Below are 60,948 nucleotides of genomic sequence, written 5' to 3' on the forward strand. Positions count from 1 at the left end.
ACAACTAAATACTGCTCCTTCAGCAAGGCTGCCAGTAAAAAGAGGGGCTGAAATAATCACTCTAGAAATAAACAATAAAAGAGTATTAGAGGAATGAGTCTTAACTATATAACAAAACTTGCCTTTGCATATGTAATATAATGGGATTCCAAAAGCTGAAAAATTATTTTAAAAATTAAATCTGTGATAACACTTGGTAGAACTTCCTGGATCCTACATCTGCATATGGCATGATATATTTTGTGCCAGAAAATACATCCTATGTCAAACAGTGAACTAGTTTTATATTTAATAGTATTTGGGAAAAGTGTTACAATATTGAATCAAACCCTCAGCAAAACATGTATGTATGTATGTATGTATGCATGCATGCATGCATGCATGCATGCATGCATGCATGCATGCATGCATGTATGTATGTATGTATGTATGTATGTATGTATGTATGTATGTATGTATGTATGTATGTATGTATGTATGTATGTATGCATGTATGTATGTACTAATTTGCATTCACAGAAATTAATTCTAAACAACTGTTTTGTTGATATTAAAAGTGATATTATGTTTCAGCAATTTTTTTTTTTCTTCAAGTTAACTTAGTGTTCTGTACCATTTATCCACAATGATGAATCAGTATATATTGCTCTTATATGGAAACAAGTCAAATCTACAGACTTGACTGTAATGCTTAATACTGTTCAATAAAAGAAAAGTTGTAGAAATTAGATTTAAAACATTTAATTTATATACGGGGAGATTTCTGACAGACTTTGGATATTCCTCCACTAGAGTTATACTTATAGATTCTAGTGCAATTCTTTAAAGTAAAGTTTTTAAAAAAGACTTTGATTGAGCATGTCTTTAATACAATTTCAATGACTTTATATCAGAACAAACTTAGCAGAATGTCTATAAGAACGTCAGTAAAACAATAGAGATTCAGTGTCATTAGAGTAAAATGATAGCAGCTAAAAGTTCTTAGAGAAACTTAAAATTCTTTTTAAGACATGTCAAATATTCGTTTTATTAATGTATTTTACTTGCATGCAATATTCATCGAATAAGTTCACATTGAACAAAAAATTTGTGTGGGTTTAGAAAAAAGGAGACGCAGTTTTTACCAACTGATTTAAACCTATACGCACGCAACATTAAACTTTATGATAAGATGCTTAAAGCAAGCGCAAAATATTGTTTACTTGTTTACTAAATCAGATCTTATAAAAAATAAATAGTAAAAATAAATTATGACATACTTGGGATTGTTTCTATTAAGAAGTGAAACTTGGTATCCAAAATAAGATGTATTATCTTGAATTGAGAAGTTCCAAACATTGCGAGTTTCCAGGTTAAAGCATAAAACCGTATTTAGTAAAGTACAAAAGAAAAGTTGCAACATTGTTGATAATCCAGTCTCCCAAGCTGTTTTAAATTTTTATATATGTTACAAAAAACTCAACCTGCAAAAAAATATTTAATGCCGGTAAATAAAACAAAAAATATTCGTAATATTTAAAACCATAAGTTTAGTTTTTTTAAAATGTTTTTTTATATGATTTATTTCAGATCAGATATTTTTAAACTTAATTTTTCATTTAAAGTAAGAAGTGATGTTAGTTAATTAGACATAAGCACACTTCGCGCAATACATATGGGAATTACGTAACAATTAGATCAAGCAGGAAATTGAAAATAGATTGTACAGCAAAAATAATTTTAACGTAATTGATTTCGCCAAAATAACGCCGTTTCATAAATACAAATGACGCTTTTGATAATTTGTGTTGATATTTCCGACGTGTCAATTCATTTAATAAATGTTTGGTTTTTCAATATCTAAGCATTTCAAATGTGCTTCTTTCTCTCAGCTTTCTCTGTGTCTACTCTGTGTTTGTCTATATATATATATATATATATATATATATATATATATATACACCAAAAAAAAATTTAAAAAAATACCCAATAAAAAAAATTTATTCGTAAAAAGACTAATATGAGTCAATAAATGATACTCTTTTACTCTAGTAATTGGAAAATAATTTAAAGCAGCAGAGAAATAACTTAATCAACAGTCTAAAAAGGTTTTTTTTCATATTCAAATATCGTTAATTAAGCTTTTATTCATTAAGGTTATTTAATTGTTTCTGATATTTCATCACCATCGTAACACTTCTTGCTTGTTGTCATAATGTTAACAAAAATATTAACTTTGTTAATATATATTAAAAATTTTACTTGAAAATGATTTAACAAGTCTGAGTTACATATTAAATTCGCTGATAAAATATAGCACTAGTAAAATAAAAATACATAAGTAAAAAATTATTTTTGTTAGATTTTAGAAAAATTTACGTCTCTTTCAATGCCCCACCCCCTCATATAGTTAGAATCTAATTTACCTTTATAAATGTTAATCACCATTAAGAAATGCATAAAATGATAGTTGATAAATGTTCCTGGATAATGAGTATCACATGCTCTAAGTAAAGATGGTTACTGTAAAATGTTTTTTAGATTTTCAAGTTTTTAATAATAACCGTAAGATTTCCTTTTAATGTTCCCCCTCCCCGCCGCCCCATTTTGGTTTTTATTAAAAGATATGCCGCCCGAATAACTTTAAGATTTATTGTTAATGCAGAACTAGAAATAAAAAAATTGTCTTTTTTTTTTTAATATGAAGATAAATTTAACAGGAGTTTTCAAGAAAATTAGAAATGAAGAACATTCTAGATTTTTTTTTTTTTTAGTTTAGAAAATATTTTTTTAATTAAGAAAATTTCATCTACATGCCTAGTTTTGTTTATATGAAAAAAAGTTGGAAACAAATTAGAGAATATATATATATATATATATATATATATATATATATATATATATATATATATATATATATATATGAAGAACCATTATTTCAACTATTCGATGAAGAACGTACCAGTACCATCCAAAAAGCAATACTTAAAATATTTAACGGAGAAAGTCGAGTTACTTATTAAACGTATGAGATGGAAGGCTTTGATTTGCGAAAACGATCCTAACCAGAAGCCTGATTACCATTATGATATCAAATCAAGAAAATCCCCACCACAGCACCCCGATCTTGTAAGTTTTGAAAATGATTTGCTGAAGCTAATAAAGAATATCTCATTTACTAATATTCAAAATGATTTTCAAAGACAATTGCACCAACGACATTGCAAAAGTCAAGTCTTCAAATAACTTGTTCATCTTTGCAGATAAAACTAGAAACATATATGAACTGGATAAGCCTTCTTATCAGAAACTTTATGCGGAAAACATTACTAAAATTTACAAAAAATCTGATATAACACAGTATAACAGTATTAATATAGAGGCTAAAAAAATTGCGAAAAATTTGGACATAGACGATAGAATAGAATGTCTAGCAATGAACTCAGCATTTATTACCCTAAAAGACCACAAGGATAATTTTGCCAACAATCCTCAGTGCCGTTTAATAAACCCCGCTAAACCAGAACTCGGGAAAATTAGTAAAGTTTTATTAGATGATATTAATAGCAGAGTGAGAAAGGCCACCCTCGTACACCAATGGCATAATACAAAAGAAGTAATAGAATGGTTCAAGTCCATACCAGACAAAAAATTATGTGCTTTTATTCAATACGACATTAACGAGTTCTACCCTTCTATTTCAAAACAATTACTTCATGATTCTTTAATTTACGCTAAGAAGTTCACCATAATTCTTGATGAATCAATCAACATCATCTACCATACCAGGAAAACTTTACTTTTCGCAGGAAATAACGTGTGGAGCAAAAAATCAGGCGACCCTGGTTTTGACGTTACTATGGGAAGTTTTGACGGAGCCGAACTGTGCGAGTTAGTAGGCCTATACATATTACATACTATTGCCAGTGAATACGGGCTCAACACCACAGGAGTATATAGAGATGATGGTCTCTGCTGGTTCTATAATATCAGCGGCCCTCAGTCAGAAAAAATAAAGAAAAATTTTGTCAACATTTTTAAAGATAAATTCAACCTTACTATTACTATTAAATCTAATTTAAAAATTGTAAACTTCGACACCACACTTAATCTCCTTGACAGTACTTTTCAACCTTACAGAAAACAAGGAGATAACCCTATGTATATCAACGTCAACTCTAATCACCCACCTAATATCATCAAATCAATACCGAATATGATTTCTTACCGCATCAGTAATATATCTTCAAATAAAGAGGTTTTTGATAGAGCCGCACCGTTTTATAACAACGCTCTCAATTCTTGCGGATTTAAAGAAAAAATATTTTTCAATCAAAACACGCCAAAACGTGATGCAGGATCTCGAAAACGAAACGTTATTTGGTTTAACCCTCCGTTTTCACTGAACGTTAGAACAAACGTAGCAAAGATATTTTTGGGTTTAATTGATAAATGCTTTCCTAAAGACCATAAATTCCACAAACATTTTAACCGGAACAATGTAAAAGTTAGTTACAGCTGCCTCCTAAATATTAAGAAAATTATTACTGCTCATAACAAAAGAATTCTATCTGTTACTACTGACAATAATAGCCAGTCATGCAATTGCCGACAAACCGCCTCATGCCCACTAAATGGAAAATGCCTTAAGAAAAACCTTATTTATATTTGCAACGTAAAAACTCAGCAGCAAGAAAAGGGGCATTATTATATTGGGCTCACTGAAAAAACCTTTAAAGACAGATGGTATAAGCATAGGAATTCTTTTCGTTATGAAAGTAAGGCAAACTCCACCGAACTTTCTAAATTTGTATGGGAGTGCAAAAGTAAAGGTTTAGAACCCATCCTTACGTGGAACATTCTCGATCAGGCAGAACCATTTAAACCTGGTGGCAATTACTGTAATTTGTGCTTGACCGAAAAGTACCACATTATTACCTCGAAACTAGACTTGCTCAATAAACGAAGCGAACTAACATTAAAGTGCCGCCATGAAAATAAATTTTTAATAAAAAACTTTAATGCCATCATAGCAGACACTCCATAGCACTTTTTTCGTATTTTTCGTATTTTTTGTCGTTACGTTTTTTAACGGTTTTATAACATCTGATGATCGCTATTGCGTGAAACTTTAAGTAATGTAATATAAACCAAGCTAATTATTTAGTTTATATAATAACAATAATAGTATATATAAATATATATATATTCTCTTATCTATTTTTAAGTAAAATAATAAAGCGGAGTTTCCAAAGAAGATCACCTAAATGAACATAACATTTGAAGCTTATAATTTTTTTGTTTTTGTGGTATTTAAAATGTAAATGTGATTAGCTGAACGGTTTGAAAATATTCAAGTAAAGATCGCCTAAGGAGTATTTTAGTAAGAAAACTTATTCCATAAAACTATAATTTTTCCTCATTAACTTTTTTTTACAGAGAAAATTATATTGGTGCTATAAATATAAAGATAGACGCAATTATTGCAGAGTTTAGGAAGGGCACTGCATTTACCAATAATTAATTACAACAAGTTGTCATTTATATAACTATAGTTAGTAATGTTTATGTTAAAAAAATTCTTGAAACAATGTTAGGGAGGAGGGGGAGGAGGGGGAGGAGGGGGAGGAGGGGGAGGAGGGGGAGAAGGGGCGTCACTACGGTCAAACGGACGACACGAAGATACGGACAACATTTTACTAGGATGGTGTTGGACCAATTACAAAATTTGATTCAAGAGTGAATGAGCACATGTATTAAAATATTTTCAAAAAATACATGGAGTCATTTTCAGATGAAAACATGCCCTTGAAGCGAACATTTATATTTCGGGTTTAATGATAAAGCGGTTTTATGATCACTCTATCGCTGTTTTAAAGTGGCCCACCCTGAGTCTTGATCTCTATTCTTTTAAGAACATTTGGAATGATGCTGAGAAGAATGTAGATATTAAAAAATCTAAAAGTTTTAATGAATTAGGGGAAATAGTAATGAAAAGCTGGTATTTGATCCCTTCATCTCGTTGCTAAACTTCAGTTTACCACGTCGTTTTTATAAAGAAGAAAGGTTAGAAAAATATAAAAAAAGAGAAAGCTATGGCTGTTGTATAAAAGTTCAAACTCTTTATTGAACAAATGCATATCTTTTCCTGTAACTTATTTCAAATACATGATATATTACTTTATTTGTCTGATTTTTTTATTTTGAGATTTATGCATGATATTTATGTTTTTATGTGCGTGTTTGAAATTCAGGAAATTAGATTTTAAAAATGAAACCTGAAGAACTACATTAGATTAAAATGAATATGAGTGTTATATTTCGAATAGTTTTTAAGTGAAGACTCTATCATGCTTTCTTTATGAAATATTTGTGTCTTGTTTAATCAAAGTATTGAAAATACAGCCATTTTAGGAGTAAGCGCCAAAAAATGAAAAAAGATGCGGCTTTTGATTCATTTTTTAACAGTTTCTCTCTCGCGTCAACCTATTGGAAAGTGTTGTTAATATGAAGCTTGAAGTAAAAGTCAAATCAGCTAAAAACTTCTAAAAATGTACACTTATATATCAAAAAAGTTTTAATTTTTAAGACTATATCGTGGGTTTAGAGGTAAAAGTCACTAAGTATAGTTTTGATGACAATTGACTTAAACATCACTAAGTGAATGCTTTTTAATGGCGCAACTCTTACCGGAAAATATTCCAGTAACTTGGTAACGCATATTCAGAGAATACATAAAGACACACACAAATGTTACACGGGTTAAAAGAAAAAACGAAATGCATGGTTGGACAAAGAAGGGTCTCACAGCATCGTTCTTTGGAATATCTGTTTTTTTCTATGACACCACCATTTATAAAACACGAAATGCTTTCCTAAATTTGATGGAACTCCAAAATCCCCACACGGGTGAGATGCTTGCCGAATGTTTAAAGAAATGTGTTGACCAATGAGGTATTAAAGAAGATCAAGTTATGTTGATTGTTTCAGACAATAGGTCTAATATGCTTAAAACCATCAGCCTATTACAAGAATTTCATGCAGCCAAGAAATCTGACGAATCTGAATCTTACAAGTTTGAATCTAACGAGTCTTAACATGAAACTGATGAAGAATGGATCCAGTCTCAGTCATAACAAACTGATTTATTCCTGCGAGATCATATTCCATATCGTCGAAAATGTCAAGATATTTGGCAAACAAAAGGGGTGATGATGCGCTACCAAGTAATAGCATGCTCTTTTAGAAACAAAACAAAAGCAAGTATAGCAAGATTGAAATGTTGGCTGAAGATTTATTATCCGCCCCAGCATCACAGGCGTTTGTAGAAAGGATTTTTTCACTTTGTGGAATTTTAACAGTTGGTTGCCGCAATCGAATGAAAAAATTGTTAGAGATAAGAATTTTTATGAAACTGAACAAAAACTTGTAATTATAATTCAATCAATTTTTAAATTTCAAAAAAAATCTTATTACAACTCAATTGAATTATTGAATGACTATTTTATTACTTTTTGTACGCATTTTTAGATTTTTTATTATTAAGTTAAAAAATATTTTAAATATTTTTCTTGAAACTTATGTATTACATTATTTCTTGAAATAATGATAGGGGAGACCGGGGCTAGTTGGCAGTAGGGTTAATTTGACGAAATACGTTTGTCTGCAGAGTCCTTTATCAAAAAGCCTCATTAAACTCAGGGAACCTTCCTAATTGATCATTTTATCTAGGGTCCTATAAAAAAAAAATACATAACTATTCCAGTCACTATTGATTTACTATTATCAGTCAGGTTTTTTTTCAATAGTTGCCGTTTTTCAGGATCTATTGGCCTGAAAACCACGCCATGTCCAGCGATTTTATCGACCATGGCAGAACCGGCAGAAGAGCCTACACCAGCAAGAAGCCCAGTGGCGAGAGCAGGGGCAACTCTTGTGGCGAGAGTGCTTCCGAGCATACCGAGCAAAGGGAGTAACGCACCGATAAATCCTCCTTCAATTTTAGAGTTGTGCATGAGTTGTTTTTTGCTTAGTTTAAGTGTGACACCGGTGCCATTGGTGTAGGCTTTTCTAATTTTGTTCAATTGTGAGTTTGTGACTGCGAGAATGTGATTTCCGTCCAAATCTTGATGAGTGAGTTTTATACTGACGTTGGTTTTATCTTGAATGGCTTTTTTAATTTTGTCAGCTTGGCCTTGTGAAATGCTTAATCTAATTTTTTGATAATTGCTCATTTTTTTAGCAAAGGAAAATTTTTTTTTCGGATTACCGATCGAAAGAGCTGCTTGTGTAAAGATCGGACAGCACTGAGGATATTCTTTCTCTGATGTGATATCTGACGATGATGTCTTCTCCTCTAAAATAGATCAAGTTTCCATTTTGGTCAACAATTTGCGTTTCCATTCTTGAAATTTTGCTTACCACAATGGGAAGGTATATCAAGTGAAAAAGTTTTTCAACAATTTTATAGCCAGGTTCAACCTGTGGATAAAAAGAGTAAATGTTGTTTGTAGTTTTTCCATCTAAATAAGACGAGCCGATAATGTCGTTGGTAACTCGGATTACAGCTGTATCTTCAATTCTTACAATATTTTCAGACTCGTAAGTGTCGATCACACTTGCTACTTTATTGGGATTTGAAGGATTTTCTCTTTTTTCAACGTTGGTGCATTTATTTTTGTCGAATCCAAGGAGCGTAGCTAAACTGTTATTTGGTTGGTCCTGGCTTTCCTAATTTTAATACGAATTTCAATGTAGACTCGTTTGCTGTAAGAATGACTCCATTTTCTCTGTACAAATTTCCAACTTGCTTTTTCATTTCATCTTGAAGGTATTTGTCGAGCTGATTTATATCATAAGCTCCATCTTTAACGTAAATGGTGTAACTGTTTGAGCCAGCGTTCGGACTGTATCTGAAAACGTTATTTTTAGAGGTGATGTTTGGGTAACTGCGATAGGTTTCGAGTCCCACAAGCGCCATTTCGTATCTTTTGTTTAAATCCAGCTTGATGGGTCTTTCAAAGTATGTTTTGATGGAGTTGTTTCCTCTGGTGGATGTATCGTTTTTCAATTTTGCAAGCAAATAAAATCCTGACATGTTTTTTATACATTTGGAAAATAAAAATCGTCAAATCCGCTTCTGTATTTTCCATGGTCCTTTTTGGAGGATAAATCAATGACGGCAAATCCGTGAGGTTGAGACCAGCAATATCTGCAAAACTTTTTAAATTCTTCTTTTTTCATGTCGCTTGAAACGTGGTCTTGATAAATGTGGTCGACGTTTTTTTGATCTTGCGGAAAGAGGCAAATAAAGTTGGCATTTTCTCTGATGGTTTGTCTGGGTAGCATGAAATAATTTTGAGCGAGGTAAAAGCAGTTGACGTTAGAGTGTCTTCCTCGGATGTAATATTTTTCGCATTTGTTTTGTTTGGTCAGTTGCAAATTGTCAAAGATCATTAAATTGTTTTTGGTTGAGTCGATATGTTCAGGTTCGGGAACGTCGTCAGCAGTATCGAAAAATTGGCACTCAATGTCTGTTTCTCCGTTCCATTTTTTTGAAATTTCTTTAATGACGGCTTCGGGATTCGCGTTTTTTTTTTCGATTTTGTTTTGAATGTTGAACAATTCGAGAATAATTTCTTTTGGCAGTTTTTTTTCAAAGGTGCTTTTGAGTATTTTGTATTCAGGTTGGAAAAGAGATTTTCCAAACACTTGCAAGCGGTTATAATCCAGCCATCCCGGTCTTAGCAGCAAATTTAAAAGTAAAGTTGTTTTTCCGCATCCTGACTTTCCAACAATGATTCCTCTTATACTTCTTGGCAAAAGCGCGTTGTTGTTTCTTTTGCTTTTACCGATATTCCATGACAAATCAATGACTTCCATTTTTTTATATGAAAAGATTTTATTTTAGAAAATTTAATTTTCCAGAGATTCGCAATCGAATTTAAAAAAATTTTTTATATATGTAAAATGTACTGCGTTAAATGCAAAAGAGAAACGGAGACGATTCACTTGAAAAACGAAGTGTCTAAAAACAACAGAAACATGTTGAAAGGGAGTTGTGATTCTTGTGGAACGACAAAATGCAAGTTTGTTCCATTGACAACGAAAGGAGGAGACTTGGTGGAATCGATTAATAAACTGTCGAGTAAAATCAAGCTTCCGTGGGCAAAATTTCCAGGAGAAATGCACATTCCGGGAATGAACTTTGCAGGGCCGGGAACAAATTTGGACAAAAGACTGACTTCAATGGATATGTATCAAGAATGGAACAAGCCAGTGGACATAGTGGATAATGCAGCGTATCACCACGATTTGGCTTATAAGTATTTTAACGACAGGCAAAACAGAAGTGTAGCAGATCAGATGATGCTTAAAGAAATGAATTCAATACCCAATCCCACTCAAAAAGAAATCAATGAAAGAAAACTCATTACACCGGTGATTAAAGCCAAAGCTAAATTTGGATTGGGTGTTGGTAAAAAAAAAATCGTCTGAAATGGAAGGATCAGCTTGCAGAGGAGCTTCATAAACCGGTAATTCACTATTTTAAAAGAAGAAGGGTGATTGTGAATGACATCGATGAAATATGGGCTGCAGATTTGGTAGACATGCAATCGTTTTCAAAATTCAACAACGGCGTAAAATATTTGCTCATGGTGATTGACGTGTTTTCAAAGTATGGATAGATTGTTCCATTAAAAATCAAAACGGGTCTTGATATGGCTGAAGCGTTGAAAAAAAATATTTGAAAAAAGAAAGTGTTCCAAATTGTGGGTGGACAAAGGAAAAGAATTTTATAACAAGCATGTGAAAGCGCTTGGTGTGCAATTGTATTCTACTGAAAACGAGGAAAAAAGTTGTGTCATTGAGCGATGGAACAGAACGATGAAAGAGAAAATGTTTTTCAGCTAACAACACTAATAAATACATTGACGTTTTAGATGAAATGGTGAAAGATTACAACAATACAAAGCGCTCTTCCCTTAAAATGACACCAGTTCCATGGGTGACAAAGTGCGAATCACTAAAAAGAAGTCTAATTTTGAAAAAGGGTATACGCCGAGATGGACTGAAGAGGTTTTTACGGTGTCAAAAGTTCAGTACACAGATCCGCCCACGTATAAAATCACTGACGCTAACGGAGAAGAAATTCAAGGCACTTTTTACGAGCAGGAAATGCAAAAGACCAATCAAGACATATTTAGAATTGAAAAAATCATTCGCAAAACAAAGAGAAAGTTGTTAGTTAAATGGTTGGGATATCCAGATTCGTTTAACTCGTGGGTGGATAATAAAGAATTGATCAGTTTGCTTTCGAGTAATATAAATCATTTTCTTTCCCATTAAAAATGAGTAAGATGATGGTTTTGTTTGAGCCTTTTATAAATGAATACCTTAAGACGGAAGATTACGAAGAGGGGTATTCTTATACGCCTTATGAGGAGAGATATCATTATAGATTTACAGTTTTGAAAATGATTTGGATTTCACCATTATTCGTCGAAAGGATGAATTTGAATTGAGAATAACGTGCGGAAGGATTCATTTTGAAAAAAGAGGCATTATGAAAGAGGATATATTCGAGTATGCTCGCAGAAAAATAAATAAAGTCAAAAAGCAGAGTAAAATATATGAAGAATTTTCCATGGATAATAAAATGATATAAAAATTTTTCTTTTCTTTTAAAAAAGATGAATTTTGTGACGATTGAAAATTTTGATGAGAGTAAATTATCGGTTGGAGAGGTTTACGCAGCCACAAAGCCAATTCAGTATCAAAAGATTCCGCTGTATTATGAGTATGAGACTGGAAAAGGTCCTTTTGTGTTAAGAACTCCCGTTTTGTTTTCGCTGGGTGTGTTTGAAAGCCGCAGTTTAGAAACGAAAGAGCTGACGGGATATTCCATGTCTTTTATTGCTTTTGATGATAAAAAGGGTATGACAGCAGAAGAGGAAAAGTTTATGGAGGTGACTGAAAAAGTATCAAAATTTCTTCGCGAGCAAGTCATCAAAATGACGCCTTTGTTGAAAAAAGGAGAAAGAACAAGAAAAATAAGCACTGAAGACTTGTCTATTTTCAAGCACAAAGGATCAGGCTCTCCTATTTTTTTCGGAAAGTTGTTTACAAAAGAAAAGAACATCACTTCTTTGTTTTACAAAAAGGGATCAAAAGGGGATAAAAAGATATTAAAAACGAATCCTTTGGAATACGTTCGTCAAATGTGTTTTGCTTTTGTCTCTTTGCGGATTGAAGATGTTTTTATCGGCTCGCAGATCGAGTCCATTCAAGTTAAGCTTCCAGAAGTGGTCATCACTAAAAATGCGCCTTCATTTCAAAGTATTATGGACGATTTGGATTTAGGAGAAGTAGAATCTGATGAAGACTTGTGATCTTGTAAAATGATAGATCTTGTAAATTTTTCAAATTTTTTAAATTTTTAATCGAATTTAAAAATGATCAATGTCGAAGGAATTGAATTGCCAAACGAGGCTTTGACGAACTTTCAATTGATAAAAGCTGTAAAAAAGCAAAAATAAGAAACTTTCGGGGTGTTTTTGTCAGAGACGAATTGCCTAAAAAACCGAGAAGAAAAGAATGCGGGATTTTGAATACGGGGGATTCGAACACGGGTGGATTTAATTGGGTGTGCTGGTATAAAGACGGTGACAAAAAATACAGTTTTGATTCTTATGCTCAGCCTCCTCTTGTCGAGCTGGTTGACTATTTTAAAAGCCCCGTCCTTTACAACAGCGAAAGGGTGCAGTTTGGCGATACTTCTTATTGCGGTCACTTGTGTCTTTACGTTTTAAAAAAATTGGATGAAGGAAACGACTTTCAAGACGTTTTTAATACCTTGTGGTGAAAAATTCAACGAATTTTTCAGGAAGATGCAAGAGAAAAATAAAAATCTAGCTCTTATAAAAAATGATTGACAAATTTAGTAGAACAGAATTGGGACAGTATTTAAACAATCCCTATTTAACTACATCAAGCGATCTGTATGTCAGAACAGAATCAGAGAAATTATCGCTCAGCCGAATTTGACAGCGTTAAATTACAGACACATTTGCCCCCTTTTTGTTTTTGATGTGAGCAAAAGGATGAAGTATACGAAAAAAGATTTGAAAAATTTGCTGATCGAAAAGGGAATTTCCAAAACGTCGAAAAGTAAAATGGGGTTGATGATGATTGCGGTTGAAAACAATTTGATCGACAAAAATGTGTTGATGGAAAATGTGCCTGTCGTAAAAGACTCTAAATATGAAAGGCTTCGTTTGATCAGAAACAACCCCGTGGCTGTAAAAATGACCCATTCTGAAACGGGTGAGGTGATCGAATATGGGTCTCTTTACAAAGCGATGAGAGAGACGGGGCATGGCAGCAAATATTTGGAAAATCTAAACGACAAAGTGGACGAAAATGGATTTAAAAAAGAAATTCTTAAATAAAAATGTCTTTTTATCCGTTTTTTCTGGAGTGTAGCAAGAAAGAGTCTGATGGGATAAAGAAAAAGAAGCTCGAGGTTCTTGCGTTTGGAGATTGACGCGATTCTGTTTGCGTGACAGAAAACGGGATTTTTGCGTGACTAAAAACAGGAAAATTCCTGAAATTTACAGCGAGAAGGAAAGAAACAAGCTTTACAAACTTTTGTGGAGAGGCGAAGAGGAGGAATTTTCGCGAATGGAAAAAGAAATCAAAGAGCACAACAGAGAATGGAACAATTTGAAAAAGGGAGAAAAGCTAAGAGCGATCGACAGACACGTGCTTCGTTTGGACTAGGATTTCGAGGAGAAGAAAAGAATTTCTGGAAAACTGAACAACGCGCTCGACATTGTGTATAAAAATTTCGAAATTACAAAAATCTTTGACTTTTCGAAGGATTGAGAAAAGTTGTTGAAAATGAAAAAAATTGAATTTGAGTTGAATAAATTAATTCATATTTTAAAAAGATGGAGATTGATGAATCTGACGAGATTTTTATTGATAGATCTGGCCATCGGAAAAAGTTGCTAAAAGAAAATGGCATTATCAAAACGTCAGACACTTTGGTGGCTTTGACACTGATCGCGGTTGAAAACAATCTGATCGATAAAGGCGGATTAACGGAAAATGTGAAAGAAAAGAGACCTGTCGGAAGACCTAAAAAAGTAAAACCACCAAAAGTAAAAAAGCCCATCTAAAAAAATTGAAAATGAGTTTAAAAAATTTTTTCTTTATATAAAATGAGTAGTAAAGCATCGAAAGATAAAAAAGTCAAATCGCTAACAAAATTGTGAAGTGAAGCTAAAGCACGAGCGATAAAAGGTTATACAAAAATGACCAGAGAAGAGCTTGTTAAAGCCGTAAAAAATACAAAGCCTATAATCGGTACACAACCTGTAACACGTCGAAGACTAACGACCGCTGCAAGATCTCTTCCGATTGTTCAAAGTCCAGTTGTTGTAAGACCAATTCTTGCTCCACATCCTGTTTCTGACGACTTGATTTCATTCGGACCAGCTCTCTTGCGAAATCTGATGACTAAAGCCAAACAATCGCGTCATATTTTTGACGAGCCTGTTGCCGATTCAACGAACATCATTACACCAAGACCGGTTCCTGCGAAAAGACCTGGTTTATTTTCAAGGATGACAACGGCTGCCATAAATGCGGTTACTAATGGTTTTAACCACGTGCTTACAGCCATTGATCCACATGTTCCAGAGGTAGTAAAGAAAACAGTGAGTGATGTAAGAAATGGAGTCGAAAAAATAATAAAGTCTCTCAAAGACATTGTATTCGGAAAACCGCAAATAAAGTTTAAATTAACCAATCACGCGCTGAGACACATCACCAAACAATTTTCTTATACTCCTGAAATAAATTATCAAGACGTTTCTGCCTTTCTAGACTTGGTAAAAGAACCCGCTATAAAAGTCATGGAAAGAAATACAAAAACGAACCTTGTTTTGACGTGCGAAATGACGCGTGTGAGCATTTCAACCGGACAAGAAACCACTCGCACTGTCTCCTTTCCTTCCAATTATTGAATTGTGCTGGAGGCTACAAATCAAAGAGAGTTTTATGACACAAAGAAAGAAGAAGTCCTGGAAAAAATCGTTAATTACAGCAGGGAAGGATCGAATTGGAAAGTGTCCACCATTTTGAAAATGGATATTAACATGATCGATTACAACCCCCTCAGCGGTTCGTCATGGATCGATCTTCCCCCTGAACTGAAAAACAAAAAGGCAATTACCAATATGGAAAACGAAGACAATCAATGCTTTAAATGGTCTGTCACCAGAGCGTTAAATCCAAAAAATAAAAACAATGAAAGAATTGACAATGAGCTCATTGAAAAATCGGAAGAGTTGGAATGGGGAGGAATTGATTTTCCTACCAAGCTCAATAAAATCGACAAGTTTGAAGATAACAATGAAGAAATTAGCGTGAACGTTTTTGGGTATGAAAACAAAAACCTTACCCTTTACGAATATCAAAACATTACAATAGACCCAAAGAAATCGATTTGCTGCTCATTTTAAACGAAGATACTGACCATTACTGTCTCATTAAAAGTTTCAGCCGATTTGCCTCCTCTTCAGTATCGAAAGGTAAAAGAAAACAATATTTTTGCAGAAATTGTCTACAATGTTACGACAAAGAAGAAAAGCTTCAAAATCATAGAGGTGACAGTTATAAACACAGCTCGACCCGAATCGAACTTCCTAATAAAGGAACAAAAATTCAGTTTACCAATACAAACAGGTCAATGAGAGTTCCGTTTGTGGTGTATGCCGACTTTGTAAGTTTCATCAAACCCGTTAATTTAGATGGCGAGTATGATGATAAAATGTCTTACACCAAGAAATACCAAAAGCACGCTCCAAGCTCCTTCTGCTATTTCATCAAGTGCTTTGACAAAACCGTTTATAAAGGAAAACCCATCACGTACACAGCAGAAAGCGACGATGGCGACGTTGCGCAAAAGTTTGTAAACAGTATCGAAACAGACCTTAAAAAGATTTTCAACGGGATTGATTTTAAAAAAGAAATGATTGTGACTAATGAGGATAAAAAGAATTTTGAAGCTGCAACAGAATGTTATATTTGCGGAGAAGATTTAAAAAATGACAAAGTGCGTGATCACTGTCACATCAATGGAAAGTATCGAGGAGCTGCTCATAAAAAATGCAACTTGGATTATCAAATTCCAAAAGTCATACCAATCAATTTACACAATTTGTCCGGTTACGACAGCCACTTGTTCATCAAGAAATTGGCTGGAAAACTAAGATGCATCCCCAACAACGAAGAAAAATACATCAGCTTCTCAAAAGAAATCAAAGTAAGAGAATTTATTGGTAAAGACGGTAAACCGCATGAAGTTTGGAGAGAATTACGATTCATCGACAGCTTCAGATTCATGTCCTCCAGTTTAGACAGTTTGGCTAAAAATCTAACCAACGACCAATGCAAAAACGTTCCTGAATATTACTCTGGAAAGAAGTTTGATTTATTACGAAGAAAAGGAACTCAACGATAAAGGTATAGAAGTTGAAGACTATGCGCATGGTCAAACTGTTTGGAATGAATTTGGCTGTATAACGTTTAAAGAATATCACGAGCTGTACAACGTTTCAGACGTGTTGATACTAGCAGATGTATTTGAAAATTTCAGAGACGTATACATAAAACATTTCAATCTCGACCCTGCTTGGTATTACATCTCTCCAGGACTAGCAATAGACGCTTTTTATAAAACGACTGAAGTAAAATTGGAGCTTCTGAGCGATCCTGACATGCTTCTCATGTTTCAAAAAGGAATACGCGGCGGAATCATCATGATTTCAAACCGGCTTGGAACTGCAAATAATAAATTAATGGGCAATTCTTACGATCCCACCAAAGTGTCTAAATTCATCCAGTACTCAGACGCTAACAATTTGTACGTCTGGGCTATGAGCAATAATCTTCCCACTGGCGGCTTTGAATGGATGATTGAAGACGAAGTTTTAAATTGGAAATCCATGCCTTGTATTTTAGAAGTTAATTTGGATTACCCCGAACATCTTTACGACGATCACAACGATTACCCTTTAGCCCCTGACAAAATGATCATCAACAAAGTAGAAAAACTCGTTCCAAATATAAATCCTAAAAAGAATTACGTCGTCTATCACGAAAACCTGAAACTGTATGAACGATTAGGAATGGTCATTACAAAAGTACACAGAGGTATCAAATTTGAAGAAAAACCTTGGATGAAAAAATGCATCGACCACAACACCAATTTAAGACCAAAAGCTTCAAACGATTTTGAAAAGGAATTTTTTAAACTCATGAACAATTCAGTCTTTGGAAAAACTATGGAAAACATTGAAAATCATGTAGACGTCAGACTCGTCACTAAAGAAAAAGAAGCCCTAAAATTGTCAAAAAGACCCAATTTCAAAAGTCGCACCATTTTTGATAAAAACTTAATCGCAGTACACATGAAGAAAACAAAGTTGGTTTACAACAAACCCATTTATTTAGGAATGTGCATCCTGGACATAAGCAAAACTTAAATGTTTGAACACCATTACGACTACATTAAACCAAAATATAATGACCGATACAGACTCACTCATTTACGAAATAGAAACAGAAGATTTTTATGAAGACATTGCTGGTGACGTCGAAAGCAGATTTGACTTCGAGCGAATTCGATAAAAACCATCCTGCCATTAAAAACGTTGGTTTCAAAGTTGGCGTTAACAAAAAGATCATCGGAATGTTCAAAGACGAAACCGGAGGAAAACAAATTGAAGAATTTGTTGGGCTTCGACCGAAACTCTACTCTTACAAGATTTATAAAGAAGAAGATGGACATAAAAAATTCAAAGGAGTCAAGAAAAATGTTGTTGATAAAAAAATAAAACATGAACATTACAAAGACTGCTTAATAAATAGAAAAGAAATCTTTGCAAAAATGAACATCATTCGGTCATATAAGCACGACATCTACACTGAAGAAATCAACAAAGTTGCACTCAGCGCTGAAGATGATAAAAGAGTCATTTTAGAGGATAGAATTAGCACTCTGTATATAGGACACTACAGATTACCACCACCAGCACAACAACAATAAAAAGAAAAGAAAAATTATATCATTACAGCGACAAGAAAATTTTATTATATCTTATTTTATCAGATTGCGACAAGAAAAGAAAAAAATTTATATCTTATTTTTTAAAACAGATTGCGACAAGAAAATATTATTACAGCATTTCAGAAATAAAAAAAATATCAAAAAAGGTAAGTCACGCAAAAAACCCATCAAAATTAACGCGCTTAAGTATGGAAAAGTATCAATGAGCCAGAACCCGCATTTCTCTACTACTATAGAAAAATTAATTGATTTTTATAAATTTTTACTCACTAATACGTTAATAATCTTTTTTATAGTTTGCACAAACTTACTCCAGGGTGGGGTAAGTTTTTTTTTTCTGAGGCCCCGGAAGGTGCCATAATATTAAATTGTAAAAAGTAAAATGAATTATTCTGCTAGCAGATTACTTCCATTTTATTTGATGAAAGTTAAGGATTTATGGCAGTTTTAGTTGAAATTTTGTTATTTTTTTGCTACTTATTGCTCAAAACGTTACCGATTACTGTGATATTTGGCCATCGTTTTCAAAATAATGGTTACATGCGTGTTCTACTATGTAATACCAACAACTTTTATCATAGCTATTTAATTGGTGCATGTGACGTTTCATGGTATAGACCAAAATATTAATTTGTTATTTAAAGCGTGGTTTGACTTGGCTTATACCTTGACCAATGTTGATAAAAATCTTGATGAGCAGTTTCAACTGTTTGTTCACTATAGGGCCCCAGAGGGGATCCTTTGTTGCTGATAAATTCCTTGATGTCGTAGAAGACGATGTGAATTTTAGGTATTACGCTTGCACCAGTTATCATAAAGTAACAACTTTTTAAAATTTTCAATACTTTCAACAAAGTCCGGTTGTTAGATGAATCCAAACCAAGCCTTAACAACTAAGCGGAAACTTTTGAATGCTTCAGTTGTATGAAAGATATTGGGAACCAAGTTTGTATCAGCAAGTTGCTGCAGCACATCCACATTTTTAAGAAGCTTTCTACATTCGTTTCCGTTGAACTGGCCCACATAGTATGGGCTCAGTTAAATGTGGAGGGCAGCTGTATCAACAATGAAGTATCAACAATCCTTAGAGAAAAGTTGAGAAAACCTTCGCCACCATCATTTCCGAGCTTAATAAAATAGCCACCAGAAATTTTATGAGATTGAATAACATGATTCACAAGACTGAATAAACCATTGCGAAAGCTTTAAAGGCAGGCAGTGTGCAACAACCCAAACTGTACCAGAATCTCCTTTTTCGTTAGGGATTTTTAAGTCGCTGCAGCTGAAGAAATCACTTAAGTGTTGACTTGCTGTTAGGAAACTTATGTAAAAATTTGACTCGACCATCTTGCTGCTTGATGTTTGGTTTACAGCTCTGACCAGTTTTCTTAATCCGTTGTTTGACAGGCCCGTATTTAATTGTACATTTACAAGAGCTAGAGTGATCAGTTTTGGATCGCTTGATGGTGGCTGAGCACTACTTTGACCTGAAACCAAAATATGCATAATTTATGTTCATAATAAACTTTGTTCAGAAAGTTAGTGTAAAACTTTTAAATTATTTGTTTTTAAAGAGATTAGAAACTTGTCAAAAGTATACTTCCAAGAAATCTACCTAGTCTCATTTCTTAATAGTAAAAACTTTCTTTCAATATATGTATGTTAAACTATTTAAGCATAAATATTTACCTGGAGTAATTGTAAGTGGAGGCCCGCCGGATTCTTTAGCAAGTCGAATAATTCTTTTCGGGAATAGTTCTTTGTTGAAAATAACTCGAGATGTAATTTTTTCGGCTGCTTAGACACATTTTGCTGCTAAAGATTGAAGGTTTACCCTGTACTTTATTTGAGAGCATTGGTGGGACAAACCTTTTCCTAAAGGGTCGAGGCATGTGCTGCAACGCACACATGGTTCTTTCTCAATGGCGGTTTACTCTTCAAAAAGATGTTTTTCTTGCAGCTTTAAACAAACAATTTGGCAAATTAGGCAATAATACATCTTGCCTCTTGTCTCAAGTCTCACTTGAATTAGCTTGAAGTCAAACAAAGTGGGGAATGCAACTTCTTTCTCCTCCCCAGTAGGCACACTACGTTGAAACAACGTTGAAATAATGTTGGTCAACGTCAATCAACGTTATTTCAACATTGTTTCAACGTTGTGTACCTGCTGGGTCTTGTCTCCTGCGCAAAGTAGTTGTGCACAATTCGCATAGTCCTTCTGGTAACCGAGAATCACTGATAGTGATCTTGGTCTTATACAGTTGGCATATTCGATCTGCTTGGAAAACAGCTGTCTTAAACATTTTTTCAGACATAGCAAGCACACAAACTTTCGATTTTCATCATGAATCTTTGCTTGATTTGGCATCGTGTAACTTCACTAAATCAAGCTCTGCCTTTTACAAAATTTAACCTAAATTTATATTGGATAGCAATCCGCTTAACATACTAATAATTATCAACATACTTATAATTATCTATATCAATTATACTTGTCACACTTAATGACAATTTAGAAGAGTTCTTATTTGATGAGACAGTCCTACAAACGATTTTTACTGCTCTTTAAAGGACTACTCTGCCCTTCATAACATTTCTCTCTTCAAAGATTTCATTGCAATTTTAGAAAACTTTTGACAGAGTTTTTCTCCTTTTGTGCTTCTGCAATAATTTTGATAAAGTTTTTCAAATATTGTTTCAAAACAACCCTAATTTGTAAAGATTGATTTTCCTCGGACTGGCCCTCCTAACATTATATCGGTCAGTTATCTTAGTTATCTAAATTTTTTAAGTCAATTATCTTAGTCAATATGTAAAATATTTGGTTTTCTTACGACTTTTCTTTTTTAAGAGAAATAAATATTTTTTGTTTTCTATGTAAGTATCCTTAGAAAAGCTTCTCAATCATTTTTTAGCATTTTTATGCATTTTGGCAGTAATTTATACCTTAGGAAATGCTGAGATTTTCACGCTATGCGTAAACCAAATCAAACCACGCTTTAAAAAGCAATTCCGTTTTTTGGTCTATGCCATGAAAATGCCACATGCACCAATTAAATGGCTATGATAAAAATTGTTGGTATTACATAGTAGAACACGCATGTAATTATTATTTTGAAAATAGTGACCGAAGTAATCACAGTAATCGGTAACGCTTTGAGCAATAAGTAGCAAAAAAACTAACAAAATTTAAACTAAAACTGCCATAAATTCTTAACCATTCAACCAATCCAGCTGAAATTTTATCCAGAGTTTGGTGTGGCTATAGGCTACATTTGGCACAATTTTTATCAAATTATATTAAGTGGTTCTCATTCTACAGGTGTTTTTATTGTCGTGGTTTTCATTCTACAGGTGTTTTAATGGCCTGTTACCTACATATATACATTGAGGCGGAGTTGGGTTAACTCCAATTAACCTAATTTTTTACAAGTCATTCGACACCAGTATTAAATTACTACAAAAAACTTTAGTACGCCTCATGCCTCTTAATTATCTATCTTGAACAACAAAATTCTACGGCACTCCCCTGAAGTACGTGTTTTACTCTAGGCCCACCGCAAAAAAAAAGTTGTGCTTTACATCTTCGGAATAAGGAAATGTTCTCTGATTATAGTACAAAAAAACTGAGAATGTGTTGTAAATTCTTAGAGCATGTTAATATTTCACGTATTTATTAATTAGAAAAAAACTATAATTCCACTTTGAAATTTACTGCATAAACTTACTAGCATGCATTTCTTTTTTAATTTAAAAAACAATAGATATAAAATATATTGATTCGTAGAAACAAAAAATTAATGAACAAAATAGATAAAGTTTAGAAAGATAAAAGAAAAAAAATACGCGTTAAACAAAAATAAAAATAACGAAACATTTAAAGTTAATTTTTAACTTTAAAAAAAAAAAATTTCCTCTCTGAAAGACCTTCAGTTTAGATTTTTAGTATTTCAATTTTTATTCTCCTATAAAATATATTACATGGTAATATTTTCTTCAGACAAAAAGCGTTGCATATATATTTTACAAATAAATACAAATTTTTTTTATCAAAACGGTATAAAAGATAAAAGGAACAATAAAACTAAAACCCCTTTTAAAAAAAGATTTCCTTAAAAAAAGCTTTCTTCAAAAAATTACGTAATACTCATTTCACTTTTATTTACGAAATGAACTTTACAAAGGAAACGTAGAATAACAATGAGACAAAAAAAGATTTTTTTTTTTAATACAACTAATTATCTTCACCATCAGCTTCATCTGCATCATCAGGAGTTACTTTTTGTTCATACTGTTGATTTGGACTAGTAATGTTTTTTATTTTTCTCTTCCTTTCAAAGAAACCAACCTTTATGCACAAGTTAAAACAAATTAAAATACAGAAAACTGCGATTTAAGTTACAGCTATTGGATTCTCTTATCATAAAAGAAGAATTGGACAAAAATCCTAATAATTGTACGCAACTGTGATGATGATGAAAGGATCCTCTACCTTAGATTTTGTGAGGCTCATAAAGCGTAATTATTCATATTCCTTAAGAATATATTTGAAATCAAATTTTTCTTTACAACTTTTTGTAAAAGAAGTATTTTTTACATATTACTTTAAACGTAACTTGTGGCAATAAACATCTCATAAATGTTGGACAATTTAGTGACTAATCCAATAGATATACCCTATAAATATTCAAAGATAACACCGCAAAAAAATCAACTACGTGCACCGTCAGCTCGGTGCACGTAGTTGCTGTTTTTTTCGGAGGGCATTATACAGAAATCTTTTAATTTTGTCCGAGCCAATTTTTTTATTTAAACTTATATAGGAAAATTGAAAAATGATATTTTCCATTTGATGTGATGATCCTAAATCATGGCTTAAATTGATTTTTATCGTTGGCTTTAAGATAATAAAAAGTAGATATTATTTTCTCACAAATTTCAATTTTTAATCGTAAAGCATTTTAATAGTAACGCAATTTAATTTTTAAAACATGTAAATGGATTCACGCACGCACACAGTATCAAACTTGTGACTGTTGCAAGTTGTTTCCATTCCTTCATATTGCTTCCCCACCATAAAAAAAATATTTGGATTAACCCGAAATTTGTAAACAATAGGGGAGATGGGGGCGCATTGATCGCCGGGGCAGTATGATCTTTTGGCTTTTACTCGTTCATTTTTGCCTTACTAGAAGTGAGGTTGCAATTTAATTAACCATTATGCTTCCCTAATTGATTATTCGTAATATTTTTTCATAAGGTTATCAGCGTCAAAAAAAATAAAGAAAATATTGTTTTTCGTCATAAAAAGTGATTTTTTTAAATCGTACTATAACTCAAATATATTTTTATTTAGATGTCTGTATGGGTTAACAACAATTTTATTTTAAATTTGTAAGTGTTAGGTGTATAATATAAAATATAATTTTTATTTGGCTGCAATTTATACAGTAGATATTGCTATCAATATGTTACCTATACCTATTGGGGTACATTGATCTTTGACTATGCGGGGCCCATTGATCGGAGGATCAAAGTGCCCCATAGAAGACGAAGTGCCCCATGTTTTTGTTTATAAGCAATACAGTTAAACGAATGGAATTGTATTTATAATTTAAAAAAAAACTATATATAAACAAACAATAGCTTTTAGCATTTCATTTTTTAAATCTACTTATGTTATAAGCTAGTAATAATAATACTATTATTTTATAATATCAAAAGAATAATATTTAACATAGTAATTAAAAAATATTTAACATAATATTATTATGTTAAATATTAGCATTTATTAAAAACATGTTTTTATTGATATATTTTTTTACAGATCTTAAAATGGTTAGAAATAGAATTAAAAAAACAAATAAAGTTGCTATACCAAGTGAAACAATGAAAGTAGCTATTAATAAAGTTTTAGAAGGAACACAACTGAATGTTGTAGCACGTCAGTTTAACATAGATAGAATGACTTTAAAAAGATATTGTCGTAAAAAGAGGCTTAATCCAAATGAAGCTTTCAAGCCTAACTACAACAATAGACAAGTTTTTACAGCAGAAGATGAAAAAAGTTTATCAAGTTATTTACTAATTGCATCAAAAATGAACTATGGCCTTTCAACTAGGTCAACGCGATTATTGGCATATGAATTTGCTTTAAAAAACAATAAGATATGCCCATCATCATGGATCAAAAATAAAATTGCAGGCATTGATTGGTTGCAAGGTTTTATGAAAAGACAACCAGAGTTGTCTCTACGAACACCTGAAGCAACGAGCTTCGCTCGATCAACAGCTTTTAACAAACACACTGTAAGAGAGTTTTTTCAAAATCTTAAAACGGTAAGAAATCGATATAAATATAATCCTAACTGTATATATAATGTTGATGAAACTGGTTTAACAACCGTTCAAAAGCCGGTAAAGGTTTTAGCTGTTAGAGGAAGCAAACAAGTTGGAAGAATCACATCTGCAGAACGAGGAACATTGGTAACTGCATGTTGTGCCTCTAATGCTATTGGAAATTCCATTCCTCCATTATTTATTTTTCCTAGGGTAAAGTTTCATGATTACATGATTAAGGAAGGACCTCCTGGATGTGTGGGATTTGCAAATCCTTCTGGTTGGATGAACTCAGAAATTTTCATAGAATGGATTAAACATTTTGTTAAATATTCAAACTGTTCTCAGGAATCTCCAGTTTTGTTACTTCTCGACAGTCATGAAAGTCATATTTCTGTTAAAGGCTTGGAGCTTGCAATTCAACACGGAATTACAATGATAAGTTTTCCTCCCCATTGCAGCCATAAATTGCAGCCATTAGATAGAACTGTTTTTGGACCATTGAAAAGGTTTTACAATTCTGCATGTGATAATTGGATGGTTTCAAACCCAAGACCAATGACCATTTATGATATTGTTTCAATAGTTCGAGAACCGTATACAAAAGCTTTCTCACCATCTAATATACAGACAGGATTTAGAGTAGCTGGCATTGAGCCATTCAATTCTGAAATTTTCAAAGATGACGAATATTTACCATCATCAGTTACAGATAGAGCTGCTCCAGATACAGTTACTATCACTCCTGTCAACAACATGGAATCTGAAATGATACCAGCACATGTTAATCACATAGAGTCTGAAATAACTATAGTAAATATTGAAACAAGTATTTTAAACAAAGTGTCAACAAGTGTTGCTTCTATAATCTCACCTGAGGTTTTAAAACCTTACCCAAAAGCATCTGCCAGAAAAAAAAATGTTAAAAGTAGGCAGTTAAAAACAAGGATCTTGACTGATACTCCTGTCAGAAATGAAATTCGTTTGTCAAAAGAAAAGAAAATTTTGAAGCAAACCAAAAATCAACAAAAAGTCTCCACAAAAGATAAGAAAGAAACTAAGAATTACTTGCTTAGGAATAAAAAACAATGTAAACCAAAAGCTGCTTCACAACTTGACTTTCACAAATGATGAAATATTCTTAATCAAAATATTGTACTTTTAACAAGTTTTGTAAACTTAAAAGTTGTATTCTTATTTCAGTCTTTATATTTCAGTTCTTATAAATTTCAAGTTGTTGTAAAGTTTTAAACGTATATAAAGCGGGTAGCTTATAGCTGCTGTGATTTATACATTTTTTAATTAAAAATTAGACTAGTGGGTTTAACTGCTATATTTAAAAAATAATTAAAAAATTTAGATGTATTATATGTTATACAATATTACCCTTTGACTAAATTATTTACAAGATTTAGTTATAGAAGTGTTAAACGTTTAGATAATATTATGCATATAAGATCAATGTGCCCCAAGTTGGAGATCATAGTACCCCATAGTTTGGGGTACATTGATCTTTTGAGAGGGTTGTTTAAAAGTTAAAATTATTCATGTTTATCATTTTTTTAAATCAAAATATTTATATATTCCAAAAGCCAGATAGTTCTACATGTGTTTCGTAGTTAATAAGTTTTTACATCTCTTTCAGGTTCTGCGCAATTTTCAAAACACTGCTACGGCGATCAATGCGCCCCCATCTCCCCTACTTTAAAAAAAAATATTTTAAAATTGGAACATGAAAAAAACAAGACTTAAAAATGAACTTATAAATTAAAACTATAGTGCTAAATAAAGAAAATGCCGTGAAAACTGCTTTAGTACTTTTTTTGTGCATAAAAAAAACTGACCAGAAACTAAATGACTTTATCATTGGTAGAATCTACAAAATACTGAATAGTAACATAAACTGTCGATCTCTCTTTTAGATAAGAAAATCTGGTACCTTAAATTGAGCACGCCCACCTTTCTACAATTTTCCCACAGTTGTTGTACAACTTAACATGGACATCCAGTGCATGCAATTGTCTCATTTGCCAAATTGGAAAGTTTAAGCTTAATGAAAAACGCCCTTTGTAAATTCACTCATTCAAGTGAGTGATGTGTCTTTCAACATCTCATGCAATCTCAAAAAGGCTAATATCGTTTGTGGAATGGAAACATAGAAAGCAAAATAAGAGCCGTTGGAATAGAGTATTAGTATGGGTTTGAAGTCCACTTCTATTTAGACTATTTAGACAATCTCCATATTTAGGATAATAATTGGTTGTATCATCATAAACTTTATTGCACTTTTATGCACATAGCCATTATTATGCACATTCCAAACTATGTTTCTGCACAGCTACAGTTACGGAAAAAAGTATCCGGACAAACTATTTTTAGGTATAATTCTATGTTAAATGAAGGTAACCTTATACTGTTATATATATTTTTGTAGCTCTCGACAAGCTCTATCTAAGTGTGCCATCAAACATTTACTATACTAGGTAGATGTGTCTTTTGGTAAGAAAAACTAAAATGACTGTGGAAAAAAGTATCCGGACAGTTACTTTCTGCTAATTTTTGGTCAAGATTTTCAATAAAGTTAATGGCATAATATCTTATAAGTATCCTAGTAGCTTAGGATAATATAAGTAAAAAATGATAAAAACCATAAATTCTATTTCTATAACATTTAGAACCCATTGACAGCCGTTACTATGGTGAAAAGTAAAGAATTGACAGAAGTTGCTAGGAAAGAAATTGAAGTGCTCTCAAAAGAAGGCAAAACGGTTCGAGATATAGCTCAACAGCTTTGTATGCCCAAATCAACTGTTCAAGATACTCTCGGGAGAATTAAAAAGCATGGAGTACTCAAAAGTTTGCCAAGATCTGGACAAAAACGAAAAACAACTCCAAAGATTGATCGAAAAATTCTCACTTTGGTTGAGAACTCCGTGAAACCAAATGCAACAGATATTGCGAATCAACTCAGAGAACTCGAGTTAGTCAATATAAGTCCTCGAACTGTTAGAAATAGGCTGCATGAGTATGATTTACATGGTAGAGCACTTGCCAAAAAACCGTTACTTACCAAACGACATATTGCAAAGAGGTTTGCGTTTGCAAAGAAGTATCAAAACTGGACCGTTGATGATTGGAAGAAGGTATTATGGTCAGACAAAACAAAAATATGCATTAATGGTTCAGATGGTAGACGTTGGACATGGAGAAGACCAGGTGAGTTAATGCAACAAAAGCATGTTAAACAGACAATAAAGAATGACAAGTATGTCATGGCCTGGGGATGCTTCAGTTGGAATGGTGTGGGACGTATTCATGTCATAAAGGATACATTGACTTCCCCTAAGTGTGTTAGAATACTTTCAAATCATATGCTACCATCTGCTCGAGAGTTATTCGATGGAGAATTCTTATTCCAGCAAGATGGTGACTCAAAACATACGGCAAAAAATACCAAAACCTGGCTCCAAAGCAAAAATATCGAGGTATTAGATGGGCCAGCACAAAGTCCAGACTTGAATCCTATAGAAAACCTATGGAAAGTAGTCAAGGAAGAAATTTGTAAGCTCATATTGACGAAAAAAGATGATATCGAGGAAGCACTCAGAAAATGCTGGAATTCTATAGATATAACGAGGTGTAAGAGTCTGGTTGAGTCAATGCCTAAGAGAATTGACGAAGTACTAACTAATAAAGGAGGATAGACTAAATTAAAAAAATAAATTACAAAAAAAAAAAAAAAATTTTTTTGTCCGGATACTTTTTTCCACAGACATTTTAGTTTTTCTTACCAAAAGAGACATCTACCTAGTATAGTAAATGCTTGATGGCACACTTAGATAGAGCTTGTCGAGAGCTACAAAAATATATATAGCAGTATGAGGTTTCCTTCATTTAACATAGAATTATACCTAAAAATAGTTTGTCCGGATACTTTTTTCCGTAACTGTAGGTAAACTGTAGCTACTAATATTAATCATGCAAATTGTTTTAAAAGATTTTAAAAGAAGCACATAATCATAATAAATATGCAACTGATGTTATTAACCATGTTTCACTTTCAACAGATTTAAATTTTTCAAAAAATTGCTGATATATCTGGTTACCATCAGCAATTATTGCTAATGCTCCACCACTATCAATATTATTTAATGTATTAACAATAGATTGGGTATTATACAAATTAGAAATCAGCTAAAAAATTTGCAGCAGGTTGAGCTCTACATTTTATTACCAGTGATAAAACTATTACAGCCAACTTTTCAGGGTTGTTTACTGCATCAACCAACAAATTACCTCTCTGGTCAAGAAGCTAAGCTTTTAAATACATTTTACATTTATCAATTAAAAGAGCATAGGTTCTTTTCATTTGTTTTGAGTTCATAAGACTACTGTTTATGAAGTTTAAGCCCTCCCCATTGCACTTTTGAAGTGAATCACGTTAGAATTTGTATACTTAGTGACTTGCAGCCAATTCTCAAATTTTTTTGCATGTCACAAAGTTTCATACAAACTTTTTGCATGTCACAAAGTTTGTATGAAACTTTGTGACATGCAAAAAAAATCATATACCATATAAAATTTCACCTATATTAACTTTGCTCATGGCACCAAGCAGCTCAAATAAATTATTTGATTGGTATGAATTTTGTTTAGACTATAAAAACTGCTTTAAATAAAGCAGATTTTTTTAAAACTTGTGTTAATCTGTTTATAAAGATGAAATAATACAATTTGTGCCATTATGGTCAGCAATAAATGAAAAATCATCAAAAATTTCTAATAGAAATAAAGGAACACTCAGTTTGAAACTTTTTTTGACTGTATTTGTATTAATTTTCATTTACCTGAAAAATGATACAATTATTGCTAGTAATTCACACAGATTGAATGTCATCAAATACAAGTGCATCAACTCATAACTCATCCAGCAAAATATTTCAAAATCCTCTTGCTGAATGGTTCAATGGTCTTGATAAACAACTTGGTTGATCTTTTTAAAAACAGTATGACAATTGTTGTTTTCCATATCTAGTTACAAAATGTGCATCATCTGACTGATGCAGTCAATAGAATGCTGTGTAGTTAGAGACAATAAAATCTTTTGTTCATGGGGTGGCATCATTCCATCTTTTCCTGTCCTCTGTATCTTTTGGAAATTTAAAAACCAAAACTTTCATTTTAGTTGAAATTTGAGCAGTACACAGCATTTTAAAGGGATTTTTAAAACTGCTAATGCAACTTATCATTTATATGACAAAAAATAATACAACTTTGTTAGTTGTTAGCTGTTATGCCCTAAAAATTGCTTTATATAATTTATCACCCAATTGAATTTTATAAAATACCAAAAAAAGGCACAACCACAACTTCTCTTAAAGCCAAAAGTGTAAAATGTAGCATTATAAATTGGCCTTCAGTTGAATGACTTGAGTTAAACAACAAAAATCATGCAATATCAGAACCTGCTGTTATAGAAGGTCATGGTTTGGATGAAATTAAAAGATTTCTTAAACAACATTTTCTCTTAAGGTTTTGCTCTTAACATGCAATTGATTATTTACAGGGTGTGTAGTTTCCACTTAATTAAAATTATGTCAAATGTTAAAGAAATAAAAAACTTAAATTAAAAATAAGAACTTACTCTATGAAGAATTGTGATAGAAAATGAAAGCAGTAAAATTGCTCCTAGGACTGATAACAAGATTATCCACCATGGAATTTGTTTTTTTGTATTACGAATTGTTGGTTGAATAGCAAACTTTACCTAAGAAAACAAATACTTGTTTATATTACAATCTTATTGGAAAAAATAAAATTTACTAACTTTAAGAAGATATTTTTATGTTAAACAAAATTAGCTCAACTTACATTTGAAGATAAGTCGCAATCTTTGCGCTGCACATTCCTATCATGGTCTCTACTATTAAATCTAACATCAATTGACGTCCAGATGTTTGTAGATAAAAGCTGCAGCTATATCAAACAAGTAAACTTTATTAAAGCTGATTTAAAGTGATTTTATTTAGAATGCCAGCTGCACTGTTACCAAACTAGTTTTTTAATATTGTAGCCAGATTAATTGGTTAATACATTTAACATAAAGTTTAAAGTTCTAACTAAAATTCTATCTAATTTAACTCTCAGGCAGCTATAAACAAGGAAAAAAACAGCTAAAATAAATCTATATATCTACAAAGATATATGCCAAAAACTAGTCAAAGTAATTAAAGATAAAAACATTATATAAATTTTTTTACCACTGTAGTGTGTTACAGTATTTTGCCTATTTTAGACTTCAGTGTTAAATTTTAATACATGCATATAAACCTATAGAATATTCTGGATGCTCAGAAAAACAAAAAGTAATAAATATTCTAAATTGATATTTTTCAAATTGTTAGTTTCTTTAATGTTTTAATCTAACTTGCTTAACATTTAATACTGCATCAAAACTTAACACAAAACATTTGAATGCTTTTTAATGCAGAAGTAAAAAGTTAATTGTCATAACTATTTAAATCATGGATGTAATGCAATCTTTGAGTTTTATTCTATAAGTAATGCGGCAAGGCACTGTGGTATATAAATCTTTATTGTAAAACATTTAAAGGAAAAATAACAGTTATCCAATTTCACAACTTTTTGATTTGCATTCCTTTCATCAGATACTAGCGCTCAACTATTACTTTTGACAATTTACAAGCAAAAAAACACCATTGTCAAGCACTACAGAGGTGTTTAAAAATGTTTGATATCATAGGTTTACCGAAGTCTTTAAAGATCAGATTCCATTTTTTCAAAAGTAGAAAAAGTGGACAACTGCAGGTGTTCTCCTGTCTTCATTTACATAAAGTTGTGTACCTGAGCTAAGCTTGCAGCCCAAAGTCTTGCTTTAACAGAAACTTCTGCAATTTGATTTACCCCTAAATGGGTTATGTTACATGTATACATTTTGCAAGTTCCACTTCGACAGTCCTTGAAAAAAAAAACATCCCTCAAAAATTTTCATAAAAAACCGCTAACACATACTTACAATTTTTTGGTTTTCAATAGTATAAACTTTTAAAATTATTAGCTCTGTAATCACCTCTTTGCTGGGGGCAAGGAAGGTCAGAGGGGGCTAGAACTTGGTTCCAGCTATAAACATCTTGAACATGGAGTCCAGTGTGGTTCAAAACTAGCCTAAAACCTTCCCTGGGAAAAAAGACTTGTGTGTAAAATTTGGTGAGGATTGGATCAAAACTGTGGATTTGTATAGCGCACATACACACACATAATTTCATCTTTATATACAAAATAGTTTGAAAAAAAAAAATTTGAAGCCAAATGCCTTAACAGATTTCAAAAACTTTTGATTAAAAAATATAGAAATTAAACATTGTTTTAAAACAACATTAAACCAGATTATCTTCAGAAACATCTCTTTTTTTCCGAATATGTCTTTTTTCGTCTGATCCCCCACTAAAAAATTTATAAACTGAAATCTAAAAAAAAAAGAAAGGAAAAAAATATACCCAATTTTATTTTTTTAAATTGTTATAAGACTTCAGATTAAGGACACTATTACAAATGCTTACATTTTTGGGATTAAGTCCGTTAACTATTGGGTCACATTGAACATTATCCACCTGGAAAAATATTGTTTGTTAAACTAATGTTATAATACACTTTTCAAAAATTAATTCAGGTAATTAATAGTTAATAATTAAATAGTATACTATAAAAATAAAACTGTAGAAAATAATAACTTACTCTCATATCTACAACATAAAAACCTTACTCTCAGATCTACAACATAAATAACTTACTTTCATATCTACGACATAAATTAATGCATTATCTTCCTTTTGGACAACAAAATCTATTTCTGTAACCAGTTCATCAACATAAAATAACCCAGTATTCTCAATCTGGAAATAAAAAAAATTAAAAATGACCCGTCACTAATTCCGTGTAATAATAGAATCCAATTGTTTTAAAAACAGGGACAAGAGAATTAAGTCTTACATAAAAAAGGAAATTAACTTCTGGACCAATATCGGTTACTGTTAAATAGTTTAAAGGCGGTTTGAAATCTTTATCATAAAAAACTAACTCTGGAAAAACATTCCTGTACAAAAAAAAACATTAAAAAAATTTATATTACAGAAATCTTAATTTTAACACTAAAATATATAAATTACTGTAATACCTGTGTTTAAGTCGACACCCTATTTTTAACTGAAAAGAATAGTTCAATTTTTTATAACTGATGCAGAAATTGAAATAAATAAGTTGAGATGTATTTTCCACATGGCAATATTTTTGCTTTCTTACATTTTTAAGTAACATATACTTTCAAGGCTTTGTTAACAAACATTTTAACAGATTAACATTAGGTGATCTAGGAGTCACTTAAAGCTGTTAAACATTTTGAGATGATTTTAACAGAAAGTGTATAAAAACAATGTTATTTATATTCTTACTTGATCTTACTCTGGTAAAGAGTTTTAAATCTATTCAAATTGTTACATTGCAAAACCAAACTTTTTCCAATTAGAAAGAATATTTTAAGTGTTTAGTTTTGTCAAAAGTTGGAAATAGCTTTGGATGCCCTAACAAATTTCTAAATTTGTTTGTTTTGCTTATTTATGCTGAAGACTGGTTTACCAAATTCTGAATATCTGGTATTTTTAATTTAAATTATCTGGTATTGTGAATAATTTGTTTTCCATTTCTTGTTCATTGAAGCCATTATTGTAGGATGGTGACTAAATAAAGCGCAAGGAGCAACTTCTTCAGTGAGATTATTGTTTGGCTACACAAACATGTTGTGAATGAGTTTCACCTACAATAACATTTTTCTTACCTAACAGTATTAGACTTAATTTTCAGTAAATGGACCAGTGAGTCATTGAGACCTGACAATGTCTATGAAAGTAGCAAACATTTTGCTTTCTGTCTTTGGATCTCACCAAATAACACTTTCCAAACAGCACTAACTACAAGTTCAAGAATATGACAATGACAGGCAAGATAAAACAGTTTTTTCAATCAGTTTTTTGATAAGTTTTATTGCACTTTTACAAACCCTACTGTTGGTTGCTGTAGTATCAAACACCAAAGCAGCAGTTATTTCAGTCTCCACACATCTATGAATTCATGATGCATCAGCTTAAGTCTGTCCTGTAGAATTTTCTAACAATGGAAAACACAATAACTTTCCTGATGAAAGTTCAGAAGAACTGGAAATAAAATCAGACTTATTGCTATGTCAATCTTACATTATGTTTCCATTCCAAAGCAGGAGACTAAATTTTCCATTCCAATGCAGGAAAAAATAACTTTTAGCGTAAACACATTTCTTAAACCCATAAAACTTTTAGTGTAATCACATTTCTTAAACCCATAAAAACTGAAAAAATTAAACAACTTGATTTTTTTTTTTTTTTAATTTTATTTACAAAACATAACAAAAAAAATATTAAAAAATGACTAATATTAATATATAAAAAATAACAACTTAAAATACACTTTTAATTCTTTAGTAGAATAAAACAAAATAAGAACATAAGTAGCAGTGTTTTTACAAAGCTTCTGTTAAAATTTCCTTAACATGATCAATAGCTTTAAGCAACCTCTATAACACTTTTAAAAAATGTTCTCAACAAAGCTTTGATATAATGAGAAAAATACTACTGTACTGAATTGAGTATTGATTTCTGGACAACACTACCACCACAACTGTATTTAAATACATACTTAAAGTTTTTTTCAAAAACAAACTCATAATTAAAATATACAACCAATAAGCATGATTGTATCATGCATTTTCTTATCGCTTAAAGAATAAAATATGTGTTAATTCTAATTGCTCAAAATCTTAACTTATATTACTTAATTGTACGATTAACTTTGTAAGTTAAAACTTCAATTTAAATACCTTTTAAAAACCAAAAATTTTTTAAGTCTTAAAATTTTTTTAATAGTAAATGAAGTTGGTAATAAAAAAAAAAAACTATTTTTAAACCAAAATTCTCAAGCAAAATCAATATTTCTTTAAATAATGATTTATTATTAGAAGCAAATTTTAAAAGTCAAAATAAATTTTAAAAACAATTCAAAAAGTTTTTTATGAAAATTAATTCAAAAAGGTTTTAATTTTTTTATTATTATTATGACAACACCCTGATAAAAAAATGTTTAATAAAAAAAAATCTGACAAAAATATCTAATAAAAACAATTAATGTAGCAAAGTAACTAGTAAGAAAATTGAAGCAAAGATAAGTTCCACTTACGGTTGCACACGAACACATGTTTCAACTTTTACTGGTATTTCCAACAAATCCTTATTATTGCTTAGATCTTGGTCTATACCAATTCTAAAATCAATATCTATTTAGTAATATGCTAGTAAGATACAAGCAGTATGTAAAGAACTTTAAAATTATTGTTGAAAAAAATGTAGCACTGTATAACTAAAACAAAATGGTTCAATTACAATTAAAAAAACTCTTAACACCTACGCAGATGTTTGCAATTCAAACAAATGTTTCAAGGACGAAGGGGCTGCTTTCTGGACTGAAAATTTTACAACAACGTTAATCTATAACGAAATATTTTCAAAAGCAAATTAAATCCCTTCAGTGATGTAAGCATGTTAAATCATAAGTGGCCAATTTTTATTTGTCTCCTTTTTTTTCTAAGAATTTATTTTTAGAACTATTGAAAAAGTCATTATTATAACTGCAACAGTAGTATATGTGGGAGAACGTATTATCTGAACACTATCATTTTATTCTACAACCAAATCCACATAATAAATCTTTCAGATACTATATAATTTCAAAGGAAATTTTTAAGAAGTAAATTTTGATCTTTATCAAACCTTTCAAAAAGAATTTAAATGATTTAAAAGAATTTAGTTCTGAATCTGGCAAAATACCTGGTATAAATAAAGTTAAGATTTATACTTATTTTTACAAATTTAATAAAAAAAAACTTGTTTATTAAAGAAAGTGAAGTGCTCTCATAAATAGGTACATTATAGTTTCTAAAAAAACCTATCAATCTACAGAAAAATAGACTAGAAGAATTGAAAAACATTAACACAACAAACTATAAGAAACCCCATCAAGCATGTAAAGAACGTACTCAAACAATCTTTCTTGCATCAAAACAAATAAAAGATAAGTGCATCAGAAGAAGGTATGATGAATCCAATTACAACTTAATTAAACCAAAGGCTTAAAAAAAACTCCTAAGAAAAACTGGAAAAATTTACAAATGAAGTTATTAGAGAGATGGAGGTGGACATATTGATATAAAGAAAAATAAAAGTGAGCCAAATGATATAAAGTTCTATGGCATGACATTGACTTTTATTGAGAGAAAAAGGATGCTTCAATGGGTACAGAAACTTGAAGCCATCAATTCTGTTAGCCATCATCCAAAAACAAATAACTTTGACTTTCAACAAACAATAACTCAAAACATACTGTAAAAAAAATTTAAAAAAGTAATAGCAGTATATTAGAATTTTTTAACAAGTTTTACTTATCTATTTTATAATTTTATTTATAAAAGATCATAAAAAACTTTTTATGTTAAAAAGTTCTTTCAGCAAAAGCTATTTAAATTAACTTCACAAGTAAAATATTTTAAAAACTTAAAAAGAATGCTTACACTTTGCATAGCTTTTATAGAATTAGCAACAAGAAATGATAGCTCCATTTTAGTTGCACTTATATTTTTTAGGTTCCAGAATGGATACGATTGCTACAATAAAAAAAATCATACAACATAAACAAGCTTAAGTCCAAATATAAACATCAGTATATCATGAGACAAACAAGTAAAAAAAAAACCCTAGGAAAAAATAAAATTGTATACAAATAAAACATGTAACAAATTAAACATTTATGAAACCTTTCATAAACTTTTAATTCAAAGTTTTCTGTTAAATATTTATTGACTGTTTTATGTTAAATATTTATTCCTGATTTATTGACTGTTCAAAAAGTTTAAACTTTCAAAAAGCACTACAAGAGTAACACAAATCCCTGGATTAAGTTCTAAAACTAGTAGAGAAGATTCAGCCAAAAAAACATGTAAAAGCGAAAAAAAAAGATATTTAACAAAGCTGGGGATAAAACTGACAGCGAAATACCAAAGATCCTCAACCCTGTTAACTATGATCACAAAATATGTTGCTACTTTACCTATTTAAATCTCTATTTTATTATTGTTATAAAAACTTCTTTTTGCAGACTTAAGTCTATCAAAATAAGATTTTATTTAATTTCTATTTTTTTTTTTTTTTTTCAAAACTTTAATTTTAACCCATCATAATGGTAAGAATTAAAAATGTGCTGACTCCTTGATGCTTAAAGAAATAGCTGATGTTTTTGGTTGTTGAAAAGTTTTGAGGTAAGGTATGGTATTATTAGCAAGGTCAAATCACCAACTATAATTTGACTTTGTTAATATATCTAAAAATAATATATACTTTTAGGAATACATGTAACAAGTTTAATCTTAAATCAAGAATTACTAATGCATAAGAAATTAATGACACAATCCTAATGCAAAAAAATTATTTTCAAGAATGTAAACATGAATTATAAGAATTTTACTTCTTTTGTAAAAATTAAACAACCTAAATGTAAAAAATTAAAAACCATAGCAACTATGTGTTTTATGAACATACCCCATTAATATCAACACCAACAATTTGCAGGTCTGGGTGGAAACTTATTTTTAAACTGGTTTGGTAAGCTGTATCAGCAAAGTTAATTATTGTGGAGTGAATGTTTACAAAGTTGACTGCACCATATATAATCTCTTTTTGTTGCACAGATCTTTATGATAAAAAAGAACTATTGAAAATGCAAAAATAAAAAAATAAAACTAATAGGTAAACAGTAAATTGATAATTAGATACTGGAAAAGGAATTTAAAAAAATTTTTTTAAAACTTGTTTTTTTTTATAAAAAAATTTTTTAGTATAAAGTAATTTTTTTTCCTGTGGATGATTTCACATCTGTACCAAATTTTATAAATCTAATTTTCATGTGAATTCTGGAAACAAAAAAACTATATATTTTTATAAAAAAAATTGTAACTATTGAACTCCAAAACATAAGCAACTTTTTTATACTGACTAAAAAAAAAAGAAGCTAAAACCAATAATTATAGGCATAAATTTTTAATCGGATTGAGATCAAGTGATTAAGTAGGCCACTTCATTACTTCAATTTAATGCATTTCAGATTCATTGCTCTCAATACTCTTTTCTGATCATTAATAGTCCAGTGTATTTACAAATTCAATTCTAGGTTTTCACTTTAGTAAAGAAATAAAATTCTTTTTGGCTACTCTGAAGGTCAGAAGTCCTGAAAGTTGTAACCATCTTGAATCTATATTTTTAGACACTCAAAAGTTTCAGTTTTTGAATAGTATCATATGCATTGTCAAAAGAATTCTTTTTCACAAAACTAGTAATATTTCTTTGAGTCAAACAACATGTTTTTTGTGGTGACACACCGTAATGTTCTGTTTCTAAAAGACTTCCTTTATCAAAACGTTTGATTATTTGACATACAGTTCACTTGTTAATGAAGCATTTGGTGGCAATTTCTTTGCAAGACCATATTTTTACATAAAAATACAAATACATACAAAACAACATGTAATAACAAAATATAATAGTAACCACTTGATTCCATTTAAAGAGCATTTTTTTAAAAAATAAATGCTGTATTGAATGACTGAAGTGAAAAAATGTAACTTAATTAGTTGCTTATATTTTAGAGAATTGTGTTATTAAAACTAATTTTCATATCAGATTTTTTAAAAAGAGATTTAACGCTTAGAAAACTAACATTAGTATGTAAAAGAAAAATGACTGAGAAAAAAAACAGCCTACCCAGGTAATGTTATTGTTGAATTTATAGATAAGTCGATTTTGCATTCAACATAAGCACATTTACTTGAATAAATTACCTTTAAAAAAAAAAATTCTTTAAATATGCAACTGTAAAGACTAAAATTCTTAAAACATAAAATTTAATATACTTTTTAGAGAAGGTCAATAAAACAAAACTGAAAAAGTATATTAGAATGTTATTGATTTACCTGTACATTACTGCCAGTGGTACTAAATGGATCAAGCATAGGACAAGATCCAGTTGCACAACTATTGGAATTTTCAAATGTTTTATATTTTGTGGCAAACACAATTGGCTCAACTATGTTAATTTCACCCTAATTTATTAAATTAATTAAAAAACTGATACATAGATTTCATCAGCTACTTAAAATGTTAACTTTAAAAATATACACATGTAATCACATAAACATACAAAAATATACAGATATAAAAACATAAGAAAAATTCTCACAGCAATGGCAATGTATACAACAGTAGGAATAGTAGAAACATTATCTTTAGAGAGAGAAACATTTTGTATCAAAATGCTTTTTAACTGATTCATTTTGTTATCTTTAAAAAATCCACGTTTTTGAACATTTCTCTGTTTATCAATTTCTATGGTGACTTCTAGATCTAAAAATGTTTTAATATTGTTAATAGCTATACATAATAACTTCATTAGTTTTAAATGTGATGCAGGCTGAAAACATAGATAAAATGTAATCTAGGCTAAAAAACTAAACACCTTAACTTTAAAAATACTTTAAGTAATAAAATACTTAACAATACAATGTCATAATATACTATATACTGCACTAGTATTGTAAGTTAATATATCTACAAACATTAGAATAAAATAATTATTGCTTTAGATAAGTTATTTTGAATAATAAACTTTCATATTTTTACCAAGATTTAAAGGAACATTTTTTCCAGTGAACTTCAATTCAACTTTTAATTCGATACTAAATAAAGAAATACACATCACAATTAAATAAAACGCATAAAAGTGTTACAATCTTTAAAGATTTATCTCTGTCATTTAGCATCTTACAGCCAGTTTTAAAGAAATTACTACTTGCTTCAATGTTTCCAGGAATAAATCTATTTAATTGAGTACTGTAAGAAGAATATTAAGTGTAAAATAGGTGTTTATACAATAACCAAATGACACTTGATTTGCTGGAAATAAATATGAGTTTTCAAAAAGTTTGGGTTAAAAATGACTTCAAAAAGTTAAAATCCACTTTGGTAAGTATCTTAAAAAATTTAGTAAAATATTAAAATATGTATGACATCCATAACACTTCAGAAACACTCCAATAAAAGTTAAACTTTAAAAAAAATACTAAAGAAAAGCAAAATAAGTTTTTAAGTTAAAAACAAGCTTTAAACTTCTTACCAATAGTATTTATTCCCATCAGGTCCCAAACAGTTAGAGCTATCCAATTCAGCTGGCACCTGACTAATGTTAGTCTTGAGCTCATCATTTAAAGTTATAACAGGCTGAGATCTGAAAGACAACAAAAGTTAATTGATACTTGGAGATTAATACAGTACTTCTTATTGTTATATTGCAAAATAATCTTAACTTCCGAAAAAAGTTAAAATAAAACTGCATTTATTTATTTCTATTTTATTACTAACAAGTAGTCATACATGATGTAATATATATTTGATAATGTATTAAGATATTTTGAATTATTTATGATCAAATATATTGTTAAATGCTGACTAGTAATCAGAAAACTGGTAATAAAAAATGGGTAGAGCAAAAAAGTTATCCCCAAGTAGATAAAGATTAATCATTGAGATTATGATGATCTGCACAACCTTTCCATGCCATGTGTTAAACAAAAACTTTGATTTACCAATAGTCATACCCTGAAAAAATGAATTATGACTAAAAATGATATCCAAAAGAGACTACCAATGACATGAAAATGGGACACCACTGCAATAGTCCCAAATATGCGGAGTAACAAGAGTATCTTTGAGATATTTGCACATGTAGAACTTTTTTTTTGGTGAACTTGGGGTTCAAATTCTGCAACTTAATCTTCATTTCACTATGTCTAACAGATTTTCAACAGGGTTTAAGTACCACAGATTTAAATATCCCATTGAAAGTCTGTGGTACATAGAGAAACACAGAGTTACCCTTGCCAGACCAACAACATTTAATGCACTAAAAGATACAGCTTGACATGTCTGGGTGTTAGATGTAACTCCAGAACTGTATAAAAATATGTGTATGCCAAGGAAAATGCCAAGGAAAATGCCAAAGAAAACCTCTGACATTTTGAAGTTGAAGGGTTACCCATCAAAATAACAACAATCATGATCTTTATTGATATTTAAAGTTTGACATTTAGCTATCTATACAACAAATCAATTAAACTTGCAACACTTATGAGAAGCAGTATTTTCTAAACATTTGTTGCAAACTATAAACATAACATATAAATCCATAATTTATCAAATTATTAATACAAATTTAAAGTTTTTTTTTGGCTAGTAGATTATGTTTTTACCTGAAAAGAAAAACTTTGCCACTATCGTGAGCTCCTATTGCAATATCTATATGGAATAAAATTTGCATATAAAGATGCATATTTTCACATCAAATAAGATAAAATATCTAAAAATCAAACAAAAAAAGCCTGGAAGATAAACAAAAATTGTTCTTATAACAAGATCTCTGTAAAAGATTGTTCTTATAACAAGATCATGTAAATCAGTTTTACTTGCAGATTTTGCATTGAAAAATCAAAATTACATAATTATAAAAACATACAAAAAGTAGAGTTTTAGAAGCAAAAAAAGATAAAGATAATCATAAAATTGAATTTACAGAAATACATTTTAAAGAGTTAGTTTTAAATGAAGAAAATTATATTTTTATTGTTTCAAAAATAATTTTTTCAATAAAAACCCAATAAATGGATTCTAAAAAACCCACTGAAATGTCTACAGAGACAAAGACAAGACATTCGTTTTTTACAAACATAAAATTAGATAAGTTATGTTTAATTTTTTTTTAAGAACTTTGTAACTTTTTTTTTTCCTTCAAAAACTGTTTCCAGAAAAACTTACAAGTACAGACATTTCATTAACTTTTTTCACTTTTTAAATTTGATTAGCATTTTAATGCTCCTTTTTAAAAAATTGTAAGTTAAATTGTTGTGGTATTAAAAGCAATTTTTTGGTATATGCAAAATACAATCTGTAGGATATATAAGATTTTAGAAGAAATTACTACCTGTATTTTATGATTGATTATTGAATCTAAATAAAATTTTGTTTGATTTAAACTGAGTTATACTAAACAGATCCAGCTTTAACTTTCAATCTGTGCTCTGCAAATGCATAAGCTTGAATTTTAAGATTTAAAACTATTTATTTAAAGAAAACCACCTATTAAAAAAAATAATAAAAATTAAATGTTTTGTTTTATTCACGCATAATTTTATTTAACAACAAACCAGGATATTCATTTCCATCAACATCTTGCCCATTAGAAATGGATGAGCCAAAGCCAGTTTCAAAACCAGAGAGAAAATTAGATGCATAAATAGCCTATGAAAAACACAAAGAGTGATTCTGTTAAATAAAGTACATAAATATGAAAACCAAAAAAAAATATCTTTAAAACCTGGCTGTATTTAGGTCGAATGCCAGTAACACCACCATTGTATATATACACTGCTCCCTTGCCATCAGGACCACCACCAGGAGCTCCTATTGCAACATCTAACAAAACCAAGAAAAATAATTGTATTATATTCCAAAAAAATCACTACTTACAGTATGAATAAACAAACAAGCTGTAACCTTGGTATCCATCATTGTTAAGATCGCCAACATTAGATATTGTGGATCCAAATTTTGCAGAAGGTCTCCTGTCAGCATCTAAATATTCTTTTTGTTTCAAACCACTCTAAATTCAAAACATTTTTTTACAAACTGCAAGAATTATCATGTTCCAAGGTAAATGTTAACATAAAAAGATTTTTAGTCAACTATAAAATTTATTTTCCTCTACCATTTATAAAAAAAACTGTATAAATCTAATTGTTATTTGTTAAATCCTCATTTTTTTCTTCAAAATACAACTAGTTAGCCAGTGCAACTTTTAAAGTGATTTTTTTATTGCTATAATAATTGTTCTGCACCAATTCACAGCAAAAAAGTATTCATTCTGTTAATTCATAAAAACTTACAGTTGGCTTGCATTTCTCTGCAGTTGTAGAATTGGCCTACATTTAAAATCCCAGTTGGAATTTTTACCATATGCCTACTATGGTCATCTTAGTGCACTTAGGTTACTAACTTTTTTGTGGTAAACTTTTCTATACAACTGATCCCATATGCTCAATAGGGTTAGGGTCTTGAGATTAAATAGGCCATTCAAGGATTTCTTAAAATTTTTTTTAAAAAATAACCCTTCTTGTTTACATTTTGTGCTTAAGATCATTACCATATATTTAATGTTTAAATGTCAAGCACTTAAGAGGAATTTAGAAAAAGAGAAATAAAGAAAAAAGATATTATGATTTTTTTCTAAAATAAAGTATTTATTTCTGAATTAAAAGCAGTTATATCTTATATGAAAACACTCCATCATCTGCAAATGATCTCAATTTTGCTTCAGCATCTTTCATAAGTGACTGTAAAAATTTCAAATCAATTTTTTTGGTTTTAATTTGATGAAACCAATCAAGACTTGCTGTTGAAGCTTGCAAACCTCTATTAAAAACCTTTTGAGCACAATTCAAAAGGTTTTTAATAGAGGTTTGCAACTTAATTACGCTGAATTTAAGAGAGAATTTTCTCTCACTGACCCCTTTTCAATTTTTAACATCTCTTTAGTTTGGCTTTCTTTTTTCTAATCCAGAATGTCTAACGACCAGAGCATTTTTTATTAGAAAAAGACTGACCAGATTCAAGCCTTTTTAAGTTATCATAGATTGTATTTTTATCTATTCCTTCTTTTTCAAAATGATTTATGATTTCACTATTTTTTATATTGTAATTTTTTACAAAAAATAAACTTAAAAAAAATAATTTTAAAACACATTTATTTAAAATGTGGATAAGTTCAACAGACCAAGAATCAAAAAGATTCTTGGTCTGTCAAACTTATTCTCATTTTAAACAAATGTGTTTTAAATAATAAAATAAACATTTCATAAAAATTTTTTAAATAGGCATCAAACTATATGATTGTTCAATTAGTTAGAATTATTGAATTAAAATTCCAATAACTTATGCACACCCATTACTAGCTCATTTTCTCATTGATGAAAATTAGTTTTCCTACGCCAGAAGCAGCTATATAGTCCTATACCATTACAAAACCTCCTGCATATTAAATTGTTACTGATAAACTTCTTGACCAAAATTTCAATACCAACAGTTCTGAGCCTTGCTAGCATCAATCTTAAATTTGATGTTTTTTGGGAAATATTTCTAACTTTATTTCATCAATTTGCCTAATTCAAAAATGGTTTACTTATAAGAGTTCAGTAAAGTGAATAAAGTTATAAAATCTAGAACACCATGGATTCCAATAGTGGCAACAAAGCTAACCTGAGAGCACCATCTATATGGGGTGGTTATATACACATCCAAATATACTTGGATGCAAATTTTTGAATTGTTTTATTTTGTCTGTGGAAAAAAATTGAATTTGTGTGTTCCTGATAAATGAAAAGTTACCCTCTTTGTGAGATAAAGTAAAGCGGAAACTTGAACTGCAAATGAATTGTACCTTGAGGGGATGCTTCTTTGCTGGCATTAACATGAGATACAATATGTTCTGCTACCTTTTCATTTTTGCCCAAAGGACTAAGGCAAGTGCTCTAACACTAGGTCCTTTTTCCCCAGCTTAACATTGAATGTCCGACTTGGTAAATCAGACAGTCACACATCTGACCTTTTTTTTGTCTTCTTTCCTGTACAGTGCAGCTCTGCATAACACACAGATTCCTTGTGGTACCCTAGAATCACAGACACAAGGTTTGCATTGTACAACTGGCAAATTTATTTATTGCCTGGAAAGCAGCCTAGAACTTTTTTTGAAACAGCAATTTTTCTCACGTTTCTTTGTCTAATTTGGCATTTTCATGATCTGATCACCTATGTGCAACCACATAAAAAGAAATGCAGAAACAAATAATGAAACTTTTTAGCCTTCGTGCATCTTCACTACACAAAAAGAATAGCTGTAGGCAAGACTGCCCCCCAAAAAAAAAAAAAATCCTTTCATGTCTGTATGTAGTTTAAAACAGTTTGCCGTTTAAAAAAAGGCATAAACAAACATTAGGCTTTAAAGATAAAGAAAACCTTGGCAAATCTTCAGCAACATTAGATTTAGCCCTTTAGGCTAAAAATGCTAGCTATTCCAGAAAAACATTTAATAACACTTTAAACCTAACTTTTAACCCTAGTGTTATGACCCTGCAGAAATCATGCCACCTTAATTGTGACTATTGCACATATTCAGCATGGTAATTGGAAATCTTTCACAATGGAATTGGCAAAAATGTTGCAAAAAAAAAAAAATTTAAACTATCATAATTCTTTTATTATTTAAGTGATGGAAATGAAATATTATGCAGAGATAAGTAGGGCTATGAGCTACATTCTCACCAATTTGCATTGAAATTTAAATAGCAGTTCTGATTTTAGGGCTGCTTTACTTTACTTCACAAAGAGGATATCTTTCACTCACCACAAGCATTCAAATTCAATTTTTTTTATGTAGAAAAAAATTATATGATTTTCAAAATTTGCATTCAAAGATACTTGGATGCATAATCAAATCATCCCATATAGATGGTGCTCTAAACTCAGCTAGGTTTTGCCACTATTGGGATCCATGATAACAATGAGCATAATCGATTGCTTAACTTTATTCACCTCACTGAATAAGTCTTTTTTTCTTCTGAAATTTCACCCATGATATCTACCTGGCAATTGTACATCAAAATATTTTTTAATGCTTGCTACAATTTTCATAACACAAATCTTCACATTTACTTTGACTTCTTTAGTTGTTGCATTTTAATGGCTGCCCAGATCTTGCTTTCTTCAAGTACTGAGCTAATCATATCTAAGCATTTAATGATAGAAATGCTGAACTTAGTTTGAACTAATTTACTTCAGTTTTGTAATTTTATGAGGTGTTTTTTTTTGTTCTTTTAAAAAACTTTTGATTTGCTACTAAAAATAAAAATTTAGAAAATAAAGTATGCAAATGAAATTTTAACAAAATTTTAACTGCTATCAATGTTATCAAATTGTAATAACTGTATTACAATTTCAAATTGTAATAACTATTTGGTTTTTACTTAACAAAATAAAAAGCAAATAGTCATCAATTGACTGTTGGCTAATTGCATTTTACTGTTGTATTGGTACATTACAGATCTTATAAAGATAATTGAAGACATAAGTGGATGAAGGTGTTATGTCGCAAAAATACAAAATTCAAAAACATGTACAACACATTTTTTTCATGAAATTAAATATTACATACACAATCTTAAATGTTTGGTTACTATATCCCTCCATAAACATTAACATATCTTTGCTATATAAAAATATCTAGAACAATATGTGTTCAAAACTTTAACTCTTGATATCTCAGTTCCATATTGGTGTAACATAACACCTTCATCCACTTATGTCTTCAATTGTTGAATTATATTTGCTTTATGATGAAAACAAAAACATTTAATAAATAAACAAAAAAGAAGTATTACTCTGAAGCTTTTAAAAATTTATAAAAAAAAAATTGATAACAAAAAATTGACAAAAACATATAGTTAATATTTATATATATATATTTTTTTAAGTATTTGTAATTTTTTATTTTTATAAAAAAAAAAAAAAAAGAAAAAATTTTCATCAAATAACTTACAAAGGGTTTACTGTTTGTGTACACATAAACTCTCCCTTCATCAGAAACAATTGAATAATGAGGTGAACCAACTAACAAATCATCTTTTCTAAAGAGAATTTATTATTTTAAATGTTATCACTCAAAAACAAAAAGTATTCCCCTGAGTGTACAAAAACCTGCTGAGGTTAGATTTAAAAAGACAAGAGTAACCTCAACAAATGTACTGTTAAAGGGAAGAACTAATCTTTTTTTAAGCAAACATTAGTATCTAGTTAGATTTAACAAGCTTTATTTTTTTTTAACTCAAAGATTGCATGGACAAAACATATTTTAACAAAATTATTATACCAACCATAACAAAATGCAAAGAAAAATGCAATAACTAGTAATATTAGGTTACAGTTATATAGGTGCTACCTTTAAATTTTAAACACATGCTTATTTTAAGTTTATTAACACATGATTTATTTCAAGTTTATTAGTTTTTATATTTTTGGAGCTTACTAAGTCTTACATCATGTTCCAACTGAAGTCTACTTCTAATGCTAATTCTTCAATAGGAAGATTTAGCTAAATCCAGATTCTTTTTCCTAAGAAGTTAGAAGTATAACAGTAATAATGTTTTTTGTAAAGCAGATGTTATCTGCATCACCAAATGTGAAGACTGCATTCTTTTCTTTCAAAACTGATTCATCTATTAAAAGTATTTTAAAATATTGATACTGCATTAAACTTGTCTTTAAATATTGCTAAATTGCAACATTGAATTAGCTTGTTAGTGGTATTTAATGAATTAAAAACATCAAAAAATTCAAATGAGTAATAAACTCATTACCCAAATGTGGGATAAATTTATTATTCATTAATTAGCTTGTTCTTCTTCAGCTTTAAGAAAAAAAAAAAAATAAAGTTTCTCTTCTCTCTTCTTTTCTTTAAAGAAAACTCTGGAAAATGAGTTAGCTTTTGGTGGCAACCTAACAGCATTAAAACACAACTGTAAAGTTCAGCAATAAAGTACAGCTGCAATGCTTGTATGTGCAGATTTATTTTCCTTACATAGCTGAAAAGGAGAATATGTGGCTATTTAACTAATTGCATTTATAAACTTTCAACTTTGTTGAAAGTTATTGTTGGTTTATTTAGCAAGCAATAAGCTGCTTAAACTTGTCTATGAGACAGTGACGGGCAAATGAAAAATTTTCCACTTAATCTACCATCATTGATTTTTCTCCATCTGTAGTGTAGAAAGAGTTTTCTATCTTATACTATAAGCATGAAAACATTTGTTGATCTCACTAAATATATCCATCAGAGCCTAGCTGTAGAACTACTGACTCATCTAAGAAAAAAGCAACTTTTTGTTTTATGTTCATTTCAAAAAATTTTATCATAAATGATAGAATTTAATGTCTTCTTTTTTTTATTGTTTAATGCAGTGTTTTAAAAGTTTTCAAAAAAGTGACTCCAAATGGATTGGACACCATTGGAGGTAACCTTTTAACTTCTGTTGAATGAAGATTACTATTTCCTAAAAGACACATGCACACAATATATGATGCTTTTTTTCACCATTCACTAGAATGAAATCATGATTCTTCTCTCCATTAGATTGTAAAAAACACCCTCATTAGAAAAAGAATGCCTCCTAAAATATAAATCTTTATAAAAGATATTTATTTTAGACTTTCATTAATTTTTTTTTAAGCAAAAAAGTGTGAACTTTTTCACTATAAAAATTAAAATTTAGAGAAAATATAAGAAAAGAAATCACCCATCATTGTTAAGATCAACTGCACAAACAGAAGCACCAAAATATGCACCAGACTATTAGTAAAAGATAAAGTTTAACTACAGCTCTTACATAGTATACTTGAATAAAATTGCTTCTATAAAGTTTTAAAAATGAATTTTTGTAAACAAACCTGGGGATCAGGATTTTCATAAATACTTATAAGCTCAATTCTGGATGGATCAAGCTTAATGTTGTATAAAACAAACTAAAAAATAAAATGGAACTATAAACAACTTTATAAAACAATTCTTAGAACAACTTATTAATAAAAAATACATTAAATATACTTTCAGTTTTATCAATATTTAAGTCCAAAAGTAGAACTTTAGTTTTTGGTAACTAAATAACAACAAAGTGCATAAACTAATACAGAGTTGATCCCAGGTTTTTAATTCCTAAAGACTAACAACATAATTTTAGTTTCCACACCTTTTACCATCTAAATTCATAACTGAAATTATTTTGCTAATATAATTAACAAATGATTTAATTACCATTCCAAAAAGTTCATTAGCTCTTGGAGCTCCACCAATGAAATCTATAACAATAATACCTATAACAACATCTTCAACAACATTTACGTTGACAAATCTACAACTAAAATAAAGACTTTTGTCAAACTTATCTTAATGCAGTAAATCTTGCCACAAAACATTCCTGTTTATTAACCTAATGAGCCATTATGAAGACTTATTTTTTAGTAGCTGTAATTTCTTTTATAAATCAAATATTCAATATAGATCATCACCTCCATTTAGGTTATCAGTAAAATTTCCAGCAGTAACTGAATAGCCTATAAAAAGGAAAATTAAAATAAATTTCCCCAAAAAAAAATTCAAGTTTAAATGTTTTTATGGGGGCCAAGCAATAACTAATTTGCTTTTAGCTTATATTGAAGCAAAAACTGTAGTGTAAAAAAAAAATTATTTAAGATTTGTTTTATAAGAAATAAAAGTTGTATAAGCATGTTTTTGTTAAGGGTTTTATTTAATGCTGATACTTTTAATGAGATTTGTTAAAAGTATTATAGGTGATTTACATGCAGATCATTTAATGATAATTAAATTTAGCAGCATGTACTATTATTCTAGTTATATATTTATATGGCGATCTAAATGTAATAATATTTCAAATTATAGTCATAGTTATTTTCGAATTATTCAGGTAGTGCTTTTTTTAGTAATAATTATAAAAGCACAACCCTAATGGCTCCATATTTGATGCTCTATGTTTAATGTTATACTCATGTTTCATGTACCGTCAAAGGGGGTTACTTTGGCCAGCGTGGGTAACTTTGGCCACACTTCAGTAAAAAGATTATTTAGTTTATAACTCTATTAAATATATATTTTTTCCCACTTTCATACATGCAAATCATAGATTACACTTTAACTTTAATTATTATGTGGGTATTTAATTTTTCAGCTTTTTTTAGGTTGGCACTACTGGCAGTAAAAGTTTTGTTGTTATGGTTACATCAACATTTACCTTCCAAACTTTTCCATGTACATCTAACTAAATACGAATTTACAAAGCAAGTAAGTACTCTAATTACTTATATATATAGTTGTTAGACATCTAAATTATTACAATAATATGTAATCAATTTTTTTTGTTTATTGCTAAGAATGTTATGGCATAACCTATTCCAGCCTAAGTGGGGTAACTTTGGCCAAGCCTATTATTGGCCAAAGTTACCCCACAATTTATAATTTTATTTTATAAATGTTTATTGTTACCTATTGTTTTATATAAATTAATAATCTTTTGGTACCGTTTACTGATACCATTTTGTTGTTTCCAGGTGAGATTCAAGGGTAGTGAAATCAGCATGCCTAGAAACTATGTGCGGAAAGTTGGTAGTCGTAAGTATGCTGACTATTCAAATGAAACTCTACAAAAATGTCTTGATGACATTCGATCAGGAAGGTGCGCTCAAACTAGTGCCTCTAAACTGTACAAAATCCCAAGAAGTACAATAAAAAACAAGTTAAAGAACATTTTTAATAAAAATCCAGGAAGGCCAACTGTGTTAGACGAGAAGCAAGAGAAAGTCTTTGTGGATCATATTTGTAAGATGGCTGAATTTGGATTCCCCTTAACTGAAATGACCTTAGATTTATAGTTAAGGGTTATTTAGACAAAACTGGGCGCACAATTCCTCAGTTTAAAAATAACCTTCCAGGCATTGAATGCGTAAGATTGTTTAGAAAGCGGAACCCTACACTGACGGTTCGAGAATACAGCAACATAAAAACAGTTCGTGCTGCAGTTGACGAAGTTGTAATAACAAAGTACTTTGATGAACTTAGTGAATCTGTTGAGAGCATTCCGCCAGAAAATCTCTGGAATTATGATGAGACAAATCTTCGGGATGACCAAGGAACCACTAAAGTAATTTGTAAAAGGGGATCAAAGTACATGGACCGAATTATGAACTCTACTAAGTCTTGCACATCTATTGTGATGTGTGGAAATGCAGTTAGTGAGATGCTGAGCACTTATGTAGTTTATAAATCAGAACATTTATGGTCTACATGGACTGAGGGAGAGCCAAAAGGTTGCAGGTACAACCGTACAAAGAGAGGATGGTTCGACATGGCCACGTTCGAGGACTGATTTTTTAGTGCTTTGCTCCCTAGACTTAAAAAGCAGGAAGGACATAAGGTTTTAATTGGGGACAATCTCTCCTCACACATAAATGCTGAAGTACTCCAAGCCTGTCAAAAGAATAACATAAGGTTTGTGTGCCTGCCTGCTTGTTCCAGCCACTTAACTCAACCACTGGATGTTTCATACTTTGCGCCAATAAAAGCAGCATGGCGGAAAATCCTAACCACTTGGAAAGAATCAGAACATGGAAGAAATCTGGCAAATATTCCAAAAGATATATTCCCTAGACTGCTAAAAGAGCTGATTGATGGACTTTATGCAGAAAAAGAAAACAATATTGTTTGGGGATTTAGAAAAACTGGTATATTATAAACTCATTGACAAGATGCCTGATGTAAATGAAGAAGGGCCAACAATTGATTGCATGGAGAAGAAAAGCAAGTGCTGGATTTGGCCCCAGAAGAAAGACAAGTTAATTTACAGTTGAAAGGATGTCATTTCAAAAATTGAGCCTCCAAAACTATTGAACAAAAGAGGACATTTTAAAGTTTCTGAACTGGATGTTTTTTTTCTTTTTAAGTGTTTTAGTTTGCAACTAAAATCTTTTAGTTTAGAATTTACTTGACAGGTTTCAGTTTTACATGTGTAACCAATTTTTTCAATTAAGTTCAATGTTGTGTTTTGCTTCTAATGTTTTATAAATAAATAAGATTTTGAATTTTTAAATTTGTCTATTACTTTCCTTTGGGCCATAGTTACTCAATGGGTGGGGTATCTTTGTACTAGAATATTTTTACAATGCATTTTATATGAGAAAACAACAAGTGGTCAAAGTAACCCCAACCCCTGGGTAACTTTGGCTAAATTTTTAAAATAACCAAAAATAAATATATTATTTTTAAATATTTAAAAAAGTGGTATGGATGGATAGGGAATCTTTTATTTAATAGTTTAAAAATGTTTTTACTAACTTACTACAACTCATATTAAATATAACATTACTAAAGTGTTAAGGTGCAAGTTTTTTGGCCAAAGTAACCCCCTTTGACGGTAACAATCATGATGATTTTTATTTTTAATCCATCTTAAAACCATAATCTTATAACCCCATGTCTGTGATGCATATTATGCGTGAGTGTTCATGTTTTGTAAACCATATTAATCTATGTTAAATCCATATACCATACTTATTCAGAACAACTCTTTTACAAACAAATTGCAATAAAAACTGTGAAAAAGCTGCACAATAAAATATAAAACAAAAGTATTAACAAACAACTTTATTTTACCCATATAGGAATAATATTTTAAACGGTCATCACTTGATTTCAATGTGATTGGGTTTTTGTTCTCTCTTTCAATAGAAGCAAACAATACACCTAACAACACCAAAAACTGTTCTTGGAGCGATATTTTTTATGAACAAAAAAAATATATTAATAATAAAAGAAAAAAGTTGATACAGTTTCAAAAAAAAATTAGTACTAATTCAGATTGATCTTTTTAATGATATAAAGTACTTTTGCATTTAATTGCAAATGTACTTACCATTCAACTTTATTTCAATTGAAAAAAAAAATTATGCTAAGGTATTTCATTTTCATCATATCAAAAAGTTCATCAAGCGTGTCTTTTTTATTCTTAAAAACTACTGAAAATGTTTATATGTAAAAACACTGCTTCATATGTACATACAACTGAAACCAAAATGCTGGCCAAAAATAAGTTCAATGAAATTACTTTTTGGTTTTTCGTCCAAAATACATTCAATAAATGTATTTAACATGTTTATTAACATAAATATAATTAACAAAAAGTAAATTTAATGAAACTTTTTTAAATATTGAAATACAGGGAAGAGAAGTTACCTTTGGAGAGAAGAGACCCAGGAGCTCCCAAATAAAATACCTCTGTATCTTTAGCCACACTTCCAACACAACTAAAACCTGACTCGCAGTATTTATATGAATAACTACTATCTTTAAATTCTAAGAAGAGAATACATAAACAAACTTTTATATTCTAAATACTTTGGTTTACTGAGCAATTTAAATAAAGTTTCATAAACGAAATTATAAGAAGATTAAAAATATACAAAAATTTAACCTTTTGCACAAACTGATCTTGTGCCAATGACATTGAAGTTTTTATCTATTAAAGAACATCGCCCTAAGTATGAGATGGATGATTTTAATGTATCATTTTCATGCCATAAAGGTGCACAAGTATATAGAAAATCACCAGCTATTGCCATAGAGAAACCCATTTGTTGGTTAGAACGTTGACTTTTTTTTAGTTCTAAAGCAATAAAAACTAAATTTACACCATATTTACTCAAGAGTGATTATAATTTTAAAGGAAGTGGGGAAAAGTATAAGGTTATAGTTTTTTGTTTTATCTTATCAAATTTGAAAGTATAACACTAAATTAACTTTTATTTCAAAGAACTTTATAAGTTTAGCATTCTTACTATTATGTACTTTGAGAAAAAAAAAATCAACTGTTTTTTGTAGTTTAAAACTATAAAAAAATTTTTGATACTTTCACAAAACTCAATAAAAACTTAGCAGCACAAGATTTTAAAATAAAAAGAATTTAAAACATTTACAATTAGGCATTTTTTTTGCTTTAACATAAACACATTTTTTGTTTTTACATTTAACAAGAAAAGCTTAACATTAAAACTCAAAATCTCATTTGTAAAAAATTCCAAGAGTCAAAGTAGTATTTTTTACATTTTGTGTATTTGTATGGCTAAATTAAAGGAGAATTTAGAATAAATAAAAAGTCAATCATGTTATATGCTAGGTTCTTTCCAGAAACTTTTTTGACCTACTGTTATTAATTATCAAATAGTTTCAGCATGTGTTTTTGTAAAGAAAAAGGTTTAAATTTGAATTGCAAATAAGAGTTTAAGCCAATTTTTTGATAGAATTTGTAGAAACAAACTAACCAGATCCAATTTAAAAAGTTTTGCTTTCTTTTGGTTTATGCCTTTCTTTTGCTTTTGTTAACATGCTATATGGCACCACTTTAATTACTGCCATAACATCAAATAAGTTTTGGGTTTCGACTACATTTTTAATTCCAAGAATGCTTTTGTTGCTACTTCAAAAGCAACATTTACATTCTCTGGTTATTATCTTACAGACAGTCACTTTTTTTTGGAAGTAGTGAATTGCTACTTTTCAAAATATTCTTTCAAAAACTTTTCACGTGTGAATTATATGGCTTCATTTACTTTTTCTTTTCACTAAAGGTAGTTTAAGTGCACAATCATTTTCATACAGATACTTTGATAAACTATAAATTTGTTTATCAACATGTGTATATACTTTTTATCTGGCTAATCCTTACTCACCTGGAGCTCCTGGTTTATCTGGATCTTCTTTTTCCACATCTAGTTTTTTACAGGTATTATTACTATTTGCTTGGCAGCTGAATATAGCACCTTCTGGATCTTTCCCATTGTCAAGAGGTGCAGATATTATTACACTGAAAACAAATTAAATTTGCACTCATTAAATGAAGTAAAGAAGATGAGCAAGCGCTTGATTTTATAGTTTAAATTGTTTATAATTTAAACTATAAAATCAATCACTTTAAATCATAAAGGTTTGAAAATGACAAAATTGTTACAAGATTAAGAAAATAACATTACAAATTGCCAATAGATTCTTATACTCTGTATTTAAACAAGAGGGAAAAAATCTTGAGCATTTTTTTTTTTTTTTTATATTTAATCTCCAGAAAAGGAATTGTGGAAGCAAATGTTGAGATAGTGACTATGGCACTTACACTATAAACTTATAGCATCACTTGAAGATTCAGGATTTAAGAAAGATGTGCATCTAAGTGGGGGTTTGAGAACTTAAGTTACAATAATGAGTTTAAAGATATGCAAATTACAAAAGGAAGAGTATGATGAAAATTAATATTGTTCTAAGTAATATTCTAATTACTATTGGAAGAGGAAGACATCATGACTATTGTGAAAATTAAATTGAATATTTTGATAAAAAGCAGCTTCTTAAAAAAATAACTGAAATGTTCGTGTGTTTTATAAAAGGATAAATGAATAAATTGTTGGACACCAAAACTAACGCTGGAATTCAAAAGTGTCCACAAATCTATTGTTTATTTCAAAATTGTATGAAAAGGTAATAAAATTTTCAATATTTATAAACAAGTGAAAACTTTGTATACAATTTCTCAAATGAATCCATTATTGAGAGAACCTATAGCTTCGACAAAAGGGTGGGGTGCATATCAGATAAAACTACCTCATTTCTGAGTATTAAATAAAAGATTTTCAGAAAAAAAGCAACTAGTTAAACAGGAACTTTTGGATCTAGATTATGTATGGAAGGTCAATCAAGACTTTTGTATAAGCAATAAGCTGACAATGTTTGTTAAGAAGTTATCGTATCAGATAATTTAGTACTAGATTATCAAATATAATACAGAAAATCTACGGACGTTTAGGTATTCCGTTATTTCCGTTACTAAGCATGTTCTTGTAAACAAACTCCTCTGACATTACTAATCATTGCCTAATTAAAATAATTAAGAATTGGTGACTATCAAAAGCGTATTTCTTATTTGTTGCGCAATCAATTAATAAGCATAAATAAAAATTATTGGTTTTAATTTTTGAACACCTCGTTCAAATTAAAGTTGCGTTTTAAATGAAACTTGTTTTATGCTAATGGAGTTTAAACGTTCCTTATGTAAACGGTTTTACATAAAATAACTTCATATTTTCTTGAATACCATCTTCGGATTAAGTTTTTTTTTTCATCTTCATGCTTGGATCTCTCTCTAGTTTCAGTTAAAAGTTTAATTTCTTGAATTTCTTCCACCGTTTCAGGATAAATTTCATAAAAAAAAACAAAGTATTAGGATCAAATCTCAACATGGTAAAATACTTATTGATCATTTGCTTAAAGTAGAAGAGAGTTACAACTTAAAGATAAAAATTAAGCCAAAAACGCCCCCCTTTTACAGTCCATTACTCTGCTCTAAAGTCAGAAACAATTTTTGCTTTATTAACACTGCACAACAAATTTTTTTAAAAGTCTTGCTTCCTGAAAAGTTTTAGGTATTTGTAACAGGTACCTATAAGGTATACACAAATGTAGTTTTTCTTTCACTGCATTACGTAGGAACTCTAAGAAATAGATATTTACATGTTTACCTACTTAATCCCGTTTATGCTCCGCACGAGCCATTAAGATAGACAGCGCATGTTGTGCAGCAAATATTAGGCCTCCATTCCTTGTCTTGGTCACCAATTTCGGAGCCAAAATACAGATAGTAAGCTTTCTTAACAAGAGCAGTTATAGAGCGTCTCTGAGACGTAAGTGTATATTCGCTACGTATATAGCAGAATATATCGCGGCTGTTACGAAATTGATGAGACATTGCTAAACAGCGAAACGGCTATTAAGTTTACCATTAAGTTTACTTAATATAATATTGATACAGACACTGTACTTTACTAGAATAATGCACAATTACAGACTAGCATTCTGTATTAACAAATTGAGCAGGATCGGTTTATGCAGCCACCTTTATAGGATGCTAAGAAAGCGCCAAGCTCGTTCTCACTTGCTCAGGCATGCCCAAGATGTCATATTTCTACAGAAAGACTTTCAAAATGGTCTGATCATGCATACCTAGGCATGCTCAAGCTGCACAATATGTTTGGATAAATATTTAAAAAAAAATTATGAAAAAAATGAAGATTTCCTTACGTGATGCGAAAATTTTTTATGTAACATTCGAAATCAGCACCCAAAAATTTATAACAAACACCCAACAGTGTTCAAGAAGCAAAAACTGCAATTGTACAAACTTTTAAACACCAGAGTAAGTAGTTCTTAAGTTATTCATCTCAGCTTATAAATTGCTATTCTGAGAAAACAGCAGTTTAACTTGATATTTTTAAAAGTAAACTGCTTGCTTTATTTTATAACCAAAGGGAACCTCAAAGTGTTTCAAGTTATCAATTTTTAACCTGTTTATTTTTTCTCGCTATTTCTGAAAGCTTTTTTCTGAAAAAAAATAGCTTGAGGAGTTTACTCATCAAAATACAATCTTTATCTCCGCTACGAGCGTTTCCTTATACTAACTTTTTTTAAATGAGAAATAGAAGATCTTTAACGTTTTCTGTTTGCAATACAATTAATTCTATCTTTTTAGCATTCCTGAATATATTTGGGAAGACTCTATGTTAAAAAATCCAAAATTATGATATCTTTCACATACTGCTATCTAAAGCAATTTTTGACGTAACTTGATTAAGTTAAACTAGTTTTAAATTTGCTTTAAATGGTGAAATATGAAAGCAATTTGTATTTTATTAGTGTTAACAGAGTAAAAATGCTTTCTCTGTTATCGTCAATTTCGAAACACTTAACCCTTAAATGAATGATTTTTTTAAAAACATAAGAAAAAATCATACATGTATTTTAAGTTCTACTCTTTTTAAAAAAAAATTTGAAAATGACATTTCAATTTTGATATCTTATTTTATCTTATTTTATTCAATTTTGATATTTTGATATTTTAAACTAATCTTAAAAACGTTGTATATGTGTTAAATAAATGTTGCATTTCTGCAACACTATGCATTTAAGGGTTAAAAATACAGGATGAAAATACAGGATGAAAATACAGGATGAAAATACAGGATGAAAATACAGGATGAAAATACAGGATGAAAATACAGGATGAAAATACAGGATGAAAATGAGAGGCAAGAAACACGAGAAAATCATTACACAAAAATTACCTAAAGTTACCTATAAAATTTATCCCTAAAAATTAGCAACTTTTAGTGACAATATGGCTACTATTAGTTACCTCCATTTCTGCAGCGACTGGCTCATTTGGCCTAATCGAAAAATATCATTTTGTCACTCTTTTACGCGAAATTTTCGCATTTAGAATTAAGATGAAAATATAAAAACTAACTTTAATGTTCAACTGATTGGCAAATTCCTTAACTTTAAATACATAAAATTCTCAAATCAAAAAATGTGCGGCCCGTATTACCGCTCTATAAAAATTTATTTTCTTAGAAAACCTCTATTTTCATTCTATTAAAGAACTGTTTTAGCTTATGAGGCAGACAAAAATATATCAGATTGTTGTCCTAGGTCTCTGTAAAAATTTTTATTTTCCTTCATTTAAAAAAAAATGATACGATGATCAAAGATTGGAACCAATGTACTTAAATATGTATTGACTTATTTAATTAAATATGTATTTAATCAACAATCCCGCAAAAAATTTAAAAGTACATATACTAGCCTATATATCAAATAATATAGTAATAATCTTAGAACAAATCTTAGTCCAAGTTTACTCTTCATGTAAATATACATCTTAATGCAAAAATAGAGCATTACTTATATAGTGATTTGCTGCTGCACTCCGAGCCGTTTATCGTCCTAATTAGTTAATTTAAAATAATTGGATAAAAGATTGCATCAGAAAGAATATACAATACATGTAGAAACTTTAATTACAGTTTATTACAATTCAACAATAGACCTTTTTGTAGTATATCATTTCTTTTGGAAAAGATCTTACAAAGTTAAAGAACGCTCTGAACTTATCTGGAACTGTGATAGTCAGAGTTACCATCTAGCATTCCTGATTATTAGCTATACGTTAAAGATCCCCTTCGTTTAAGCTTTCCTTAATTTTATCCTTAGTTGACTTAGAATGATCAGAGTACGAACATTCATTTTTTGGTATCCCTCCAGAGGCATTGTGAAAGTTGGCACGTATGCTTTTTTGCTTTAATCCAAATTTTAAAAAATGCTGCTGTTATAACTGTTAACTTCAAGGATAACACGTTCATAGAATGTGAAGACTATTCCACTGACGAATGTTGCACAGAGATGCTACCCTAAGGTTTCATTTTATTCTTTTTATGTAATTGTTTTTCCAGTAGTCAATTATGCCTTCCAGAACACTTTTTTGTCACCATTAGAAATCCGATTGTCACGCAGGTTGAAGTCATTTGTTTTTTAATTTCATGTAGAAACCCTCTAAGGGGCTCTTTTGTTTTCCCTATCAAAATTTGCTTAAATTGCGATAAGTGAATTTTATAATACGGTCTCTACACATGATTCACAAACTTGGTCCGTTCAGTTTCATACATGATAACTAAGTAGCTCCAGCAAATTTACTAATGTTGCTGCTACAAGTATCACAGCAACAGGTAAGTTTCTGGTCTGCACACTCATAATATTTTAGTAAATGTATGCATTTAGTCGTCACATCACATTTGTTTGATATATTACATATTTTTAAAACAAATCTTTAAAAATGTTCCTTTCGTAATTTTTGCAGATTATACTTAATATTCTTTGATTTAACAAGTCAACATAAGAAAACAATAAAGTTGAGATTGTTTTTTGGGAGAGGGAAGAGGACAACCTAATCATATTTTGGGTTCCATTTAAAAATGCTTTATAATGGGTACAACTATAAAGGTGTTGTGTAAACCTTCAAGTTTTCTAAAAGTTCATCAGAAATTCTTTAAAAGCGATCTTTAGTAATATGCTTTAGTATCTGCAATCTAATCAAATAATAAAGAAGTTTACAGGCCGTTGGATTACCTCAGTTTGATCAAAATACATTTTTTAAAAAACTGAGAACATTAATGAGTACAAATTATAATGATAAAATGATAAATGCACTCAATACACTATTTAATGTACAACTATGTATTAACTATGAATATTAAAAAGTGCACATACAAGCATGGTCGCATAAAAAGGTTTTTGAATGAAAAAGAAATAAAATTTATGTAATTCTTAAAAAACGCGAGATCATTTATTGACATACTATATATTGACTGATAATCATTCCATAATTTAATTGATATTTGCAGATGAAAATCAAATTACCACAGCATTCAGAAAGTCAGGCCTTTATGAAAGACACAGCACATTACCACTGATTGAGGCAAGACACAGCACATTGCCACTGATTGAGGAAAATATTTGCTTCAAAATTTTAGGTTTATACTTTTATACAAAAATTAGTTTTATTTTATACGCGTTTACTTCAAAGTTTTTAAAGCATACTATAGTTGTATTTTATTTGAATAAGAGATTTGCAGGCCACGTTTTAAAAGAAAGTCCTTTTAATACTAAGGGGTAGCTTGTTTTTTTTTGCCGTATACCGAACGTAAACTTTCAGTCGTGAATTTATATTTGACAACATATCAAACATTTCAGCAGGTTAACAGATATTAAAACAATGATCTTAGGCGAACATGTGAGTTGGAGTCAACAACAATATTTAATGATCTTTTAAAGTTTTTTATCCCGTCATAAATTTGACTTTAATCTGGGTTCCCCTGATTCCGAAGAATTTTTAAATAATAAGTTCCGTACCTGGGTTTATTTCTTGGAAAAAACAGCACTTTATATCCAAACTTCGTAGAGTTGTCATTAGAGAAGCTCCAAATATTTTTTGTCTCCAAGTTAAAGCTAAACACTCCATTTAAGGATAAATATAAAAGTAGTTTAAACATTTTTTGAAACCTGGTCTGCAGTTTTTAGATGTTTCCTACTTTACTTTTAACTTCTTTTATTGATTTTTGCTAAAAAATAATAGAAACAAATGTAAAACAAGTTTTGCAGCATCTTTTACGAAAATTTTTCAAATGAAATATTTCTATTTTCTTGGTTTAAAAAACTTTTAAAAACCATTTATTTTAAAATAATTTTAAGATTACCCCATTCTTCAACACGCAATTCCGTCTTTATCAAAAACGAGCTTTTTTTTTTTAAAAAAGAACTTATTCAAGCTTAATCGATAAATAAACACGTGCAAGTTAAGCTTATGCAAGTTAAGCAAATATCACTGAAAACATAAATGAACTCATGTAATTTTATTGATGCTCGTTTAGTTTTCCATATTTCTCAAAGACTGAACCTTCAACTACAAATCTGTTCCTCATCAAACATCGCCTTTAATATTTGATCATCAATCATCTATTCATTATCATTAGAATGTATAATAACTAGAGTATATAATATATCAATTAGAATATATATTGTAGTAGCTTAAATATATATAATAGCTTAAATATACAGTAGAATACTTAAGAACATAATCTGGAAATAAGAAAACCATGAGATGATTTTTTGTGTTTAGACTCGTCTGAAAATTCAAGTTCCTTAAAGACAACCTTACATAAAAAGTTCATAAAGACAACTTTTAGTAAAAAAAA

At 30.1% G+C, this 60,948-nt stretch overlaps 3 protein-coding genes and 1 pseudogene across 8 annotated transcripts in view; 2 read left to right on the plus strand and 2 right to left on the minus strand.

The window, feature by feature from the left end:
* The window catches only part of LOC145189660 (integrin alpha-8-like), a 13,204-nt gene extending 11,701 nt beyond the window's left edge, over positions 1-1,503 (minus strand). The window contains exons 1-2 of the mRNA XM_090090214.1: positions 1,260-1,503; positions 1-61 (exon numbers count right to left, since the gene is read on the minus strand). The exon at positions 1-61 is cut by the window's left edge and continues 64 nt beyond it. Coding sequence (XP_089946340.1) covers positions 1-61; positions 1,260-1,402 — 204 coding nt within the window. The 5' untranslated portion in view covers positions 1,403-1,503. The remainder of the gene's footprint in view (positions 62-1,259) is intronic.
* Positions 1,504-15,131: 13,628 nt separating this feature from the next.
* On the plus strand, positions 15,132-16,510 carry LOC149887076 (uncharacterized). Its single transcript, XM_090091470.1, has 2 exons — positions 15,132-15,427; positions 15,604-16,510. The coding sequence occupies exons 1-2, from the start codon at positions 15,132-15,134 to the stop codon at positions 16,508-16,510; spliced, it is 1,203 nt and encodes a 400-aa protein (XP_089947596.1).
* A 5,755-nt stretch (positions 16,511-22,265) lies between these two features.
* Positions 22,266-60,740, minus strand: LOC145189658 (integrin alpha-V-like). Of its 6 annotated transcripts, none has more exons than XM_090091068.1 (32): positions 60,451-60,740; positions 60,107-60,315; positions 54,049-54,182; positions 52,794-52,985; positions 52,556-52,675; positions 51,977-52,066; positions 48,823-48,867; positions 48,569-48,612; positions 48,205-48,279; positions 48,054-48,106; positions 46,301-46,383; positions 42,208-42,313; positions 42,029-42,126; positions 41,859-41,952; positions 40,908-40,953; positions 39,776-39,886; positions 39,283-39,338; positions 38,843-39,006; positions 38,577-38,705; positions 38,368-38,444; positions 37,150-37,300; positions 36,126-36,218; positions 34,967-35,046; positions 34,739-34,822; positions 32,468-32,570; positions 32,269-32,370; positions 32,038-32,088; positions 31,861-31,944; positions 31,322-31,435; positions 30,329-30,433; positions 30,102-30,224; positions 22,266-22,466 (listed from the first exon to the last, which is right to left on the minus strand). In XM_090091068.1, exons 9-32 carry the CDS (start codon positions 48,222-48,224, stop codon positions 22,353-22,355), a joined length of 2,241 nt encoding a protein of 746 aa, XP_089947194.1. In that variant the 5' UTR covers positions 48,225-48,279; positions 48,569-48,612; positions 48,823-48,867; positions 51,977-52,066; positions 52,556-52,675; positions 52,794-52,985; positions 54,049-54,182; positions 60,107-60,315; positions 60,451-60,740; the 3' UTR covers positions 22,266-22,352. The 6 variants fall into 6 exon arrangements, 3 of the variants coding, with proteins under 3 accessions (XP_089947194.1, XP_089947192.1, XP_089947195.1); XM_090091066.1 differs by having other exon boundaries at positions 46,301-46,388; XM_090091069.1 differs by having other exon boundaries at positions 46,301-46,388; positions 46,797-48,106; positions 60,451-60,503.
* Positions 49,850-51,059, plus strand: LOC149887077 (uncharacterized; annotated as a pseudogene).
* Positions 60,741-60,948: the final 208 nt, after the last annotated feature.

Source organism: Hydra viridissima, unplaced genomic scaffold (assembly GCF_058129835.1).
Source record: "Hydra viridissima isolate aposymbiotic clone 2 unplaced genomic scaffold, HvirCarnegie_v1 scaffold_6, whole genome shotgun sequence".
Taxonomy (NCBI): domain Eukaryota; kingdom Metazoa; phylum Cnidaria; class Hydrozoa; order Anthoathecata; family Hydridae; genus Hydra; species Hydra viridissima.

Coding starts and splice junctions, on each gene's coding strand:
- LOC149887076 (XM_090091470.1), top strand. CDS start 15,132: ATGGATATTAACATGATCGATTACAACCCCCTCAGCGGTTCGTCATGG. Junction 15,428..15,603: donor ATTAGCGTGAACGTTTTTGG/GTATGAAAACAA, acceptor ATATTTTTGCAG/AAATTGTCTACAATGTTACG.
- LOC145189658 (XM_090091066.1), bottom strand. CDS start 60,246: ATGTTTAAACTACTTTTATATTTATCCTTAAATGGAGTGTTTAGCTTT. Junction 54,183..60,106: donor TTTCCAAGAAATAAACCCAG/GTACGGAACTTA, acceptor ATTTGTTTTCAG/TGTAATAATATCTGCACCTC. Junction 48,613..48,822: donor TACTGATAACCTAAATGGAG/GTGATGATCTAT, acceptor TTATTGTTATAG/ATTTCATTGGTGGAGCTCCA.